Here is a 72089-nt window from a genome sequence, read left to right on the forward strand (position 1 = left end):
GATACAGTTCCCCTCGCAGACACAATGTAACGCTGCGATACAGTCCCCTCGCAGACACAATGTAACGCTGCGATACAGTCCCCTCGCAGACACAATGTAACCCTGCGATACAGTCCCCTCGCAAACACAATGTAACGCTGCGATACAGCCCCCTCGCAGACACAATGTAACGCTGCGATACAGTCCCCTCGCAGACACAATGTAACGCTGCGATACAGTTCCCCTCGCAGACACAATGTAACGCTGCGATACAGTCCCCTCGCAAACACAATGTAACGCTGCGATACAGCCCCCTCGCAGACACAATGTATCGCTGCGATACAGCCCCCTCGCAGACACAATGTATCGCTGCGATACAGTCCCCTCGCAGACACAATGTAACGCTGCGATACAGTCCCCTCGCAAACACAATGTAACGCTGCGATACAGCCCCTCGCAGACACAATGTAACGCTGCGATACAGCCCCTCGCAGACACAATGTAACGCTGCGATACAGTCCCCTCGCAGACACAATGTAACGCTGCGATACAGTCCCCTCGCAGACACAATGTAACGCTGCGATACAGTCCCCTCGCAGACACAATGTAACGCTGCGATACAGTCCCCTCGCAGACACAATGTAACGCTGCGATACAGCCCCCTCGCAGACACAATGTAACGCTGCGATACAGTCCCCTCGCAGACACAATGTAACGCTGCGATACAGTCCCCTCGCAACACAATGTAACGCTGCGATACAGTCCCCCTCGCAGACACAATGTAACGCTGCGATACAGCCCCCTCGCAGACACAATGTAACGCTGCGATACAGTCCCCTCGCAGACACAATGTAACGCTGCGATACAGTCCCCTCGCAGACACAATGTAACGCTGCGATACAGTCCCCTCGCAGACACAATGTAACGCTGCGATACAGCCCCCTCGCAGACACAATGTAACGCTGCGATACCGTCCCCTCGCAGACACAATGTAACGCTGCGATACAGTCCCCTCGCAGACACAATGTAACGCTGCGATACAGTCCCCTCGCAGACACAATGTAACGCTGCGATACAGTCCCCTCGCAGACACAATGTAACGCTGCGATACAGTCCCCTCGCAGACACAATGTAACGCTGCGATACAGCCCCCTCGCAGGACACAATGTAACGCTGCGATACAGTCCCCTCGCAGACACAATGTAACGCTGCGATACAGTCCCCTCGCAGACACAATGTAACGCTGCGATACAGTCCCCTCGCAGACACAATGTAACGCTGCGATACAGTCCCCTCGCAGACACAATGTAACGCTGCGATACAGTCCCCTCGCAGACACAATGTAACGCTGCGATACAGTCCCCTCGCAGACACAATGTAACGCTGCGATACAGTCCCCTCGCAGACACAATGTAACGCTGCGATACAGTCCCCTCGCAGACACAATGTAACGCTGCGATACAGTCCCCTCGCAGACACAATGTAACGCTGCGATACAGTCCCCTCGCAGACACAATGTAACGCTGCGATACAGTCCCCTCGCAGACACAATGTAACGCTGCGATACAGTCCCCTCGCACACAATGTAACGCTGCGATACAGTCCCCTCGCAGACACAATGTTTTGCTGCGATACAGTCCCCTCGCAGACACAATGTAACGCTGCGATACAGTCCCCTCGCAGACACAATGTAACGCTGCGATACAGTCCTCTCGCAGACACAATGTAACGCTGCGATACAGTCCCCTCGCAGACACAATGTAACGCTGCGATACAGTCCCCTCGCAGACACAATGTAACGCTGCGATACAGTCCCCTCGCAGACACAATGTAACGCTGCGATACAGTCCCCTCGCAGACACAATGTAACGCTGCGATACAGTCCCCTCGCAGACACAATGTAACGCTGCGATACAGTCCCCTCGCAGACACATGTAACGCTGCGATACAGTCCCCTCGCAGACACAATGTAACGCTGCGATACAGTCCCCTCGCACACAATGTAACGCTGCGATACAGTCCCCTCGCAGACACAATGTTTTGCTGCGATACAGTCCCCTCGCAGACACAATGTAACGCTGCGATACAGTCCCCTCGCAGACACAATGTAACGCTGCGATACAGTCCTCTCGCAGACACAATGTAACGCTGCGATACAGTCCCCTCGCAGACACAATGTAACGCTGCGACACGTTCCCCTCGCAGACACAATGTAACGCTGCGATACAGCCCCCTCGCAGACACAATGTAACGCTGCGATACAGTCCCCTCGCAGACACAATGTAACGCTGCGATACCGTCCCCTCGCAGACACAATGTAACGCTGCGATACAGTCCCCTCGCAGACACAATGTAACGCTGCGATACAGTCCTCTCGCAGACACAATGTAACGCTGCGATACAGCCCCCTCGCAGACACAATGTAACGCTGCGATACAGTCCCCTCGCAGACACAATGTAACGCTGCGATACTGTCCCATCGCAGACACAATGTAACGCTGCGATACAGTCCCCTCGCAGACACAATGTAACGCTGCGATACAGTCCCCTCGCAGACACAATGTAACGCTGCGATACAGTCCCCTCGCACACACAATGTAACGCTGCGATACAGTTCCCTCGCAGACACAATGTAACGCTGCGATACAGCCCCCTCGCAGACAGAATGTAACGCTGCGATACAGTCCCCTCGCAGACACAATGTAACGCTGCGATACAGTCCCCTCGCAGACACAATGTAACGCTGCGATACAGTCCCCTCGCAGACACAATGTAACGCTGCGATACAGTCCTCTCGCAGACACAATGTAACGCTGCGATACCGTCCCCTCGCAGACACAATGTAACGCTGCGATACAGTCCCCTCGCAGACACAATGTAACGCTGCGATACAGTCCCCTCGCAGACACAATGTAACGCTGCGATACAGTCCCCTCGCAGACACAATGTAACGCTGCGATACAGTCCCCTCGCAGACACAATGTAACGCTGCGATACAGTCCCCTCGCAGACACAATGTAACGCTGCGATACAGCCCCCTCGCAGACACAATGTAACGCTGCGATACAGTCCCCTCGCAGACACAATGTAAAGCTGCGACACGTTCCCCTCGCAGAGACAATGTAACGCTGCGATACAGCCCCCTCGCAGACACAATGTAACGCTGCGATACAGCCCCCTCGCAGACACAATGTAACGCTGCGATACAGTCCCCTCGCAGAGACTATGTAACGCTGCGATACAGCCCCCTCGCAGACACAATGTAACGCTGCGATACAGTCCCCTCGCAGACACAATGTAACGCTGCGATACAGTCCCCTCGCAGACACAATGTAACGCTGCGATACAGTCCCCTCGCAGACACAATGTAACGCTGCGATACAGTCCCCTCGCAGACACAATGTAACGCTGCGATACAGTCCCCTCGCAGACACAATGTAACGCTGCGATACAGTCCCCTCGCAGACACAATGTAACACTGCGATACAGTCCCCTCGCAGACACAATGTAACGCTGCGATACAGCCCTCTCGCAGACACAATGTAACGCTGCGATACAGTCCCCTCGCAGACACAATGTTGCGCTGCGATACCGTCCCCTCGCAGACACAATGTAACGCTGCGATACAGCCCCCTCGCAGACACAATGTAACGCTGCGATACAGTCCCCTCGCAGACACAATGTAACGCTGCGACACAGCCCCCTCGCAGACACAATGTAACGCTGCGATACAGTCCCCTCGCAGACACAATGTATCGCTGCGATACAGTCCCCTCGCAGACACAATGTAACGCTGCGATACAGTCCCCTCGCAGACACAATGTAACGCTGCGACACAGCCCCCTCGCAGACACAATGTAACGCTGCGATACAGTCCCCTCTCAGACACAATGTATCGCTGCGATACAGTCCCCTCGCAGACACAATGTAACGCTGCGATACAGTCCCCTCGCAGACACAATGTAACGCTGCGATACAGCCCCCTCGCAGACACAATGTAACGCTGCGATACAGTCCCCTCGCAGACACAATGTAACGCTGCGATACAGTCCCCTCGCAGACACAATGTAACGCTGCGATACAGTCCCCTCGCAGACACAATGTAACGCTGCGATACAGCCCCCTCGCAGACACAATGTAACGCTGCGATACAGTCCCCTCGCAGACACAATGTAACGCTGCGATACAGCCCCCTCGCAGACACAATGTAACGCTGCGATACAGTCCCCTCGCAGACACAATGTAACGCTGCGATACAGCCCCCTCGCAGACACAATGTAACGCTGCGATACAGCCCCCTCGCAGACACAATGTAACGCTGCGATACAGTCCCCTCGCAGACACAATGTAACGCTGCGATACAGCCCCTCGCAGACACAATGTAACGCTGCGATACAGCCCCCTCGCAGACACAATGTAACGCTGCGATACAGTCCCCTCGCAGACACAATGTAACGCTGCGATACAGCCCCCTCGCAGACACAATGTAACGCTGCGATACAGCCCCCTCGCAGACACAATGTAACGCTGCGATACAGTCCCCTCGCAGACACAATGTAACGCTGCGATACAGTCCCCTCGCAGACACAATGTAACGCTGCGATACAGCCCCCTCGCAGACACAATGTAACGCTGCGATACAGCCCCCTCGCAGACACAATGTAACGCTGCGATACAGTCCCCTCGCAGACACAATGTAACGCTGCGATACAGCCCCCTCGCAGACACAATGTAACGCTGCGATACAGTCCCCTCGCAGACACAATGTAACGCTGCGATACAGTCCCCTCGCAGACACAATGTAACGCTGCGATACAGTCCCCTCGCAGACACAATGTAACGCTGCGATACAGTACCCTCGCAGACACAATGTAACGCTGCGATACAGCCCCCTCGCAGACACAATGTAACGCTGCGATACAGTCCCCTCGCAGACACAATGTAACGCTGCGATACCGTCCCCTCGCAGACACAATGTAACGCTGCGATACAGTCCCCTCGCAGACACAATGTAACGCTGCGATACAGTCCCCTCGCAGACACAATGTAACGCTGCGATACAGCCCCCTCGCAGACACAATGTAACGCTGCGATACAGTCCCCTCGCAGACACAATGTAACGCTGCGATACAGCCCCCTCGCAGACACAATGTAACGCTGCGATACAGTCCCCTCGCAGACACAATGTAACGCTGCGATACAGTCCCCTCGCAGACACAATGTAACGCTGCGATACAGTCCCCTCGCAGACACAATGTAACGCTGCGATACAGTCCCCTCGCAGACACAATGTAACGCTGCGATACAGTCCCCTCGCAGACACAATGTAACGCTGCGATACAGCCCCCTCGCAGACACAATGTAACGCTGCGATACAGTCCCCTCGCAGACACAATGTAACGCTGCGATACAGCCCCCTCGCAGACACAATGTAACGCTGCGATACAGTCCCCTCGCAGACACAATGTAACGCTGCGATACAGTCCCCTCGCAGACACAATGTAACGCTGCGATACAGCCCCCTCGCAGACACAATGTAACGCTGCGATACAGTCCCCTCGCAGACACAATGTAACGCTGCGATACAGTCCCCTCGCAGACACAATGTAACGCTGCGATACAGTCCCCTCGCAGACACAATGTAACGCTGCGATACAGTCCCCTCGCAGACACAATGTAAAGCTGCGATACAGTCCCCTCGCAGACACAATGTAACACTGCGATACAGTCCCCTCGCAGACACAATGTAACGCTGCGATACAGCCCCCTCGCAGACACAATGTAACGCTGCGATACAGTCCCCTCGCAGACACAATGTAACGCTGCGATACCGTCCCCTCGCAGACACAATGTAACGCTGCGATACAGTCCCCTCGCAGACACAATGTAACGCTGCGATACAGTCCCCTCGCAGACACAATGTAACGCTGCGATACAGCCCCCTCGCAGACACAATGTAACGCTGCGATACAGTCCCCTCGCAGACACAATGTAACGCTGCGATACAGCCCCCTCGCAGACACAATGTAACGCTGCGATACAGTCCCCTCGCAGACACAATGTAACGCTGCGATACAGTCCCCTCGCAGACACAATGTAACGCTGCGATACAGTCCCCTCGCAGACACAATGTAACGCTGCGATACAGTCCCCTCGCAGACACAATGTAACGCTGCGATACAGTCCCCTCGCAGACACAATGTAACGCTGCGATACAGCCCCCTCGCAGACACAATGTAACGCTGCGATACAGTCCCCTCGCAGACACAATGTAACGCTGCGATACAGCCCCCTCGCAGACACAATGTAACGCTGCGATACAGTCCCCTCGCAGACACAATGTAACGCTGCGATACAGTCCCCTCGCAGACACAATGTAACGCTGCGATACAGCCCCCTCGCAGACACAATGTAACGCTGCGATACAGTCCCCTCGCAGACACAATGTAACGCTGCGATACAGTCCCCTCGCAGACACAATGTAACGCTGCGATACAGTCCCCTCGCAGACACAATGTAACGCTGCGATACAGTCCCCTCGCAGGCACAATGTAACGCTGCGATACAGCCCCCTCGCAGACACAATGTAACGCTGCGATACAGCCCCCTCGCAGACACAATGTAACGCTGCGATACAGTCCCCTCGCAGACACAATGTAACGCTGCGATACAGCCCCCTCGCAGACACAATGTAACGCTGCGATACAGCCCCCTCGCAGACACAATGTAACGCTGCGATACAGCCCCCTCGCAGACACAATGTAACGCTGCGATACAGCCCCCTTGCAGCTAGTCACAGTAACGGTGACAGTGACGGTGACAGTGACGGTGACAGTGACGGTGACAGTGACGGTGACAGTGACGGTGACAGTGACGGTGACAGTGACGGTGACAGTGACGGTGACAGTGACGGTGACAGTGACGGAACGCCTCTTACTTTGCAATGCAGCCGGACACAGTCATAGTAATATCTCCATTCATCAGGGAAGAAATCAACGGTGACCGTGAACGCCAATCCTGGAGCAAGCATGTTCTGTGCAGGGGGGCAAGAAACATGTCAGAAACCCCCACAGGCTGAATAAAGGGGTATTACTGTGTGTTAATAAAACCAAAGAAATATACACTACCTACTTCAAAAAACATATCCCACAGGGCTAGTATCGCTAGATTTACTACCAACTAATTCACTCGTTGTTTTCCAAAACCTTCCATGTGCCGTGATTTACACGCAGATCCGGCAGCGCCCCTCCGTGCGGCAACTGCTCACCGCTAAATCCCAATGTGGGGGGCGTAAAATACCCAGTGAGAAAATACATAACACAAAGGAAAGGGAGCGTCTCTCACCTCTTATTCTAATAATGCACTGCACAATATTTCTATTAAATACAAAATACAAACAGATGAGTAGAAAAGGCAAAAGATAAAAGTACCATAAAAAGCCCTCGGTAACCGGGCGTTATTGTGCTACTTACCGTCTTGCTGTAGGCGATGGTGAAGTACTTTGTCTGTGGCGGTATGATGTGGACATTCAGCACATCTGGAGAAATATTTACCAGTTTCTGTATAGAATAGAAAGATAGTTATGAATTGGATCTCAGAGAATGTCTCTGGGTTAAACCCCTGTCTCAGGGCAGATCCGCACCACCTCTTGTGTTGCCTTTATTCAGACACACAATGTATCTTCATACAAAACCGGTGCCAGGCCTGGCAGAGCACTGAGAAACACACACATTGCCGGCAGATAAGGACCATTTGGCTCCTGTCCCCAGAGCCCGGAGTGTATCGCCCTGTCCCCAGAGTGTATCGCCCTGTCCCCAGAGTGTATCGCCCTGTCCCCAGAGTGTATCGCCCTGTCCCCAGAGCCCAGAGTGTATCGCCTTGTCCCCAGAGTGTATCGCCCTGTCCCCAGAGTGTATCGCCCTGTCCCCAGAGTGTATCGCCCTGTCCCCAGAGTGTATCGCCCTGTCCCCAGAGTGTATCGCCCTGTCCCCAGAGTGTATCGCCCTGTCCCCAGAGTGTATCGCCCTGTCCCCAGAGTGTATCGCCCTGTCCCCAGAGTGTATCGCCCTGTCCCCAGAGTGTATCGCCCTGTCCCCAGAGCCCGGAGTGCATCACACTCACTACAACCTGCACGGCGTGTTTATCACACTCACTACAACCTGCACGGCGTGTTTATCACACTCACTACAACCTGCACGGCGTGTTTATCACACTCATCACATCCTGCACGGCGTGTTTATCACACTCACTACAACCTGCACGGCGTGTTTATCACACTCACTACAACCTGCACGGCGTGTTTATCACACTCACCACAACCTGCACGGCGTGTTTATCACACTCACCACAACCTGCACGGCGTGTTTATCACACTCACTACAACCTGCACGGCATGTTTATCACACTCACTACAACCCGCACGGCGTGTTTATCACACACTACAACCTGCACGGCGTGTTTATCACACTCACTACAACCTGCACGGCGTGTTTATCACACTCACTACAACCTGCACGGCGTGTTTATCACACTCACTACAACCTGCACGGCGTGTTTATCACACTCACTACAACCTGCACGGCGTGTTTATCACACTCACTACAACCTGCACGGCGTGTTTATCACACTCACTACAACCTGCACGGCGTGTTTATCACACTCACTACAACCTGCACGGCGTGTTTATCACACTCACTACAACCTGCACGGCGTGTTTATCACACTCACTACAACCTGCACGGCGTGTTTATCACACTCACTACACCCTGCACGGCGTGTTTATCACACTCACTACAACCTGCACGGCGTGTTTATCACACTCACTACAACCTGCACGGCGTGTTTATCACACTCACTACAACCTGCACGGCGTGTTTATCACACTCACTACAACCTGCACGGCGTGTTTATCACACTCACTACAACCTGCACGGCGTGTTTATCACACTCACTACAACCTGCACGGCGTGTTTATCACACTCACTACAACCTGCACGGCATGTTTATCACACTCACTACAACCTGCACGGCGTGTTTATCACACTCACTACAACCTGCACGGCGTGTTTATCACACACTACAACCTGCGAGGCGTGTTTATCACACTCACTACAACCTGCACGGCGTGTTTATCACACTCACTACAACCTGCACGGCATGTTTATCACACTCACTACAACCTGCACGGCATGTTTATCACACTCACTACAACCTGCACGGCGTGTTTATCACACTCACTACAACCTGCACGGCGTGTTTATCACACTCACTACAACCTGCGAGGCGTGTTTATCACACTCACTACAACCTGCACGGCGTGTTTATCACACTCACTACAACCTGCGAGGCGTGTTTATCACACTCACTACAACCTGCACGGCGTGTTTATCACACTCACTACAACCTGCACGGCGTGTTTATCACACTCACTACAACCTGCGAGGCGTGTTTATCACACTCACTACAACCTGCACGGCGTGTTTATCACACTCACTACAACCTGCACGGCGTGTTTATCACACTCACTACAACCTGCACGGCGTGTTTATCACACTCACTACAACCTGCACGGCGTGTTTATCACACACTACAACCTGCACGGCGTGTTTATCACACTCACTACAACCTGCACGGCGTGTTTATCACACTCACTACAACCTGCACGGCGTGTTTATCACACTTACTACAACCTGCACGGCGTGTTTATCACACACACTACAACCTGCACGGCGTGTTTATCACACACTACAACCTGCACGGCGTGTTTATCACACTCACTACAACCTGCACGGCGTGTTTATCACACTCACTACAACCTGCACGGCGTGTTTATCACACTCACTACAACCTGCACGGCGTGTTTATCACACTCACTACAACCCGCACGGCATGTTTATCACACACTACAACCTGCACGGCGTGTTTATCAAACTCACTACAACCTGCACGGCGTGTTTATCACACTCACTACAACCTGCACGGCGTGTTTATCACACTCACTACAACCTGCACGGCGTGTTTATCACACTCACTACAACCTGCACGGCGTGTTTATCACACACTACAACCTGCACGGCGTGTTTATCACACTCACTACAACCTGCACGGCGTGTTTATCACACTCACTACAACCTGCACGGCGTGTTTATCACACTTACTACAACCTGCACGGCGTGTTTATCACACTCACTACAACCTGCACGGCGTGTTTATCACACTCACTACAACCTGCACGGCGTGTTTATCACACTCACTACAACCTGCACGGCATGTTTATCACACTCACTACAACCTGCACGGCGTGTTTATCACACTCACTACAACCTGCACGGCGTGTTTATCACACTCACTACAACCTGCACGGCGTGTTTATCACACTCACTACAACCTGCACAGCATGTTTATCACACTCACCACATCCTGCACGGCGTGTTTATCACACTCACTACAACCCGCACGGCGTGTTTATCACACTCACTACAACCTGCACAGCATGTTTATCACACTCACCACATCCTGCACGGCGTGTTTATCACACTCACTGCAACCTGCACGGCGTGTTTATCACACTTACTACAACCTGCACGGCGTGTTTATCACACACTACAACCTGCACGGCGTGTTTATCACACTTACTACAACCTGCACAGCGTGTTTATCACACTCACTACAACCTGCGAGGCGTGTTTATCACACTCACTACAACCTGCACGGCGTGTTTATCACACTCACTACAACCTGCACGGCGTGTTTATCACACTCACTACAACCTGCACGGCGTGTTTATCACACTCACTACAACCTGCACGGCGTGTTTATCACACTCACTACAACCTGCACGGCGTGTTTATCACACACTACAACCTGCACGGCATGTTTATCACACTCACTACAACCTGCACGGCGTGTTTATCACACTCACTGCAACCTGCGAGGCGTGTTTATCACACTCACTACAACCTGCACGGCGTGTTTATCACACTCACTACAACCTGCACGGCGTGTTTATCACACTCACTACAACCTGCACGGCGTGTTTATCACACTTACTACAACCTGCACGGCGTGTTTATCACACACTACAACCTGCACGGCGTGTTTATCACACTCACTACAACCTGCACGGCGTGTTTATCACACTCACTACAACCTGCACGGCGTGTTTATCACACTCACTACAACCTGCACGGCGTGTTTATCACACTCACTACAACCCGCACGGCATGTTTATCACACTCACTACAACCTGCACGGCGTGTTTATCACACTCACTACAACCTGCACGGCGTGTTTATCACACTCACTACAACCTGCACGGCGTGTTTATCACACTCACTACAACCTGCACGGCGTGTTTATCACACTCACTACAACCTGCACGGCGTGTTTATCACACTCACTACAACCTGCACGGCGTGTTTATCACACTCACTACAACCTGCACGGCGTGTTTATCACACACTACAACCTGCACGGCGTGTTTATCACACTCACTACAACCTGCACGGCGTGTTTATCACACTCACTACAACCTGCACGGCGTGTTTATCACACTCACTACAACCTGCACGGCGTGTTTATCACACTCACTACAACCTGCACGGCGTGTTTATCACACTTACTACAACCTGCACGGCGTGTTTATCACACTCACTACAACCTGCACGGCGTGTTTATCACACTCACTACAACCTGCACGGCGTGTTTATCACACTCACTACAACCTGCGAGGCGTGTTTATCACACTCACTACAACCTGCACGGCGTGTTTATCACACTCACTACAACCTGCACGGCGTGTTTATCACACTCACTACAACCTGCACGGCGTGTTTATCACACTCACTACAACCTGCACGGCGTGTTTATCACACTCACTACAACCTGCACGGCGTGTTTATCACACTCACTACAACCTGCACGGCGTGTTTATCACACTCACTACAACCTGCACGGCGTGTTTATCACACTCACTACAACCTGCACGGCGTGTTTATCACACTTACTACAACCTGCACGGCGTGTTTATCACACACTACAACCTGCACGGCGTGTTTATCACACTCACTACAACCTGCACGGCGTGTTTATCACACTCACTACAACCTGCACGGCGTGTTTATCACACTCACTACAACCTGCACGGCGTGTTTATCACACTCACTACAACCCGCACGGCATGTTTATCACACACTACAACCTGCACGGCGTGTTTATCAAACTCACTACAACCTGCACGGCGTGTTTATCACACTCACTACAACCTGCACGGCGTGTTTATCACACTCACTACAACCTGCACGGCGTGTTTATCACACTCACTACAACCCGCACGGCGTGTTTATCACACTCACTACAACCTGCACGGCGTGTTTATCACACACTACAACCTGCACGGCGTGTTTATCACACTCACTACAACCTGCACGGCGTGTTTATCACACTCACTACAACCTGCACGGCGTGTTTATCACACTTACTACAACCTGCACGGCGTGTTTATCACACACTACAACCTGCACGGCGTGTTTATCACACTCACTACAACCTGCACGGCGTGTTTATCACACTCACTACAACCTGCACGGCGTGTTTATCACACTCACTACAACCTGCACGGCGTGTTTATCACACTCATTACAACCCGCACGGCATGTTTATCACACACTACAACCTGCACGGCGTGTTTATCAAACTCACTACAACCCGCACGGCATGTTTATCACACACTACAACCTGCACGGCGTGTTTATCAAACTCACTACAACCTGCACGGCGTGTTTATCACACTCACTACAACCTGCACGGCGTGTTTATCACACTCACTACAACCTGCACGGCGTGTTTATCACACACTACAACCTGCACGGCGTGTTTATCACACTCACTACAACCTGCACGGCGTGTTTATCACACTTACTACAACCTGCACGGCGTGTTTATCACACTCACTACAACCTGCACGGCGTGTTTATCACACTCACTACAACCTGCACGGCGTGTTTATCACACTCACTACAACCTGCACGGCATGTTTATCACACTCACTACAACCTGCACGGCGTGTTTATCACACTCACTACAACCTGCACGGCGTGTTTATCACACTCACTACAACCTGCACGGCGTGTTTATCACACTCACTACAACCTGCACAGCATGTTTATCACACTCACCACATCCTGCACGGCGTGTTTATCACACTCACTACAACCCGCACGGCGTGTTTATCACACTCACTACAACCTGCACGGCATGTTTATCACACTCACCACATCCTGCACGGCGTGTTTATCACACTCACTGCAACCTGCACGGCGTGTTTATCACACTTACTACAACCTGCACGGCGTGTTTATCACACACTACAACCTGCACGGCGTGTTTATCACACTTACTACAACCTGCACAGCGTGTTTATCACACTCACTACAACCTGCGAGGCGTGTTTATCACACTCACTACAACCTGCACGGCGTGTTTATCACACTCACTACAACCTGCACGGCGTGTTTATCACACTCACTACAACCTGCACGGCGTGTTTATCACACTCACTACAACCTGCACGGCGTGTTTATCACACTCACTACAACCTGCACGGCGTGTTTATCACACACTACAACCTGCACGGCATGTTTATCACACTCACTACAACCTGCACGGCGTGTTTATCACACTCACTGCAACCTGCGAGGCGTGTTTATCACACTCACTACAACCTGCACGGCGTGTTTATCACACTCACTACAACCTGCACGGCGTGTTTATCACACTCACTACAACCTGCACGGCATGTTTATCACACTCACTACAACCTGCACGGCATGTTTATCACACTCACTACAACCTGCACGGCGTGTTTATCACACTCACTACAACCTGCACGGCGTGTTTATCACACTCACTACAACCTGCGAGGCGTGTTTATCACACTCACTACAACCTGCACGGCGTGTTTATCACACTCACTACAACCTGCGAGGCGTGTTTATCACACTCACTACAACCTGCACGGCGTGTTTATCACACTCACTACAACCTGCACGGCGTGTTTATCACACTCACTACAACCTGCGAGGCGTGTTTATCACACTCACTACAACCTGCACGGCGTGTTTATCACACTCACTACAACCTGCACGGCGTGTTTATCACACTCACTACAACCTGCACGGCGTGTTTATCACACTCACTACAACCTGCACGGCGTGTTTATCACACTCACTACAACCTGCACGGCGTGTTTATCACACACTACAACCTGCACGGCGTGTTTATCACACTCACTACAACCTGCACGGCGTGTTTATCACACTCACTACAACCTGCACGGCGTGTTTATCACACTTACTACAACCTGCACGGCGTGTTTATCACACACTACAACCTGCACGGCGTGTTTATCACACTCACTACAACCTGCACGGCGTGTTTATCACACTCACTACAACCTGCACGGCGTGTTTATCACACTCACTACAACCTGCACGGCGTGTTTATCACACTCACTACAACCCGCACGGCATGTTTATCACACACTACAACCTGCACGGCGTGTTTATCAAACTCACTACAACCTGCACGGCGTGTTTATCACACTCACTACAACCTGCACGGCGTGTTTATCACACTCACTACAACCTGCACGGCGTGTTTATCACACTCACTACAACCCGCACGGCGTGTTTATCACACTCACTACAACCTGCACGGCGTGTTTATCACACACTACAACCTGCACGGCGTGTTTATCACACTCACTACAACCTGCACGGCGTGTTTATCACACTCACTACAACCTGCACGGCGTGTTTATCACACTTACTACAACCTGCACGGCGTGTTTATCACACACTACAACCTGCACGGCGTGTTTATCACACTCACTACAACCTGCACGGCGTGTTTATCACACTCACTACAACCTGCACGGCGTGTTTATCACACTCACTACAACCTGCACGGCGTGTTTATCACACTCACTACAACCCGCACGGCATGTTTATCACACACTACAACCTGCACGGCGTGTTTATCAAACTCACTACAACCTGCACGGCGTGTTTATCACACTCACTACAACCTGCACGGCGTGTTTATCACACTCACTACAACCTGCACGGCGTGTTTATCACACTCACTACAACCTGCACGGCGTGTTTATCACACACTACAACCTGCACGGCGTGTTTATCACACTCACTACAACCTGCACGGCGTGTTTATCACACTCACTACAACCTGCACGGCGTGTTTATCACACTTACTACAACCTGCACGGCGTGTTTATCACACTCACTACAACCTGCATGGCGTGTTTATCACACTCACTACAACCTGCACGGCGTGTTTATCACACTCACTACAACCTGCACGGCATGTTTATCACACTCACTACAACCTGCACGGCGTGTTTATCACACTCACTACAACCTGCACGGCGTGTTTATCACACTCACTACAACCTGCACGGCGTGTTTATCACACTCACTACAACCTGCACAGCATGTTTATCACACTCACCACATCCTGCACGGCGTGTTTATCACACTCACTACAACCCGCACGGCGTGTTTATCACACTCACTACAACCTGCACAGCATGTTTATCACACTCACCACATCCTGCACGGCGTGTTTATCACACTCACTGCAACCTGCACGGCGTGTTTATCACACTTACTACAACCTGCACGGCGTGTTTATCACACACTACAACCTGCACGGCGTGTTTATCACACTTACTACAACCTGCACAGCGTGTTTATCACACTCACTACAACCTGCGAGGCGTGTTTATCACACTCACTACAACCTGCACGGCGTGTTTATCACACTCACTACAACCTGCACGGCGTGTTTATCACACTCACTACAACCTGCACGGCGTGTTTATCACACTCACTACAACCTGCACGGCGTGTTTATCACACTCACTACAACCTGCACGGCGTGTTTATCACACACTACAACCTGCACGGCATGTTTATCACACTCACTACAACCTGCACGGCGTGTTTATCACACTCACTGCAACCTGCGAGGCGTGTTTATCACACTCACTACAACCTGCACGGCGTGTTTATCACACTCACTACAACCTGCACGGCGTGTTTATCACACTCACTACAACCTGCACGGCGTGTTTATCACACTCACTACAACCTGCACGGCGTGTTTATCACACTCACTACAACCCGCACGGCGTGTTTATCACACTCACTACAACCCGCACGGCGTGTTTATCACACTCACTACAACCTGCACGGCGTGTTTATCACACTCACTACAACCTGCACGGCGTGTTTATCACACTCACTACAACCTGCACGGCGTGTTTATCACACTCACTACAACCTGCACGGCGTGTTTATCACACTCACTACAACCTGCACGGCGTGTTTATCACACTCACTACAACCTGCACGGCATGTTTATCACACTCACTACAACCTGCACGGCGTGTTTATCACACTCACTACAACCTGCACGGCGTGTTTATCACACACTACAACCTGCGAGGCGTGTTTATCACACTCACTACAACCTGCACGGCGTGTTTATCACACTCACTACAACCTGCACGGCATGTTTATCACACTCACTACAACCTGCACGGCATGTTTATCACACTCACTACAACCTGCACGGCGTGTTTATCACACTCACTACAACCTGCACGGCGTGTTTATCACACTCACTACAACCTGCGAGGCGTGTTTATCACACTCACTACAACCTGCACGGCGTGTTTATCACACTCACTACAACCTGCGAGGCGTGTTTATCACACTCACTACAACCTGCACGGCGTGTTTATCACACTCACTACAACCTGCACGGCGTGTTTATCACACTCACTACAACCTGCGAGGCGTGTTTATCACACTCACTACAACCTGCACGGCGTGTTTATCACACTCACTACAACCTGCACGGCGTGTTTATCACACTCACTACAACCTGCACGGCGTGTTTATCACACTCACTACAACCTGCACGGCGTGTTTATCACACACTACAACCTGCACGGCGTGTTTATCACACTCACTACAACCTGCACGGCGTGTTTATCACACTCACTACAACCTGCACGGCGTGTTTATCACACTTACTACAACCTGCACGGCGTGTTTATCACACACACTACAACCTGCACGGCGTGTTTATCACACACTACAACCTGCACGGCGTGTTTATCACACTCACTACAACCTGCACGGCGTGTTTATCACACTCACTACAACCTGCACGGCGTGTTTATCACACTCACTACAACCTGCGAGGCGTGTTTATCACACTCACTACAACCTGCACGGCGTGTTTATCACACTCACTACAACCTGCACGGCGTGTTTATCACACTCACTACAACCTGCACGGCGTGTTTATCACACTCACTACAACCTGCACGGCGTGTTTATCACACTTACTACAACCTGCACGGCGTGTTTATCACACACTACAACCTGCACGGCGTGTTTATCACACTCACTACAACCTGCACGGCGTGTTTATCACACTCACTACAACCTGCACGGCGTGTTTATCACACTCACTACAACCTGCACGGCGTGTTTATCACACTCACTACAACCCGCACGGCATGTTTATCACACACTACAACCTGCACGGCGTGTTTATCAAACTCACTACAACCTGCACGGCGTGTTTATCACACTCACTACAACCTGCACGGCGTGTTTATCACACTCACTACAACCTGCACGGCGTGTTTATCACACTCACTACAACCCGCACGGCGTGTTTATCACACTCACTACAACCTGCACGGCGTGTTTATCACACACTACAACCTGCACGGCGTGTTTATCACACTCACTACAACCTGCACGGTGTGTTTATCACACTCACTACAACCTGCACGGCGTGTTTATCACACTTACTACAACCTGCACGGCGTGTTTATCACACACTACAACCTGCACGGCGTGTTTATCACACTCACTACAACCTGCACGGCGTGTTTATCACACTCACTACAACCTGCACGGCGTGTTTATCACACTCACTACAACCTGCACGGCGTGTTTATCACACTCACTACAACCCGCACGGCATGTTTATCACACACTACAACCTGCACGGCGTGTTTATCAAACTCACTACAACCTGCACGGCGTGTTTATCACACTCACTACAACCTGCACGGCGTGTTTATCACACTCACTACAACCTGCACGGCGTGTTTATCACACTCACTACAACCTGCACGGCGTGTTTATCACACACTACAACCTGCACGGCGTGTTTATCACACTCACTACAACCTGCACGGCGTGTTTATCACACTCACTACAACCTGCACGGCGTGTTTATCACACTTACTACAACCTGCACGGCGTGTTTATCACACTCACTACAACCTGCATGGCGTGTTTATCACACTCACTACAACCTGCACGGCGTGTTTATCACACTCACTACAACCTGCACGGCATGTTTATCACACTCACTACAACCTGCACGGCGTGTTTATCACACTCACTACAACCTGCACGGCGTGTTTATCACACTCACTACAACCTGCACGGCGTGTTTATCACACTCACTACAACCTGCACAGCATGTTTATCACACTCACCACATCCTGCACGGCGTGTTTATCACACTCACTACAACCCGCACGGCGTGTTTATCACACTCACTACAACCTGCACAGCATGTTTATCACACTCACCACATCCTGCACGGCGTGTTTATCACACTCACTGCAACCTGCACGGCGTGTTTATCACACTTACTACAACCTGCACGGCGTGTTTATCACACACTACAACCTGCACGGCGTGTTTATCACACTTACTACAACCTGCACAGCGTGTTTATCACACTCACTACAACCTGCGAGGCGTGTTTATCACACTCACTACAACCTGCACGGCGTGTTTATCACACTCACTACAACCTGCACGGCGTGTTTATCACACTCACTACAACCTGCACGGCGTGTTTATCACACTCACTACAACCTGCACGGCGTGTTTATCACACTCACTACAACCTGCACGGCGTGTTTATCACACACTACAACCTGCACGGCATGTTTATCACACTCACTACAACCTGCACGGCGTGTTTATCACACTCACTGCAACCTGCGAGGCGTGTTTATCACACTCACTACAACCTGCACGGCGTGTTTATCACACTCACTACAACCTGCACGGCGTGTTTATCACACTCACTACAACCTGCACGGCGTGTTTATCACACTCACTACAACCTGCACGGCGTGTTTATCACACTCACTACAACCTGCACGGCGTGTTTATCACACTCACTACAACCCGCACGGCGTGTTTATCACACTCACTACAACCTGCACGGCGTGTTTATCACACTCACTACAACCTGCACGGCGTGTTTATCACACTCACTACAACCTGCACGGCGTGTTTATCACACTCACTACAACCTGCACGGCGTGTTTATCACACTCACTACAACCTGCACGGCGTGTTTATCACACTCACTACAACCTGCACGGCATGTTTATCACACTCACTACAACCTGCACGGCGTGTTTATCACACTCACTACAACCTGCACGGCGTGTTTATCACACACTACAACCTGCGAGGCGTGTTTATCACACTCACTACAACCTGCACGGCGTGTTTATCACACTCACTACAACCTGCACGGCATGTTTATCACACTCACTACAACCTGCACGGCATGTTTATCACACTCACTACAACCTGCACGGCGTGTTTATCACACTCACTACAACCTGCACGGCGTGTTTATCACACTCACTACAACCTGCGAGGCGTGTTTATCACACTCACTACAACCTGCACGGCGTGTTTATCACACTCACTACAACCTGCGAGGCGTGTTTATCACACTCACTACAACCTGCACGTCGTGTTTATCACACTCACTACAACCTGCACGGCGTGTTTATCACACTCACTACAACCTGCGAGGCGTGTTTATCACACTCACTACAACCTGCACGGCGTGTTTATCACACTCACTACAACCTGCACGGCGTGTTTATCACACTCACTACAACCTGCACGGCGTGTTTATCACACTCACTACAACCTGCACGGCGTGTTTATCACACACTACAACCTGCACGGCGTGTTTATCACACTCACTACAACCTGCACGGCGTGTTTATCACACTCACTACAACCTGCACGGCGTGTTTATCACACTTACTACAACCTGCACGGCGTGTTTATCACACACACTACAACCTGCACGGCGTGTTTATCACACACTACAACCTGCACGGCGTGTTTATCACACTCACTACAACCTGCACGGCGTGTTTATCACACTCACTACAACCTGCACGGCGTGTTTATCACACTCACTACAACCTGCACGGCGTGTTTATCACACTCACTACAACCCGCACGGCATGTTTATCACACACTACAACCTGCACGGCGTGTTTATCAAACTCACTACAACCTGCACGGCGTGTTTATCACACTCACTACAACCTGCACGGCGTGTTTATCACACTCACTACAACCTGCACGGCGTGTTTATCACACTCACTACAACCTGCACGGCGTGTTTATCACACACTACAACCTGCACGGCGTGTTTATCACACTCACTACAACCTGCACGGCGTGTTTATCACACTCACTACAACCTGCACGGCGTGTTTATCACACTTACTACAACCTGCACGGCGTGTTTATCACACTCACTACAACCTGCACGGCGTGTTTATCACACTCACTACAACCTGCACGGCGTGTTTATCACACTCACTACAACCTGCACGGCATGTTTATCACACTCACTACAACCTGCACGGCGTGTTTATCACACTCACTACAACCTGCACGGCGTGTTTATCACACTCACTACAACCTGCACGGCGTGTTTATCACACTCACTACAACCTGCACAGCATGTTTATCACACTCACCACATCCTGCACGGCGTGTTTATCACACTCACTACAACCCGCACGGCGTGTTTATCACACTCACTACAACCTGCACAGCATGTTTATCACACTCACCACATCCTGCACGGCGTGTTTATCACACTCACTGCAACCTGCACGGCGTGTTTATCACACTTACTACAACCTGCACGGCGTGTTTATCACACACTACAACCTGCACGGCGTGTTTATCACACTTACTACAACCTGCACAGCGTGTTTATCACACTCACTACAACCTGCGAGGCGTGTTTATCACACTCACTACAACCTGCACGGCGTGTTTATCACACTCACTACAACCTGCACGGCGTGTTTATCACACTCACTACAACCTGCACGGCGTGTTTATCACACTCACTACAACCTGCACGGCGTGTTTATCACACTCACTACAACCTGCACGGCGTGTTTATCACACACTACAACCTGCACGGCATGTTTATCACACTCACTACAACCTGCACGGCGTGTTTATCACACTCACTGCAACCTGCGAGGCGTGTTTATCACACTCACTACAACCTGCACGGCGTGTTTATCACACTCACTACAACCTGCACGGCGTGTTTATCACACTCACTACAACCTGCACGGCGTGTTTATCACACTTACTACAACCTGCACGGCGTGTTTATCACACACTACAACCTGCACGGCGTGTTTATCACACTCACTACAACCTGCACGGCGTGTTTATCACACTCACTACAACCTGCACGGCGTGTTTATCACACTCACTACAACCTGCACGGCGTGTTTATCACACTCACTACAACCCGCACGGCATGTTTATCACACTCACTACAACCTGCACGGCGTGTTTATCACACTCACTACAACTTGCACGGCGTGTTTATCACACTCACTACAACCTGCACGGCGTGTTTATCACACTCACTACAACCTGCACGGCGTGTTTATCACACTCACTACAACCTGCACGGCGTGTTTATCACACTCACTACAACCTGCACGGCGTGTTTATCACACTCACTACAACCTGCACGGCGTGTTTATCACACACTACAACCTGCACGGCGTGTTTATCACACTCACTACAACCTGCACGGCGTGTTTATCACACTCACTACAACCTGCACGGCGTGTTTATCACACTCACTACAACCTGCACGGCGTGTTTATCACACTCACTACAACCTGCACGGCGTGTTTATCACACTTACTACAACCTGCACGGCGTGTTTATCACACTCACTACAACCTGCACGGCGTGTTTATCACACTCACTACAACCTGCACGGCGTGTTTATCACACTCACTACAACCTGCGAGGCGTGTTTATCACACTCACTACAACCTGCACGGCGTGTTTATCACACTCACTACAACCTGCACGGCGTGTTTATCACACTCACTACAACCTGCACGGCGTGTTTATCACACTCACTACAACCTGCACGGCGTGTTTATCACACTCACTACAACCTGCACGGCGTGTTTATCACACTCACTACAACCTGCACGGCGTGTTTATCACACTCACTACAACCTGCACGGCGTGTTTATCACACTCACTACAACCTGCACGGCGTGTTTATCACACTTACTACAACCTGCACGGCGTGTTTATCACACACTACAACCTGCACGGCGTGTTTATCACACTCACTACAACCTGCACGGCGTGTTTATCACACTCACTACAACCTGCACGGCGTGTTTATCACACTCACTACAACCTGCACGGCGTGTTTATCACACTCACTACAACCCGCACGGCATGTTTATCACACACTACAACCTGCACGGCGTGTTTATCAAACTCACTACAACCTGCACGGCGTGTTTATCACACTCACTACAACCTGCACGGCGTGTTTATCACACTCACTACAACCTGCACGGCGTGTTTATCACACTCACTACAACCCGCACGGCGTGTTTATCACACTCACTACAACCTGCACGGCGTGTTTATCACACACTACAACCTGCACGGCGTGTTTATCACACTCACTACAACCTGCACGGCGTGTTTATCACACTCACTACAACCTGCACGGCGTGTTTATCACACTTACTACAACCTGCACGGCGTGTTTATCACACACTACAACCTGCACGGCGTGTTTATCACACTCACTACAACCTGCACGGCGTGTTTATCACACTCACTACAACCTGCACGGCGTGTTTATCACACTCACTACAACCTGCACGGCGTGTTTATCACACTCATTACAACCCGCACGGCATGTTTATCACACACTACAACCTGCACGGCGTGTTTATCAAACTCACTACAACCCGCACGGCATGTTTATCACACACTACAACCTGCACGGCGTGTTTATCAAACTCACTACAACCTGCACGGCGTGTTTATCACACTCACTACAACCTGCACGGCGTGTTTATCACACTCACTACAACCTGCACGGCGTGTTTATCACACACTACAACCTGCACGGCGTGTTTATCACACTCACTACAACCTGCACGGCGTGTTTATCACACTTACTACAACCTGCACGGCGTGTTTATCACACTCACTACAACCTGCACGGCGTGTTTATCACACTCACTACAACCTGCACGGCGTGTTTATCACACTCACTACAACCTGCACGGCATGTTTATCACACTCACTACAACCTGCACGGCGTGTTTATCACACTCACTACAACCTGCACGGCGTGTTTATCACACTCACTACAACCTGCACGGCGTGTTTATCACACTCACTACAACCTGCACAGCATGTTTATCACACTCACCACATCCTGCACGGCGTGTTTATCACACTCACTACAACCCGCACGGCGTGTTTATCACACTCACCACAACCTGCACGGCATGTTTATCACACTCACCACATCCTGCACGGCGTGTTTATCACACTCACTGCAACCTGCACGGCGTGTTTATCACACTTACTACAACCTGCACGGCGTGTTTATCACACACTACAACCTGCACGGCGTGTTTATCACACTTACTACAACCTGCACAGCGTGTTTATCACACTCACTACAACCTGCGAGGCGTGTTTATCACACTCACTACAACCTGCACGGCGTGTTTATCACACTCACTACAACCTGCACGGCGTGTTTATCACACTCACTACAACCTGCACGGCGTGTTTATCACACTCACTACAACCTGCACGGCGTGTTTATCACACTCACTACAACCTGCACGGCGTGTTTATCACACACTACAACCTGCACGGCATGTTTATCACACTCACTACAACCTGCACGGCGTGTTTATCACACTCACTGCAACCTGCGAGGCGTGTTTATCACACTCACTACAACCTGCACGGCGTGTTTATCACACTCACTACAACCTGCACGGCGTGTTTATCACACTCACTACAACCTGCACGGCATGTTTATCACACTCACTACAACCTGCACGGCATGTTTATCACACTCACTACAACCTGCACGGCGTGTTTATCACACTCACTACAACCTGCACGGCGTGTTTATCACACTCACTACAACCTGCGAGGCGTGTTTATCACACTCACTACAACCTGCACGGCGTGTTTATCACACTCACTACAACCTGCGAGGCGTGTTTATCACACTCACTACAACCTGCACGGCGTGTTTATCACACTCACTACAACCTGCACGGCGTGTTTATCACACTCACTACAACCTGCGAGGCGTGTTTATCACACTCACTACAACCTGCACGGCGTGTTTATCACACTCACTACAACCTGCACGGCGTGTTTATCACACTCACTACAACCTGCACGGCGTGTTTATCACACTCACTACAACCTGCACGGCGTGTTTATCACACTCACTACAACCTGCACGGCGTGTTTATCACACACTACAACCTGCACGGCGTGTTTATCACACTCACTACAACCTGCACGGCGTGTTTATCACACTCACTACAACCTGCACGGCGTGTTTATCACACTTACTACAACCTGCACGGCGTGTTTATCACACACTACAACCTGCACGGCGTGTTTATCACACTCACTACAACCTGCACGGCGTGTTTATCACACTCACTACAACCTGCACGGCGTGTTTATCACACTCACTACAACCTGCACGGCGTGTTTATCACACTCACTACAACCCGCACGGCATGTTTATCACACACTACAACCTGCACGGCGTGTTTATCAAACTCACTACAACCTGCACGGCGTGTTTATCACACTCACTACAACCTGCACGGCGTGTTTATCACACTCACTACAACCTGCACGGCGTGTTTATCACACTCACTACAACCCGCACGGCGTGTTTATCACACTCACTACAACCTGCACGGCGTGTTTATCACACACTACAACCTGCACGGCGTGTTTATCACACTCACTACAACCTGCACGGCGTGTTTATCACACTCACTACAACCTGCACGGCGTGTTTATCACACTTACTACAACCTGCACGGCGTGTTTATCACACACTACAACCTGCACGGCGTGTTTATCACACTCACTACAACCTGCACGGCGTGTTTATCACACTCACTACAACCCGCACGGCGTGTTTATCACACTCACTACAACCCGCACGGCGTGTTTATCACACTCACTACAACCTGCACGGCGTGTTTATCACACTCACTACAACCTGCACGGCGTGTTTATCACACTCACTACAACCTGCACGGCGTGTTTATCACACTCACTACAACCTGCACGGCGTGTTTATCACACTCACTACAACCTGCACGGCGTGTTTATCACACTCACTACAACCTGCACGGCGTGTTTATCACACTCACTACAACCTGCACGGCGTGTTTATCACACTCACTACAACCTGCACGGCGTGTTTATCACACTCACTACAACCTGCACGGCGTGTTTATCACACTCACTACAACCTGCACGGCGTGTTTATCACACTCACTACAACCTGCACGGCGTGTTTATCACACTCACTACAACCTGCACGGCGTGTTTATCACACACTACAACCTGCACGGCGTGTTTATCACACTCACTACAACCTGCACGGCGTGTTTATCACACTCACTACAACCTGCACGGCGTGTTTATCACACTCACTACAACCTGCACGGCGTGTTTATCACACACTACAACCTGCACGGCATGTTTATCACACTCACTACAACCTGCACGGCGTGTTTATCACACTCACTACAACCTGCACGGCGTGTTTATCACACTCACTACAACCTGCACGGCGTGTTTATCACACTCACTACAACCTGCACAGCATGTTTATCACACTCACCACATCCTGCACGGCGTGTTTATCACACTCACTGCAACCTGCACGGCGTGTTTATCACACTTACTACAACCTGCGAGGCGTGTTTATCACACACTACAACCTGCACGGCGTGTTTATCACACTCACTACAACCTGCACGGCGTGTTTATCACACTCACTACAACCTGCACGGCGTGTTTATCACACTCACTACAACCCTCACGGCGTGTTTATCACACTCACTACACCCTGCACGGCGTGTTTATCACACTCACTACAACCTGCACGGCGTGTTTATCACACTCACTACAACCTGCACGGCGTGTTTATCACACTCACTACAACCTGCACGGCGTGTTTATCACACTCACTACAACCTGCACGGCGTTTTTATCACACTCACTACACCCTGCACGGCGTGTTTATCACACTCACTACAACCTGCACGGCGTGTTTATCACACTCACTACAACCTGCACGGCGTGTTTATCACACTCACTACAACCTGCACGGCGTGTTTATCACACACTACAACCTGCGAGGCGTGTTTATCACACTCACTACAACCTGCACGGCGTGTTTATCACACTCACTACAACCTGCGAGGCGTGTTTATCACACACTACAACCTGCACGGCGTGTTTATCACACTCACTACAACCTGCACGGCGTGTTTATCACACTCACTACAACCTGCACGGCGTGTTTATCACACTCACTACAACCTGCACGGCGTGTTTATCACACTCACTACAACCTGCACGGCGTGTTTATCACACTCACTACAACCTGCACGGCGTGTTTATCACACACTACAACCTGCACGGCATTTTTATCACACTCACTACAACCTGCACGGCGTGTTTATCACACTCACTGCAACCTGCGAGGCGTGTTTATCACACTCACTACAACCTGCACGGCGTGTTTATCACACTCACTACAACCTGCACAGCGTGTTTATCACACTCACTACAACCTGCACGGCGTGTTTATCACACTCACTACAACCTGCACGGCGTGTTTATCACACTCACTACAACCTGCACGGCGTGTTTATCACACTCACTACAACCCGCACGGCGTGTTTATCACACTCACTACAACCTGCACGGCGTGTTTATCACACTCACTACAACCTGCACGGCGTGTTTATCACACTCACTACAACCTGCACGGCGTGTTTATCACACTCACTACAACCTGCACGGCGTTTTTATCACACTCACTACACCCTGCACGGCGTGTTTATCACACTCACTACAACCTGCACGGCGTGTTTATCACACTCACTACAACCTGCACGGCGTGTTTATCACACTCACTACAACCTGCACGGCGTGTTTATCACACACTACAACCTGCGAGGCGTGTTTATCACACTCACTACAACCTGCACGGCGTGTTTATCACACTCACTACAACCTGCGAGGCGTGTTTATCACACACTACAACCTGCACGGCGTGTTTATCACACTCACTACAACCTGCACGGCGTGTTTATCACACTCACTACAACCTGCACGGCGTTTTTATCACACTCACTACACCCTGCACGGCGTGTTTATCACACTCACTACAACCTGCACGGCGTGTTTATCACACTCACTACAACCTGCACGGCGTGTTTATCACACTCACTACAACCTGCACGGCGTGTTTATCACACACTACAACCTGCGAGGCGTGTTTATCACACTCACTACAACCTGCACGGCATGTTTATCACACTCACTACAACCTGCACGGCGTGTTTATCACACACTACAACCTGCACGGCATGTTTATCACACTCACTACAACCTGCACGGCGTGTTTATCACACTCACTACAACCTGCACGGCGTGTTTATCACACTCACTACAACCTGCACGGCGTGTTTATCACACTCACTACAACCTGCACGGCGTGTTTATCACACTCACTACAACCCGCACGGCGTGTTTATCACACTCACTACAACCTGCACGGCGTGTTTATCACACACTACAACCTGCACGGCGTGTTTATCACACTCACTACAACCTGCACGGCGTGTTTATCACACTCACTACAACCTGCACGGCGTGTTTATCACACTTACTACAACCTGCACGGCGTGTTTATCACACACTACAACCTGCACGGCGTGTTTATCACACTCACTACAACCTGCACGGCGTGTTTATCACACTCACTACAACCTGCACGGCGTGTTTATCACACTCACTACAACCTGCACGGCGTGTTTATCACACTCATTACAACCCGCACGGCATGTTTATCACACACTACAACCTGCACGGCGTGTTTATCAAACTCACTACAACCCGCACGGCATGTTTATCACACACTACAACCTGCACGGCGTGTTTATCAAACTCACTACAACCTGCACGGCGTGTTTATCACACTCACTACAACCTGCACGGCGTGTTTATCACACTCACTACAACCTGCACGGCGTGTTTATCACACACTACAACCTGCACGGCGTGTTTATCACACTCACTACAACCTGCACGGCGTGTTTATCACACTTACTACAACCTGCACGGCGTGTTTATCACACTCACTACAACCTGCACGGCGTGTTTATCACACTCACTACAACCTGCACGGCGTGTTTATCACACTCACTACAACCTGCACGGCATGTTTATCACACTCACTACAACCTGCACGGCGTGTTTATCACACTCACTACAACCTGCACGGCGTGTTTATCACACTCACTACAACCTGCACGGCGTGTTTATCACACTCACTACAACCTGCACAGCATGTTTATCACACTCACCACATCCTGCACGGCGTGTTTATCACACTCACTACAACCCGCACGGCGTGTTTATCACACTCACTACAACCTGCACGGCATGTTTATCACACTCACCACATCCTGCACGGCGTGTTTATCACACTCACTGCAACCTGCACGGCGTGTTTATCACACTTACTACAACCTGCACGGCGTGTTTATCACACACTACAACCTGCACGGCGTGTTTATCACACTTACTACAACCTGCACAGCGTGTTTATCACACTCACTACAACCTGCGAGGCGTGTTTATCACACTCACTACAACCTGCACGGCGTGTTTATCACACTCACTACAACCTGCACGGCGTGTTTATCACACTCACTACAACCTGCACGGCGTGTTTATCACACTCACTACAACCTGCACGGCGTGTTTATCACACTCACTACAACCTGCACGGCGTGTTTATCACACACTACAACCTGCACGGCATGTTTATCACACTCACTACAACCTGCACGGCGTGTTTATCACACTCACTGCAACCTGCGAGGCGTGTTTATCACACTCACTACAACCTGCACGGCGTGTTTATCACACTCACTACAACCTGCACGGCGTGTTTATCACACTCACTACAACCTGCACGGCATGTTTATCACACTCACTACAACCTGCACGGCATGTTTATCACACTCACTACAACCTGCACGGCGTGTTTATCACACTCACTACAACCTGCACGGCGTGTTTATCACACTCACTACAACCTGCGAGGCGTGTTTATCACACTCACTACAACCTGCACGGCGTGTTTATCACACTCACTACAACCTGCGAGGCGTGTTTATCACACTCACTACAACCTGCACGGCGTGTTTATCACACTCACTACAACCTGCACGGCGTGTTTATCACACTCACTACAACCTGCGAGGCGTGTTTATCACACTCACTACAACCTGCACGGCGTGTTTATCACACTCACTACAACCTGCACGGCGTGTTTATCACACTCACTACAACCTGCACGGCGTGTTTATCACACTCACTACAACCTGCACGGCGTGTTTATCACACTCACTACAACCTGCACGGCGTGTTTATCACACACTACAACCTGCACGGCGTGTTTATCACACTCACTACAACCTGCACGGCGTGTTTATCACACTCACTACAACCTGCACGGCGTGTTTATCACACTTACTACAACCTGCACGGCGTGTTTATCACACACTACAACCTGCACGGCGTGTTTATCACACTCACTACAACCTGCACGGCGTGTTTATCACACTCACTACAACCTGCACGGCGTGTTTATCACACTCACTACAACCTGCACGGCGTGTTTATCACACTCACTACAACCCGCACGGCATGTTTATCACACACTACAACCTGCACGGCGTGTTTATCAAACTCACTACAACCTGCACGGCGTGTTTATCACACTCACTACAACCTGCACGGCGTGTTTATCACACTCACTACAACCTGCACGGCGTGTTTATCACACTCACTACAACCCGCACGGCGTGTTTATCACACTCACTACAACCTGCACGGCGTGTTTATCACACACTACAACCTGCACGGCGTGTTTATCACACTCACTACAACCTGCACGGCGTGTTTATCACACTCACTACAACCTGCACGGCGTGTTTATCACACTTACTACAACCTGCACGGCGTGTTTATCACACACTACAACCTGCACGGCGTGTTTATCACACTCACTACAACCTGCACGGCGTGTTTATCACACTCACTACAACCTGCACGGCGTGTTTATCACACTCACTACAACCTGCACGGCGTGTTTATCACACTCACTACAACCCGCACGGCATGTTTATCACACACTACAACCTGCACGGCGTGTTTATCAAACTCACTACAACCTGCACGGCGTGTTTATCACACTCACTACAACCTGCACGGCGTGTTTATCACACTCACTACAACCTGCACGGCGTGTTTATCACACTCACTACAACCTGCACGGCGTGTTTATCACACACTACAACCTGCACGGCGTGTTTATCACACTCACTACAACCTGCACGGCGTGTTTATCACACTCACTACAACCTGCACGGCGTGTTTATCACACTTACTACAACCTGCACGGCGTGTTTATCACACTCACTACAACCTGCATGGCGTGTTTATCACACTCACTACAACCTGCACGGCGTGTTTATCACACTCACTACAACCTGCACGGCATGTTTATCACACTCACTACAACCTGCACGGCGTGTTTATCACACTCACTACAACCTGCACGGCGTGTTTATCACACTCACTACAACCTGCACGGCGTGTTTATCACACTCACTACAACCTGCACAGCATGTTTATCACACTCACCACATCCTGCACGGCGTGTTTATCACACTCACTACAACCCGCACGGCGTGTTTATCACACTCACCACATCCTGCACGGCGTGTTTATCACACTCACTACAACCCGCACGGCGTGTTTATCACACTCACTACAACCTGCACAGCATGTTTATCACACTCACCACATCCTGCACGGCGTGTTTATCACACTCACTGCAACCTGCACGGCGTGTTTATCACACTTACTACAACCTGCACGGCGTGTTTATCACACACTACAACCTGCACGGCGTGTTTATCACACTTACTACAACCTGCACAGCGTGTTTATCACACTCACTACAACCTGCGAGGCGTGTTTCTCACACTCACTACAACCTGCACGGCGTGTTTATCACACTCACTACAACCTGCACGGCGTGTTTATCACACTCACTGCAACCTGCGAGGCGTGTTTATCACACTCACTACAACCTGCACGGCGTGTTTATCACACTCACTACAACCTGCACAGCGTGTTTATCACACTCACTACAACCTGCACGGCGTGTTTATCACACTCACTACAACCTGCACGGCGTGTTTATCACACTCACTACAACCTGCACGGCGTGTTTATCACACTCACTACAACCCGCACGGCGTGTTTATCACACTCACTACAACCCGCACGGCGTGTTTATCACACTCACTACAACCTGCACGGCGTGTTTATCACACTCACTACAACCTGCACGGCGTGTTTATCACACTCACTACAACCTGCACGGCGTGTTTATCACACTCACTACAACCTGCACGGCGTGTTTATCACACTCACTACAACCTGCACGGCGTGTTTATCACACTCACTACAACCTGCACGGCGTGTTTATCACACTCACTACAACCTGCACGGCGTGTTTATCACACTCACTACAACCTGCACGGCGTGTTTATCACACTCACTACAACCTGCACGGCGTGTTTATCACACTCACTACAACCTGCACGGCGTGTTTATCACACTCACTACAACCTGCACGGCGTGTTTATCACACACTACAACCTGCACGGCATGTTTATCACACTCACTACAACCTGCACGGCGTGTTTATCACACTCACTACAACCTGCACGGCGTGTTTATCACACTCACTACAACCTGCACGGCGTGTTTATCACACACTACAACCTGCACGGCATGTTTATCACACTCACTACAACCTGCACGGCGTGTTTATCACACTCACTACAACCTGCACGGCGTGTTTATCACACTCACTACAACCTGCACGGCGTGTTTATCACACTCACTACAACCTGCACAGCATGTTTATCACACTCACCACATCCTGCACGGCGTGTTTATCACACTCACTGCAACCTGCACGGCGTGTTTATCACACTTACTACAACCTGCGAGGCGTGTTTATCACACACTACAACCTGCACGGCGTGTTTATCACACTCACTACAACCTGCACGGCGTGTTTATCACACTCACTACAACCTGCACGGCGTGTTTATCACACTCACTACAACCTGCACGGCGTGTTTATCACACTCACTACAACCCTCACGGCGTGTTTATCACACTCACTACACCCTGCACGGCGTGTTTATCACACTCACTACAACCTGCACGGCGTGTTTATCACACTCACTACAACCTGCACGGCGTGTTTATCACACTCACTACAACCTGCACGGCGTGTTTATCACACTCACTACAACCTGCACGGCGTTTTTATCACACTCACTACACCCTGCACGGCGTGTTTATCACACTCACTACAACCTGCACGGCGTGTTTATCACACTCACTACAACCTGCACGGCGTGTTTATCACACTCACTACAACCTGCACGGCGTGTTTATCACACACTACAACCTGCGAGGCGTGTTTATCACACTCACTACAACCTGCACGGCGTGTTTATCACACTCACTACAACCTGCGAGGCGTGTTTATCACACACTACAACCTGCACGGCGTGTTTATCACACTCACTACAACCTGCACGGCGTGTTTATCACACTCACTACAACCTGCACGGCGTTTTTATCACACTCACTACACCCTGCACGGCGTGTTTATCACACTCACTACAACCTGCACGGCGTGTTTATCACACTCACTACAACCTGCACGGCGTGTTTATCACACTCACTACAACCTGCACGGCGTGTTTATCACACACTACAACCTGCAAGGCGTGTTTATCACACTCACTACAACCTGCACGGCATGTTTATCACACTCACTACAACCTGCACGGCGTGTTTATCACACACTACAACCTGCACGGCATGTTTATCACACTCACTACAACCTGCACGGCGTGTTTATCACACTCACTACAACCATCACACTCACTACAACCTGCACGGCGTGTTTATCACACACTACAACCTGCACGGCATGTTTATCACACTCACTACAACCTGCACGGCGTGTTTATCACACTCACTACAACCTGCACGGCGTGTTTATCACACTCACTACAACCTGCACGGCGTGTTTATCACACTCACTACAACCTGCACGGCGTGTTTATCACACTCACTACAACCTGCACGGCGTTTTTATCACACTCACTACACCCTGCACGGCGTGTTTATCACACTCACTACAACCTGCACGGCGTGTTTATCACACTCACTACAACCTGCACGGCGTGTTTATCACACTCACTACAACCTGCACGGCGTGTTTATCACACACTACAACCTGCGAGGCGTGTTTATCACACTCACTACAACCTGCACGGCGTGTTTATCACACTCACTACAACCTGCGAGGCGTGTTTATCACACACTACAACCTGCACGGCGTGTTTATCACACTCACTACAACCTGCACGGCGTGTTTATCACACTCACTACAACCTGCACGGCGTTTTTATCACACTCACTACACCCTGCACGGCGTGTTTATCACACTCACTACAACCTGCACGGCGTGTTTATCACACTCACTACAACCTGCACGGCGTGTTTATCACACTCACTACAACCTGCACGGCGTGTTTATCACACACTACAACCTGCGAGGCGTGTTTATCACACTCACTACAACCTGCACGGCATGTTTATCACACTCACTACAACCTGCACGGCGTGTTTATCACACACTACAACCTGCACGGCATGTTTATCACACTCACTACAACCTGCACGGCGTGTTTATCACACTCACTACAACCTGCACGGCGTGTTTATCACACTCACTACAACCTGCACGGCGTGTTTATCACACACTACAACCTGCACGGCATGTTTATCACACTCACTACAACCTGCACGGCGTGTTTATCACACTCACTACAACCTGCACGGCGTGTTTATCACACTCACTACAACCTGCACGGCGTGTTTATCACACTCACTACAACCTGCACAGCATGTTTATCACACTCACCACATCCTGCACGGCGTGTTTATCACACTCACTGCAACCTGCACGGCGTGTTTATCACACTTACTACAACCTGCGAGGCGTGTTTATCACACACTACAACCTGCACGGCGTGTTTATCACACTCACTACAACCTGCACGGCGTGTTTATCACACTCACTACAACCTGCACGGCGTGTTTATCACACTCACTACAACCTGCACAGCGTGTTTATCACACTCACTACAACCCTCACGGCGTGTTTATCACACTCACTACACCCTGCACGGCGTGTTTATCACACTCACTACAACCTGCACGGCGTGTTTATCACACTCACTACAACCTGCACGGCGTGTTTATCACACTCACTACAACCTGTACGGCGTGTTTATCACACTCACTACAACCTGCACGGCGTTTTTATCACACTCACTACACCCTGCACGGCGTGTTTATCACACTCACTACAACCTGCACGGCGTGTTTATCACACTCACTACAACCTGCACGGCGTGTTTATCACACTCACTACAACCTGCACGGCGTGTTTATCACACACTACAACCTGCGAGGCGTGTTTATCACACTCACTACAACCTGCACGGCGTGTTTATCACACTCACTACAACCTGCGAGGCGTGTTTATCACACACTACAACCTGCACGGCGTGTTTATCACACACTACATCCTGCACGGCGTGTTTATCACACTCACTACAACCTGCACGGCATGTTTATCACACTCACTGCAACCTGCACGGCGTGTTTATCACACTCACTGCAACCTGCACGGCGTGTTTATCACACTCACCTCAACCTGCACGGCGTGTTTATCACACTCACCACAACCTGCACGGCGTGTTTATCACACTCACTACAACCTGCACGGCGTGTTTATCACACTCACTACAACCTGCACGGCATGTTTATCACACTCACTACAACCTGCACGGCGTGTTTATCACACTCACTACAACCTGCACGGCGTGTTTATCACACTCACTACAACCTACACGGCGTGTTTATCACACTCACTACAACCTGCACTGCGTGTTTATCACACTCACTACAACCTGCACGGCGTGTTTATCACACTCACTACAACCTGCGAGGCGTGTTTATCACACTCACTACAACCTGCACGGCGTGTTTATCACACACTACAACCTGCACGGCGTGTTTATCACACTCACTACAACCTGCACGGCGTGTTTATCACACTCACTACAACCTGCACGGCGTGTTTATCACACTCACTACAACCTGCACGGCGTGTTTATCACACTTACTACAACCTGCACGGCGTGTTTATCACACTCACTACAACCTGCACGGCGTGTTTATCACACTCACTACAACCTGCACGGCGTGTTTATCACACTCACTACAACCTGCACGGCATGTTTATCACACTCACTACAACCTGCACGGCGTGTTTATCACACTCACTACAACCTGCACGGCGTGTTTATCACACTCACTACAACCTGCACGGCGTGTTTATCACACTCACTACAACCCGCACGGCGTGTTTATCACACTCACTACAACCTGCACAGCATGTTTATCACACTCACCACATCCTGCACGGCGTGTTTATCACACTCACTACAACCTGCACGGCGTGTTTATCACACTTACTACAACCTGCGAGGCGTGTTTATCACACACTACAACCTGCACGGCGTGTTTATCACACACTACAACCTGCACGGCGTGTTTATCACACTCACTACAACCTGCACGGCGTGTTTATCACACTCACTACAACCTGCACGGCGTGTTTATCACACTCACTACAACCTGCACGGCGTGTTTATCACACTCACTACAACCTGCACGGCGTGTTTATCACACTCACTACAACCCTCACGGCGTGTTTATCACACTCACTACACCCTGCACGGCGTGTTTATCACACTCACTACAACCTGCACGGCGTGTTTATCACACTCACTACAACCTGCACGGCGTGTTTATCACACTCACTACAACCTGCACGGCGTGTTTATCACACTCACTACAACCTGCACGGCGTGTTTATCACACACTACAACCTGCGAGGCGTGTTTATCACACTCACTACAACCTGCACGGCGTGTTTATCACACTCACTGCAACCTGCACGGCGTGTTTATCACACACTACAACCTGCACGGCGTGTTTATCACACACTACATCCTGCACGGCGTGTTTATCACACTCACTACAACCTGCACGGCATGTTTATCACACTCACTACAACCTGCACGGCGTGTTTATCACACTCACTGCAACCTGCACGGCGTGTTTATCACACTCACCACATCCTGCACGGCGTGTTTATCACACTTACTACAACCTGCACGGCGTGTTTATCACACACTACAACCTGCACGGCGTGTTTATCACACTCACTACAACCTGCACGGCGTGTTTATCACACTCACTACAACCTGCACAGCGTGTTTATCACACTCACTACAACCTGCACGGCGTGTTTATCACACTCACTACAACCTGCACGGCGTGTTTATCACACTCACTACAACCTGCACGGCGTGTTTATCACACTCACTACAACCTGCACGGCGTGTTTATCACACTCACTACAACCTGCACGGCATGTTTATCACACTCACTACAACCTGCACGGCGTGTTTATCACACTCACTACAACCTGCACGGCGTGTTTATCACACTCACTACAACCTGCACGGCGTGTTTATCACACTCACTACAACCTGCACGGCGTGTTTATCACACTCACTACAACCTGCACAGCGTGTTTATCACACTCACTACAACCTGCACGGCGTGTTTATCACACTCACTACAACCTGCACGGCGTGTTTATCACACTCACTACAACCTGCACGGCATGTTTATCACACTCACTACAACCTGCACGGCGTGTTTATCACACTCACTACAACCTGCACGGCGTGTTTATCACACACTACAACCTGCACGGCATGTTTATCACACTCACTACAACCTGCACGGCGTGTTTATCACACTCACTACAACCTGCACGGCGTGTTTATCACACTCACTACAACCTGCACGGCGTGTTTATCACACTCACTACAACCTGCGCAGCATGTTTATCACACTCACCACATCCTGCACGGCGTGTTTATCACACTCACTGCAACCTGCACGGCGTGTTTATCACACTTACTACAACCTGCGAGGCGTGTTTATCACACACTACAACCTGCACGGCGTGTTTATCACACACTACAACCTGCACGGCGTGTTTATCACACTCACTACAACCTGCACGGCGTGTTTATCACACTCACTACAACCTGCACGGCGTGTTTATCACACTCACTACAACCTGCACGGCGTGTTTATCACACTCACTACAACCTGCACGGCGTGTTTATCACACACTACAACCTGCGAGGCGTGTTTATCACACTCACTACAACCTGCACGGCGTGTTTATCACACTCACTACAACCTGCGAGGCGTGTTTATCACACACTACAACCTGCACGGCGTGTTTATCACACACTACATCCTGCACGGCGTGTTTATCACACTCACTACAACCTGCACGGCATGTTTATCACACTCACTACAACCTGCACGGCGTGTTTATCACACTCACTGCAACCTGCACGGCGTGTTTATCACACTCACCTCAACCTGCACGGCGTGTTTATCACACTCACCACAACCTGCACGGCGTGTTTATCACACTCACTACAACCTGCACTGCGTGTTTATCACACTCACTACAACCTGCACGGCGTGTTTATCACACTCACTACAACCTGCGAGGCGTGTTTATCACACTCACTACAACCTGCACGGCGTGTTTATCACACTCACTACAACCTGCACGGCGTGTTTATCACACTCACTACAACCTGCATGGCGTGTTTATCACACTCACTACAACCTGCACGGCGTGTTTATCACACTCACTACAACCTGCACGGCGTGTTTATCACACTCACTACAACCTGCACGGCGTGTTTATCACACTCACTACAACCTGCACGGCGTGTTTATCACACTCACTACAACCTGCGAGGCGTGTTTATCACACTCACTACAACCTGCACGGCGTGTTTATCACACTCACTACAACCTGCACGGCGTGTTTATCACACTCACTGCAACCTGCGAGGCGTGTTTATCACACTCACTACAACCTGCGAGGCGTGTTTATCACACTCACTACAACCTGCACAGCGTGTTTATCACACTCACTACAACCTGCACAGCGTGTTTATCACACTCACTACAACCTGCACAGCGTGTTTATCACACTCACTACAACCTGCACGGCGTGTTTATCACACTCACTACAACCTGCACGGCGTGTTTATCACTCACTACAACCTACACGGCGTGTTTATCACACTCACCGCAACCTGCACGGCGTGTTTATCACACTCACTACAACCTGCACGGCGTGTTTATCACACTCACCGCAACCTGCACGGCGTGTTTATCACACTCACTACAACCTGCACGGCGTGTTTATCACACTCACTACAACCCGCACGGCGTGTTTATCACACTCACTACATCCTGCACGGCGTGTTTATCACACTCACTGCAACCTGCGAGGCGTGTTTATCACACTCACTACAACCTGCGAGGCGTGTTTATCACACTCACTACAACCTGCACAGCGTGTTTATCACACTCACTACAACCTGCACAGCGTGTTTATCACACTCACTACAACCTGCACAGCGTGTTTATCACACTCACTACAACCTGCACGGCGTGTTTATCACACTCACTACAACCTGCACGGCGTGTTTATCACTCACTACAACCTACACGGCGTGTTTATCACACTCACCGCAACCTGCACGGCGTGTTTATCACACTCACTACAACCTGCACGGCGTGTTTATCACACTCACCGCAACCTGCACGGCGTGTTTATCACACTCACTACAACCTGCACGGCGTGTTTATCACACTCACTACAACCCGCACGGCGTGTTTATCACACTCACTACATCCTGCACGGCGTGTTTATCACACTCACTACAACCCGCACGGCGTGTTTATCACACTCACTACAATCTGCTGATGACGTTTTCCAACTTCATAGCCTCCAAAATGCAGAATCCCGGGATCAGCGCGGACAGCCGCGTTCCTGAGAAGTTTTTTATAAGTCTCTAAAGAAAGGGACGAAAGGAGGAGAAGTTATTACAGTGAATCATAATATTTATTATCTGTTCAGAGCTACAGCCAGAAAAATACACAAACCTGTCTGCTCTTGTCTTTAAAGCTGCAGTTCAGTCTTTTTAATTTAATTATTTATTTTTTTAATTCAATAGTTTCACGTGGGCAATCTCTAATTACCTAAAGAACTGTATAGCTGCCGGTCAATTCGTTCTCCATGTATTGATCGGCGAAATTTGGCAACACCTTTAGATATGGGATATGTTTTTCCTCTGCTTCTGTCACTCAGTGGAAGCTCATGAATATTCATGAGCACTCCTGCACTGACATGTGCTAGAGGGAGGGCAGGGCTGACAAAGGGGTGTGCCAGGGCTTGTGACAGGACATGAAGGGGCAGTGCCTTAGCAAATGGCTGTTAAAATAGAATACAAGAAAATTGGTCTTTCAAAGTTGTTTTTTTAAAAACAGAAAATGCTAAACATGGCTAACCCCAAAAAGCCCTGATGCAAATATCGCCATTCAGGGATACTCCATTTTTAGGAGAGATAGGTCAAAGAGAGGAGGAGGGGTGTTATTTTATATTGCAGACACATTACAATTTACACTGTTAAATTGCCCACCAAGCCCACCCTCTTTTGAAATCCTATTTGGCAGAATCTGCCTCCCCTTTTCTAAGCCCATCTTGCTTGCTGGCATCTACCGCCCCCCTAAAGCCCCCCCAAAATCTCTGACTGATATCACCCAGTTTCATGGCTCCAGTTCCTCTCTGAATGAGAAGAGTGAGCTGCTAGTTCTTGGGGATTTCAACGTCAATTGGCTTGACCCTAAAAACCACAAAATCCAGATACAACTCAAGTCACTTAACCTATCGCAACTCATTTCCCAACCCACACGGATAAACCTGAAATCGCATAACCATTCCTTGCTAGACTGGATTCTCTCCTCAAACCCCAGCAGAATCCAATCCTCTGGCATCCTTCCTGATATTTTCAGTGACCATGCAATAGTGTACTGTGTAAGGAAAATTAAACCGCCCCAATCAAGCCCTAAAGTTCTCCTCACTAGAACATTTAGAAACTTTAACTCACAACAGTTTCTGGCTGACCTTACCAACTGCCCATGGCACAGAATCGATTTAATTCCCGACCCTGATTCTGCGCTCGACTATTTCCAATCCGAGTTCTTAAACCTCTGTGATACCCATGCTCCACTACGCAGAATAAGGGTACGGGGTGCCCACCTTCCATGGGTTACACCTGACCTTATAGCACTCTACCAGTTCAGGGATGCCTTGTGGAAAAGCTACAAAGTAACTGGCACTACCAAGGATCTCAATCACTACAGATGCCTGCGGAACATGTGCACAAAGCAAACAAGGCACGCAAAAGCACAATATTACTCTGACAATCTCCTCCAGAACACATCAAACCCAGCTAACTTCTGGAAAGTTATCAACAACATATTCCAGCCTCCTAACCATCAACAACCAAGTAATATCATTAAGGGGGATATTACTCTGACAAACCCCACCGACATTGCAAATGCATTCAATGATTACTTTGTGGGGTGTGCTACTAACTTATTAGCAAAACGCAACCCAAACCACAAACCTGAATCTCATCCTGGGAGTACCCCTATAGCCCCACCCCCTCCCAACATTGCCCACAATTTTCAATTTGGCCCAGTATCCGAAGAGGAGATTACACAAGCGCTTCTCAAATTAAAACTAAGCAGCCAATGTGGACCTGACTTACTACAATCTAGGTTCCTAAGACTTGGTGCCCCGGCAATTGCCAAACTAATTGCTTCCATAGTCAACTCGATCCTGTCTGCTGGCCATATCCCTAAGACCTGGTAAGCTGCCAGAGTTGTCCCAATCTTCAAAAGTGGGGACAAAAACACTGTCTCAAACTACAGACCAATCTCCCTTCTCCCAATCCTATCCAAAGTCATGGAAAAAGGTGTCCACTCCCAATTAAGCGATTACTATAACAAGACAAATTTCCCTAGCCAATTCCAATCTGGCTTTCGCCCCAAACACTCCACCATAACTACCCTGCTAAATCTTTGCAATGAAATCCAGTGTGGAATGGAACGGGGACAACTCACTGGTGCAGTATTCCTAGATTTTGCAAAGGCTTTTGATACTGTTGATCATGCTATCCTGCTTAACAAACTCCAGAGCTCTGGAATAGGGAAACATGCTTTAAACTGGTTTCAGTCCTACCTATCAGGTAGATCCCAACATGTGTCCATCTCAGGCTCTAACTCCAACCCCCTGGATATCACTTGTGGTGTCCCGCAAGGCTCTGTTCTGGGGCCCCTACTCTTCTCAGTGTTCATCAATGATCTTCCCACAGCTTGTCAGGAAGCCTCAATACACATGTATGCAGAGGACACAATCCTATATGCACACAGCCATAGCCTCTCTGACCTTCAACACATACTTCAGTCTGACTTTTTCAGAGTCGAAAACTGGATTTCCCTAAACAAACTGTTTTAAACACTGACAAGACTGTAACAATGGTATTTGGGACCGAGACTAAATTTTTAAAGCTTCCAGCGACTGAGCTCCAGATTACAACCAACACTAACACCACCATAACTCCTGTCACTAGTTTTAAATACCTGGGAATATGGTTTGACTCCCACTTAACATTCGAGATGCACATTAATACCCTGACAACCAAGACCTACAGCAGCGGCAGCTCTTATTCGAGCAAATGCCGCTGGCTGTATGAGGCTGGGAAGCGGGTAGCCGCGGCGCGTGGCGGCGCACTGTGACGTCACAGTCACATGCGCGCCCGGCTTCCCCGTCTTCCCCGGCTTCCCCAGGCTTCCCCGACACCCCTGGACATCAAATTAAGGTAAGCGGGGGTACGGGGAAGCAGAGGGGCAGAGCAGAAGGGGTACAGGGGTCCGGAAGGGTGTGCAAATTGCTCGCGATGAGGAGGGGGGGTGAGTGGGGGAACGCGGCGGCGCGCGTGCATTACTGGCGGCAGCTGGGGCAGATCCCGGCATGCCGCCGGTATTTGTTGCAATAAGATATGTCGGTACTGTATGCCAAACTAGGGGTACTTTACAGGAAAAAATCCTCCCTAAGTCTCCTGGTCAGAAAACGTATCGCACAGCAGATGCTAATGCCAATTATTGACTATGGAGACATAGTATATGGCTCGGCACCTCAAACCCACCTTAGCAAACTTAACACCCTCTACAACTCAATTTGTCGTTTTTTTCTCCAATGCAACTATAAGACACATCACTGCGAAATGCTCAAAGAACTAGATTGGTCATCACTCGAGTCTAGGCGCAAAGTTCACCTTTCCTGTCTTGCCTTCAAATTCTTTATGGGCAAGCTACCCAGCTATCTGAACAAGCTCCTCACCCCTACCACATGCAGCACCTATCATCTGAGATCAGACTCCAAAAGACTGTTCATGGTCCCAAGGCTCAACAAAGTATCCGGCCGCTCCTCCTTCTCTTACCGTGCACCCCAAAACTGGAACAACCTACCAGAGACTCTCACATCCACCACCAGTCTAAGTTCTTTCAAATCTAAGGCTGTCACACATTTTAATGTGGTCTGTAACTGTTTCATACGCTCATAATACAAATTATCTTTAACTGTGATAATGTCTTGTATATAATGTATACCCTGCTCATTATGTAACTGTATTTGTAACCATGTATTATTTGTCTTAACTCTGTGCCCAGGACATACCTGAAAACGAGCGGTAACTCTCACTGTATTACTCCCTGGTAAAATATTTTATAAATAAATAAATAAAAGTATTTTTTCTTACTACAGAACTGATTTATTAAAAAAAAAAACACATGCAGGAACTGCAGCTTTAAGTACCCCAGCACATGTATGTATGTGTATCTATATCTATCTATATCTATATAATTGAAATTTGTGAGATTGTTAGTAGATGTGGGTAATCTGATTGGTCCGTGGGTCCGTCCACCCATGGCCCACCTCCCCCACGACTCTCATTGGCCCAAAGGTACGCTGACATCACAGACACACCTACTCCACTGTGACACACACACACATACTGCCACAGACTCTCACCCCATCACACTCACCATACCTCACCCACAGCTCACCTCCCCCCCCCCTCACCCACAGCTCACCTCCCCGCTGGCTCCCCCCCACCATCACCCCCCTCACCCACAGCTCACCTCCCCGCTGGCTCCCCCCCACCATCACCCCCCCTCACCCACAACTCACTTCCCCGCTGGCTCCCTCCCACCATCACCCCCCCTCACCCACAGCTCCCCTCCCCGCCATCACCCCCCTCACCTCCCCGCTACCTTCCCCCTCGGCGCACCTTCCCCCTATGCCACCGGCTCACAATATTAAAATGGCGCTCCACACTACTCCACCCTGTCGTGACCCTTACCGCACGATTTAAACTGTGCACCCCTCTGGGCGGCGATCGGAAGAGGCTGCTCTGCCCCTCCCCCCGTGGCCATCTCCCAGAGGGAAGGGCATGTCCTGCGCGGCCGCCACTGCCCTGCTCCCCCCTGTTGAAGGGGAAAGGCGCGCCGAGGGGGAAGGTAAGTGGAGGTGGGTGGAAGTCGAATGGGAGGGTGGTGGGGTTTTAAAATGGGGTGGTGGTATAACAGGTTGTGTGTTTCCATTTTTGGTGGCTGATAAAAGAGTAAAAGGCAGGTCAGGTCAACGTCAGAGAAGGCTATATTAATTATAGGGTAAGAGGGGTGCACAGTTGAAATTGTGCGTTAAGGCTGACTCCTGTCCACTGCCCCCCCCTCCTGTCCACTGTCCTCCCCCCTCCTGTCTCACTCCCTCTTGTCCACTCTCCCCCCCATCCACTGTCGTCCCCCCCTTCCTGTCCACTGCCCCCCCTCCTGTCCACTGCCCCTCCCCTCCTATCCACTGTGCCCCCCTCCTGTCCACTGTCCCCCCCTCCTGTCCACTGTCCCCCCCCTCCTGTCCACTGTCCCCCCCCTCTTGTCTACTGTCCCCACCCTCCTGTCCACTGTCCCCACCCTCCTGTCCACACCTCCTGTCCACTGTCTCCCCCCTCCTGTCCACTGTCCCCCCCTGTCCACTGTCCCCCCCCTCCTGTCCACTGTCCCCCCCTCCTGTCCACTGCCCCCCCTCCTGTCTACTGTCCCCCCCTCCTGTCCACTGTCCCCCCCCTCCTGTCCACTGCCCCCCCCCCCCTCTTGTCCACTGTCCCTCCCTCCCTCTGGGGGGGGGGGGGGAACGGAGAAAGAGGGGGAGCACAGAAATAGGGGGAGAGGAGGGAGCGGGAAATTTAACTCCCGGGCAACGCCGGGTCTCTCAGCTAGTCTACATATATACAACGGAAATAGCCGTGTTAGTCCAGTTGCGATAATGCAGAATTAATGAGTTCTTCAGTATTAGGTGATAAGTTGTTAGTCCAAATAAAAAAAGGTATATCATAGGACAAGCATTCGAGAGTTCTCCTCTCTTCCTCAGGTCGGCAATACTGGTTTACACAGGAATCTGTGGCTAAAACAGAGGTTAGGAAAGCAGAAAATAACGGTTCTTTTCTGCTTTCCAAACCTGTTTTGGCCACAGATTCCTGTGTAAACCAGTATTGCTGACCTGAGGAAGAGAGAGCTCTCCAAAGCTTGTCCTATTATATCAATTGTTAGTCCAAATACAAAATGTATCACCTGAGGCTGCACCTTATAGCGCCCGGCGACGCGACGTCGCGTCAAAACAAATACATTGGATCCGTTGCATGCACTTATAGTCAGCGCGACGGCGCAGCAAACATTTTTTAAGCCATTGAAATTTGATTTTGGGAGAGACAGTCGCCACATGTGACTGTCTCTACAACAATCACAGAGCGCCTACTGCACTCTGCCCGCCCCCTTCGTGACGTCACTGGCTTTGTCGCCAGCGACGTCGCTCCAAACTAAAGTGCAACTTTCGCCAGTCGCGTCGCCGTCCCTATAAACGCGGCCTAATACTGAAGAGCTCCTTTATTCTGCACTATCTACATATACATACATACATACATACATACATACATACATATTGTGATTCCCACACCACGTTGCAGTCTCTTTTAGTACCAATGTAAGGCAGGAAACACTGTAATTCTTTATATGGGGTTTATTTACAGGGATTAAATCATACTAACAGGCCCACCGTCCCTTTAAGTCCAAACAAAACATAAAATAAACTCCTACTCCTCTTAGGAGACTAACTGTACATTCAGCTTCAACCCTTACTAACCTGGATGGACAGCTTAGCTGGTTCCACCCCAAACATGCCCTGGCATATGCAACAATCTACACAGTCTCTGCACACGGCAATAAATGTTTTTTTGCCTATCTGTAAGTTCAGGCTTTGAGCAAACGTCCCAGCTTCAGCGCGGCCTTTCTTCCTAGGGGAACTCTGCACCTCGTGAGCTCAGAGAAACTCTCCTCTGTAAATGCCAAGGACCGGACATTCCTGCTTCAGCACGGTCTCGTCCTTCCTTCTTCTTCCTGGGATTAATGACCCAGCAGGCTCCACGTTCAGCGGGCCTAGGGGTCTGTGCCAGCTTCCACAGCTGGGGAGGACACTTCTCTGTCCCCTTCTCTGGGACAGCAATCTCTCACTATGTGACTCTCAGCATGGCAGCATTTCAGCTCTCTGTGTTTGCATTAAACACTTCCTTGTTCACTAAAGGACTCCATTCTGATTAATTAGGCAGCAGCTGCATTAGCCATTCCAGGGAGGATTAACTCTCTGTGAGCTGGAAAAGTACACTTACTGCACTGTTCCAGCACCTAGAGATACCTGATGGTATCACAATATATATATAGAGATATAGATATATAAGGCTAAGGCTGCGTCTCCGCTAGCACTGAGCGGACGGCGCTTGCAGCGGTTACTTACATACATATATCTATATAAGTCCCCGCTCACGCTGTGCGCGCTCGTGCGCGGGCACTTAGGTAAACAAAAAAAAACTAACTTTCCAGCTCGCTCAACTACCCGCAATGCCCCCCCCCCCCCCCGCGTGCGTAAATGCAGGACACCCGCCGCTAATGCTTGGAGCGCTCTCCAAGCATGAGCGCGCTCAGCGCCAGCGGGGACTCAGCCTAAGGATGTCTGCAACTCATTATGATGTCACCAGTATGATGTCACGTGCCAGATATATAGCCTGCCAGGTACAACACCCAGTGGCTGACTATATTTCATAATGTTTGTCTGAATGTCTATAGTAGATTGTTTAAGTTAGCCAAGTGATAGTGATGGATCGAGGTAGGTGACAATATTAAACACAAGGGAGAAAAAATGAGACAAGAAAAAAAAACTAACGATTAAACACTGATCGAATACGGCAAGCACAAAAAAGGGCAAATGAAACGGCAGAAGAAAGAAACCAACGATTAAACTCAAACAGAGAGAGAAAGGAAGACAAAGGAGAAGCTGAAATAGTGAAGTGCCTAATGCCAACAATAATCAAGAAATATGTGTACAAGTCGCTGAACATAATATTCAGGGGAGGAGACAGTAAGGCGGGGAGAGGAGACAGAGAGACAGCAGGGAGAGGAGACTGAGAGACAGCAAGGAGAGGAGACAGAGAGACAGCAGGGAGAGGAGACAGAGAGACAGCAGGGAGAGGAGACAGAGAGACGACGAGGAGGGAACGGAGAGCAGTGTGCACATCGGGCAGCAGGGAGTGCAGAGAAGGGAGGAGAGACTGGAGGAAACAGAGACAGCAAGGAGAGGAGGAGACAGATGAGATGAGTAGGAGAGGAGGGAGTGTAGTGAGCACAGAGAGGAGCAGACACAGTAAGGCAGGGAGTGCAAAGAGGAGCAGGACAGGATGGAGGAGAGAGTAACATGGGGGAGGACAAGAGACAGCGCGGCGTTACAGGGAGGGGTGAAAACAAAGAGTAATGTTTCATTAATAACCTTTAAGATGTGCTAGATTGGGGTATGTTACGCCAGGTACATATGCCCGACGTTTCCGTCCCCGCGGGGCCTTTTTCAGGAGTAACATGCCTACATTTAAATGCCCAAATGGAAGTAGGAATTCAGAAAAGGGGAGGGGAAAACCACAGCAGGGGAGTGGCTGTGTACACACACATACTGTACGTATATAAGGCTTGTGACGTCACATGTGAGTGTCAAATGGTATAACCCCAATCCGATTGGCTGGAGTCCCATATTGACAGGGTCCTTTTATTATGGGGTGCCGGTATCCCCCTGCAGTATTTAAATCTCCCAGTCACGTGGTGTAAACAAACGCAGAGCTACTAAGGAGTCAGATATGTGATCTCTCTGTCTTTCTGAGCCCCTCCTCCTGCGCACGGCGAGTACAGAGGAATGACCCGAACCCGTTGTATGGAGCAGCCCGGCACTCACTGGTTTCCAGCAGGTGGTTAGGTACAGGCTTTCTTTCTGGCTCCAGCACCAAACTCTCGAGAAGAATTGGTGAAACCTTCCTAAACTTCCGCTCATCGCTGGGAAAATCCAGGGGGGCAGGTCCGACTAACGCCATCGTTCCGGGACAAACACAAGCGGGATTTATGGCTGCAGCTAATCGGTGATTACCTAGAAGAGATGCATGGGGGGATTCAGTGGGAGGGCTGAGGCGTTTGCTGTGATATAAGTGATTAGCAGAGCAGTGTTACTGTATGTATTCACTAGAACAGGGGCGGCCAACTCCAGTCCTCAAGGGCCACCAACAGGTCAGGTTTTCAGGATATCCCTGCTTCAGCACAGTGGCTCAGTCAAAGACTATACCACCTGTGCTGAAGCAGGGATATCCTGACCTGTGGGACTCTCCTCCCCCCCCCCCCCAGTCCACATCCCTCCCCACCTTCCAGTCCTAGCACAGCCGGTACTTACATACCCCTCAAACATCTCCTGTACTGCACTTTCTCCCGCTGTATTCTGTAAGTCTCCCATTATTCCATTTAGATTGTAAGCTCTGCCGGGCAGGCACTCCCTTATTCCCATTGTTAACTGCCTGTTTAACGTCCATGTGATACTTTGTACCGCTGTACTGTCCTAATTCTGTAAAGCGCTGCATACATTGGTGGCACTATATAACCACACATATATATATACGCACACGCTGCTCCGTTTCATGCTAAACACAATCTGGAGGGTAAAACAAATATCATAGGAAGCCCTGCAGCCCATATCCTCTAAGCAGTGCGATTCCGCAAGACAGCTTATCACTAAGTCCCTTCATTAAATGTCTTGTTGCACAGCTCTGCTTGTGAGTGCGGGCCTGTATGTCACCCTGTGCAGCGGGAGATCACATACAGTGACACACACCCCGCGGGGGTCTGTAGGATAAAGTTATTGCACAGCTCTGCTTGTGAGTGCGGCCTGTATGTCACCCTGTGCAGCGGGAGGTCACATGCAGTGACACATACCCCGCGGGGGTCTGTAGGATAAAGTTATTGCACAGCTCTGCTTGTGAGTGCGGCCTGTATGTCACCCTGTGCAGCGGGAGATCACATACAGTGACACACGCCCCGCGGGGGTCTGTAGGATAAAGTTATTGCACAGCTCTGCTTGTGAGTGCGGGTCTGTATGTCACCTTGTGCAGCGGGAGATCACATACAGTGACACACACCCCGCGGGGGTCTGTAGGATAAAGTTATTGCACAGCTCTGCTTGTGAGTGCGGGCCTGTATGTCACCTTGTGCAGCGGGAGATCACATACAGTGACACACACCCCGCGGGGGTCTGTAGGATAAAGTTATTGTTACTCAGAGCAGAATAAATAGTAACAGTGTATGCAGCCAGCGCCCGTTCAGCGTCCCAGTCATTCCCTGCGCAGTATATACCGCTCCTTGCTGTCCCTGCAGAACCTCTCTATATACACGGTATACTGACGGCGTCTCTCGGCATAGAAATATACATAGTGATGTGATCAGCTGCAGGCCGGGTCATCATTTGTTACATTGTATCTGTGATAATCACCAACTAGTCCGGGTCACACCAGCTCCATGTCTCCCAGGGACGGTCCTTTCTCCCGGGACAGATTCCTCCCTCTCTCACCCTCTCTCTATACCTCTCCTCTCACCCTCTCACTATACCTCTCCTCTAACCCTCTCTCTATACCTCTCCTCTCACCCTCTCTCTATACCTCTCCTCTCTCCCTCTCTCTATACCTCTCCTCTAACCCTCTCTCTATACCTCTCCTCTCACTATACCTCTCCCCTCACCCTCTCTCACTATACCTCTCCTCTCACCCTCTCTCTATACCTCTCCTCTAACCCTCTCACTATACCTCTCCTCTAACTCATTCACTATACCTCTCCTCTAACCCTCTCTCTATACCTCTCCTCTAACCCTCTCTCTATACCTCTCCTCTCACCCTCTCTCTATACCTCTCCTCTCACCCTCTCTCTATACCTCTCCTCTAACCCTCTCTCTATACCTCTCACCCTCTTTCTATCCCTCTCTCTATACCTCTCACCCTCTTTCTATACCTCTCTTCTCTCCTTCTCTCTCTCCTTCCTCTCTCTCTCCTCTCTTTATCTCTCCTTACCCCCCCTATCTTTCTCTCTCTCTCTTCCCCCCCCCCCCTCGCTGTACCTTACCCCCCCTCTCGGTCTCTCTCTCACCCCCCCCCCCCCTCTCGGTCTCTCTCTCCCACTCTCTGTCAGTCTCTCTCTCCCACTCTCTTTATCTCTCTCTCTCTCCCAGTCTGTCAGTCTCTCTCTATACCTCTCCTCTCTCCTTCAGTCTCTCTCTATACCTCTCTTTGTCTCTCTCTCTCTCTCCCTCAGTCTCTGTCAGTCTGTCTCTCCTGTCCCCCTCCCCCTGTCTCTTCCTCTGTCTCTCTTCCTCTGTCTCTCTGTCTCTCTGTCTGTCTGTCAGTCTCTCCCCCTCCCCCCTCCCTCTCTCTGTATCAGGACGCGTTGTCATGGTGACACCTTTACACAGGCGAGGAGGCCGGACTGTTCCACTCACTGCGGGGGGGTGGGGGAGGGCTGAGACAGTAAGTCTTCCCCCCCCCCCCCCGGCCCGGTACTGACTCACCCCCCCGACCCAGTACTGACACACCCCCCGGCCCGGTACTGACTCCCCCCCCCCCCCCCGGCCCGGTACTGACTCCCCTCCCCGGCCCTGAACCCCCCCCCCCCCTCACCCACAGGCCCTGACGCTCACTGACATGAACTCACTCATACAGTGTCACTAACAGGAAGTCACACTCACTGACAGGAACTCACACTCACAGTGTAACACACTAACAGGAAGTCACACTCACTGACAGGAACTCACACTCACAGTGTAACACACTAACAGGAAGTCACACTCACTGACATGAACTCACACTCACAGTGTAACTCACTAACAGGAAGTCACACTCACTGACAGGAACTCACACTCACAGTGTAACACACTAACAGGAAGTCACACTCACTGACAGGAACTCACACTCACAGTGTAACACACTAACAGGAAGTCACACTCACTGACATGAACTCACACTCACAGTGTAACTCACTAACAGGAAGTCACACTCACTGACAGGAACTCACACTCACAGTGTAACTCACTAACAGGAAGTCACACTCACTGACATGAACTCACACAGTGTCACTAACAGGAAGTCACACACTGACAGGAACTCACACTCAGTGTAACTCACTAACAGGAAGTCACACTCATACAGTGTCACTAACAGGAACTCGCACTCGTACAGTGTTACTCACTAACAGGACCTCACACTCATGCAGTTTCACTAATGGACTCATACAGTGTCACTCACTAACAGTAACTCATACAGTGTCACTCACTAACAGAAACTCACACTCAATAACAGGAATTCACAGGAACACACACTCACCATGTAACTCACTAACTGGGACTCACACTCATACAGTGTCACTAACAGGAACTTACAGGAACTCACCCTCAGACAGTGTCACTCACTGAAAGGAACTCACAGTGTCACTCACTAACAGGAACTCACACTCACAGTGTCACTCACTAACATGCCCTCACTCACTGGCAGGAACTCACACTCACAGTGTCACACATTACCAGGGACTCACACTCATACAGTGTCACTAACATGAACTCACACTCACAGTGTCACTCACTAACAGGGACTCACACTCATACAGTGTCACTAACAAGGACTCACACTAGTAGTGTTACTCACTAACAGGACCTCCCACTCATGCAGTATCACTAACAGGGACTCATTCTCACTAACAGGAACTCATACAGTGTCACTCACTAACAGGAACTCACACTCACAGTGTAACTCACTAACAGGGACTCAAACTCATACAGTGTCACTAACAGGAACTCACACTCATACGGTGTCACTCACTAACATGAACTAACACTCATTCAATAAAAAGAACTCACTCATACAGTGTCACTAACAGGAACTCACTCATACAGTGTCACTCACTAACAGGAACTCACACTCACTAATAGGAATTCACTAACAGGTATTCACTTATACAGTATCACTCACTAACATGAACTCACTCTCACTAACAGTGACACTCACTAACAGGAACTCACTCATACAGTGTCACTCATGAACAGGAACTCACTCATACAGTGTCACTCACTAAAAGGAACTCACTCATACAGTGTCACTCACTAACAGGAACTCACTCATACAGTGTCACTCACGAACAGGAACTCACTCATACAGTGTCACTCACGAACAGGAACTCACTCATACAGTGTCACTCACTAAAAGGAACTCACTCATACAGTGTCACTCACTAACAGGAACTCACTAATACAGTGTCAATCACTAACAAGAACTCACTCATACAGTGTCACTCACGAACAGGAACTCACTCATACAGTGTCACTCACTAAAAGGAACTCACTCATACAGTGTCACTCACTAACAGGAACTCACTAATACAGTGTCACTCACTAACAGGAACTCACTCATACAGTGTCACTCACTAACAGGAACTAACACATACAGTGTTACTTACAGGAACTCACACTCACTAGCAGGAACTCACTCATACAGTGTCACTAACAGGAACTTACACTCACTAACAGGAACTCACTCATACAGTGTCACTCACTAACAGGTACTCACACTCTGGGAGTGTGACTCACTGACAGGAACTCACAATCATAGTGTCACTCACAGGAACTCATACTCACTAATAGGAACAAACACTAATACAGTGTCACTCACTGACAGGAACTCACACTCATACAGTGTCACTCACATGAGCTCATACTCATACAGTGTTACTCACTAACAGGAACTCACACTCATACAGCATCACTCACTAACAGGAACTCATACAGTGTCACTCACTAATTAGAGCTCACACTTATACAGTGTCACTCACTAACAGAAACTCACACTCACTGACAGGAGCTCACACTTGTAGTTTTACTCACTAAAAGGAGCTCACACACATGAGATGGCAGTCTCACTCAGTGGAGGATAGCCTCGCTCATTGGAGCGCAGCCTCACTTATTGGAGAGCACTGCAGCCTCACTTATTGGAGAGCAGCCTCACTCATTGGAGCGCAGCCTCACTCATTGGAGTGCAGCCTCACTCATTGGAGAGCAGCCTCACTCATTAGAGTGCAGCCTCACTCTTTGGAGTGCAGCCTCACTCTTTGGAGAGCACAGCAGTCTCACTCATTGGAGAGCAGCCTCACTCATTGGAGAGCAGCCTCACTCATTAGAGGTAAGCCTCACTCATTGGCGCGCAGCCTCACTCATTGGAGGGAGCCTCACTCATTGTAGAGCAGCCTCACTTATTGGAGAGCAGCCTCAATCATTGGAGGGCAGCCTCACTCATTGGAGGGCAGCCTCACTCATGGGAGCACAGCCTCACTCATTGGAGGGCAGCCTCACTCATTGGAGGGCAGCCTCACTCATTGGAGAGCAGCCTCACTCATTGAAGGGCAGCCTCACACATTGGAGCACAGCCTCACTCATTGGAGCGCAGCCTCACTCATTTGAGGCCAACCTCACTCATTGGAGGGCAGCCACACTAATAGGAGCACAGCTTCACTCATTGGAGGCCAACCTCACTCATTGGAGGACAGCCTCACTCATTGGAGCACAGCCTCATGCATTGGAGAGCAGTCTCACTCATTGAAGGGCAGCCTCACTCATTGGAGTGCAGCCTCACTCATTGGAGGGCAGCCTCACTCATTGACGCGCATCCTCACTCATTGGAGCACAGCCTCACTCATTGGAGAGCAGCCTCACTCATTGGAGAGCAGCGTCCCTCATTGAAGAGCAGCCTCACTCATTGGAGGGCAGCCACACTCATTGACGCACATCCTCACTCATTGGAGCACAGCCTTACTCATTGGAGGCCAATCTCACTCATTGGAGGGCAGCCTCACTAATTGGAGCACAGCCTCACTCATTGGTGCACAGCCTCACTCATTGGAGGCCAACCTCACTCATTGGAGGACAGCCTCACTCATTGGAGCACAGCCTCACGCATTGGAGAGCAGTCTCACTCATTGGAGGGCAGCCTCAGTCATTGGCGCACAGCCTCACTTATTGGCGCACAGCCTCACTTATTGGCGCGCAGCCTCACTCATTGGCACACAGCCTCACTCATTGGAGAGCAGCGTCACTCATTGGAGAGCAGTGTCACTCATTGGCACGCAGCCTCACTCATTGGCACACAGCCTCACCCATTGGAGAGCAGCGTCACTCATTGGCACACAGCCTCACTAATTGGAGCGCAGCCTCACTCATTGGAGAGCAGCCTCACTTATTAGAAGGCAGCCTCACTCAGTGGAGAGCAGCCTCACTCAGAGGGCAGCCTCGCTTATGAGAAGATTGTGAGTCATTTTAGTACCGTCTCAAGTCAAAACGCTCCGAATAAACACTGCGTTGGTAAGGGCAAGAAAATATCTTTAAGAACAAATAAAATGCAAAAATATCAATGTGAAACTTTTTTTATAAACATCACAACGTGTCAATCAGCGCAGACACTACTTTCCACCAGGAACGTAATACGGTGGGACGCTCGCGTAGGGCGCGCAGCCATTTTAGGTAAGACACTTATGGAAGAACGTGAGTTTCTATGGCTGGTTAATATCAAGGTAGACTTTATCTTTTCCACCACGCGTAGGAAGAGTCGTGCAGATAGAAGGGTATCAAGGGAGGCATCAGAGACAGGTAGTCACCTGGGGCATTCGAGAGGCTATTAGATACAATTAGGGAAAAGACTACGGGACGGTGGGGACAGTTTTAGGGGGCAAGTTAGGGAGGATGAAGGGAAAGATTGCGAGGGTACGGAAGTAAAGGGAACGTCGGGTATGGTGGAGGCAGAGGAAGCTGGATTAGTGCACAAAACACAACATACAACTAGATGGCCACTCAGAGCCAGCCTTAGAGGGAACCCCTCCCTGGCCAGGTGAATACAACCAAAGGGAAGGAAGAGAGAGGAGACCGGGACAGAGGCCCCATGCAAGAAGAGCAGCAGACTAAACACACGCCTGCTGCATGGCGTCGGTAAGAAGAAATACCCTGAGAGGGAAGCGAGTGGCATTGGCGGAGTACCTGTGAGCAGCAGACCTGGAGCAGGGCGGATTGGCCAAGGAGGAGGTCAGGAGAAGGAGGAGCAGCGTACTTCCCCATCTAAAGAAGTCACGCTGTCGGGCCCACAGGGTGTGGCAGGCCTGGGATGGACCGGCTCCAGAGAAGACAGCACAGGCGAGCGTAGGAAGGCCCCACCCTAATAGGCCGCAGCCAAGCGGAGGGGCCATCGGAGTAGAGAGGAGCTGCAGGCCTGCAACAGGTTGTCTCCAACACTGGCGCAAAGCGACACGAGAGCAACCCAGCAGCCAAAAGGCGAATCATGGCCAAGGTGAGGGAGGAGAGAGAAGCGCAAGCCGTGTGCGCCAGTGTCCTACGGCGGCCCTGCTATGCATCGCGGTTAGAGGATTCATGCAGCAGAATGAAGACACAAGAGGAGAGGATAATTCTGGAATTGAATGGGAAATGGAGGATTACAGGTAGAAACAGCCCGGGACGTCTGGAGCCGCAGAACATTACAGGGGAAGAGGTGACGCCTGACAGAAGAGTCGAAGCCCCGAATGGTGAGTATAATGTAGCAAGGGTATGGAGGGTGATAAATAGGGGTAATAGCTTAAATAGCGAAGGTATGGTTAGGGAGGAGCAGGGCGGAGACAGTGGGGATATGGATGACTTGGTTGGGGTATTAAAGGCCTTGCTGGGTAGGCTGTAGCCGGTAAGAAGAGATCATGTGGTGGAAATAGTGAGGGAGCAAAGCGTTTCAGTAGAGGGGTTAGGAAGGAGCAAGTAAGAGCAGCAGAGTAGGGACTAGGATATCAGAGTCAGATATTTATAAAAATGTTTTCAAGTATGTCCTGGACATAGTTATGATGACAAATAATACATGGTTACAAATACATAGTTACCTTAAGTGAGCCGGGAATACATTATATACAAGACATTGCATTGCATTTGGCCAGCGAGGTGAAAGAGAAGATTTGTAGTAGCGATTTATGGATATTTTGACGTTATCAGTAGACGGGAGACGGGAGACGTTAGACAGGTCAGATAAAAGTGAATCTGGAATATAAAGTAATTCAACAAAGAAACAATTGCTTAAAACATTTGGTAACTGGCTGCAAGGATTTGCAATTTTGGCGAGTGCTGTTGGGGAAAAGGTTTGTTCAGCATTATATTGCTACATGGATATGTTATGGGGGTGTATCTGATATACGGTGGGTTTGCGTGGTGGAAATCAGTTTATGCAGAAAATGGTGGCTAGGGTGAATATCAGAGTGAACCCAAGTGATTTGAATCGGCGCTAAGATCCCCACAAATAACAAGTGAAAAATGCAACAACAATATTACATAGAATGATGTGTAACCCAAAAAAAATACTTCTCAACCTTCCAAGGAATATGCAAGGATTCCCTACAAAAGCAGTCTTGATTCGGGGTGGGAAGGGAGCGATGATTTCAGGAACACACCATAGAATGTAGCTGAGACGACAAGTGCAGGAGTGTGGCCCACACTCCTGCACTTGTCGTCTCAGCTACATTCTATGGTGTGTTCCTGAAATCATCGCTCCCTTCCCACCCCGAATCTAGGGTGAATATCAGTCGGGTTGTAAGAAAGAGATTGACTTATGGCTATCGTTGAGGACACCGCAAAGACCTTCGCCTTTTCCAGTTCCGGCCGGCGCCTGTAGGCAAGGGGGGTCGCAGGAAGGAAGACAGGAATTTGCTGGCTCTTTAACGAGAGCCATTATAAGTGGTACAGCTCATGCAAATTCAAGTGTGGGTGCTCTTATTGTGGGTAGTGCACTCAGCACTGCGTTGTTTCAAGAAGGTGAATTAAATGGGGCAGGTTTTACAATTCCTTTACAGGAAATTTCGCAATCATGTTTGTCGATTAATCTAAAATCTGTGTGCCACAGTGTGGTGGCGGTGATGGAGGAGAAATGGTACAAGGGGGTAACTTCGGGTAGGATGGCAGATCCGTTTGTGGATCTACCACTTATCTTATCCAAAGTGTGATTCAGTGAATGATGGGATTGATAAAGAGGATTTAAATTTATTGTATACGTCTTTTGGCAAGGCCCTACAATTGGTGAGGGAGGCAGGAAAAGGAGCGCTATTGGCTACAACGGATATTGAGAGCATGTTCCGTGAGTTGCCGGGGAATCCATCTGGTTATCATTTGCCGGTGTGTTGTTTTAATGAGCGGTTCTTTGTGGATATGTGCTTATTAACGAGGTGCTCCTTCTCATGCTATTATTTTGAGTTGTTCAGTATGATTTGGGTTGTTCACAGGTAATAATTCAGTTTGGTGCTCGGATATCACTGATGAACCCACCTGGGGGGCAGATCTAAGTGGGACGCGTTGAGAGACGGACGCATTTTAAAGCAGACGGCTCGCTCCCAGACTGGACTTTCTTTGATTAAACACTAGGTTTGTTATCTTTTATTTCTATCAGTTGTTTTTCTAACTATTCTCACAGTTTGTGTGACATTTAGTCACGGCTATCCCTAATAAACAGGCCCTCATTATCTATATCCTAGCAAGACAATTACATGTACGTACACTTGACATTATAAACAGCAAAATTGAAGAAAACTTCGGCGGTCACTGCGAACGTAGGAACTCAGCCACAGACGAATTAAAATCAATATTTATTCAAATCTTGGTGCTGGACATCATAGAGATTCACATCCTCTGACGCATTTCATTCCATTAGGAACTTTATCAAAGAGTACTTATAACATTATAAACACACTGTGTATGTTGTGTTTGTACACTTGTCATATCCACCTATTTTATCGAGTATGTAAATGTTAGCATCTCATCATTACTCATATTATCCTGTGTCAACTATCACCTATTAGTGTGCAACACTTACAGGGTTTTCTATTCTCTGCCCCTTGTATAAAAGGAGGAAGTATCAAATCAGGAGGTTGAGTTGTTTTCAGATGCCGCTGGTTCCTGGGGGTAAGGGACGTTTTTAGCAGGAGAATGGTGTGTGCAGCAATGGCCAAGGGAATGGATTAAAGAAAGTTTGACAAATAACTTGGTGTTGTTGGAATTGTTTCCAATTGTGGTTTCAGTGGAGGTTTGAGGCTCGAAGCTAAAACTGGGAAGGGTTTTATTCTGCACAAACCTATATGGAGGTGATACAGGTGGTTAATGCTATATCAGCGAGCTCTGTAGCAGTGATCAGGTTACTACGGCATCTCATTCTCCGTTGCTTAGAACAGAATATATGGTTTAGGGCACGGCATGTCCCGGCAGTTAAAACTACTATAGCAGAAGCTATAGATGCTGGCTTCCTGTGGACAGAATTTCGGTGATTGTGTCCGGATGCAGCGATGGAGGGTCGGAGCCACTCTTTTGGCTTATGGAACCTGATTTCATGGGAGCTGTAAGCTTGGTAAAGGAGTCGGTAGCTCCGGGAACTTGGGCTGCATACAAAAAGGTTTGGGATGAGTGGCGGACATTATCTCAGCAACTGAATGGTACGGGAAGCGATGGAGGAAGATGTAGGGCATTGCGGGTTTATCTGTGTCAGTTGTGAAATGAAGGTGCATTAGGTAGCATGGCAAACAGGACATTGGGATGGAAGGACAAAACGAAAGAGTTTGTGATTAGGAAGATGTTAAAAGGTTGGGGAAAAGGGCTAAAAAAGTGGATTTAAAGAGAGAACTTTTTGTAGTTATAGAAGAGATATGTTTTTCATGTTTTGAAACTATTTCGGGCAGCATTTGCAGTGGCGTTTCTCAGAGCATTGAGAATTAGAGAGTTTGTGTCCGTAAGTGCTAATAAAATAGGTGGAATTCAGTTTGGGAATGTTTCAGTTTCAGGGTATAAAGTTACATTTTTGATTCGTAAGTCTGAGACGGACTTGAGGAAAAGGCGGTTGGGTAGTTCTGTTTGCGCTGAAAAGTCATTAGAAGTACTGTACGACCAGCAGGAGAAGTATCAATGGGGAGAGGGAGTGGCTCAGTGAGTAACGACACTGGCTCAGTGAGTAACGACTCACTGACTGAGAGTTTGAAGCAGGGGAGCCTGGGAGAAGGAGCGGCTCAGTGAGTAAAGACACTGACTGGCACTGAGATTGCTGCAGGGGAACCTGGTTCAATTTCGGTGTCGGCTCCTTGTGACCTTGGGCAAGTCACTTTATCTCCCTGTGCCTCAGGCACCAAAAACATAGATTGTAAGCTCCACGGGGCAGGGACCTGTGCCTGCAAAATGTCTCTGTAAAGCACTACGTATAACTAGCAGCGCTAAACAAAAACATGCTATTATTATTATTATTATTATTAATGGTGGAAGACCACTGACAAGGTATCAGTTTGAGTGAGTGCTGTGGATGAGTGTAGCCAGGTTGGATGTGCGCCCTGAAGAATTCGGTACTCGTTCTTTCAGAATTGGGGCTACAGCTGAAGCAGCGGGGAGAGGGTTAAGTAGAAGGGAGGCCATGCATATTAGTTGTTGGGAAGCTAATCATTACAAAATCTACGTTCGCCCTAATCTGTTAAAACGAATATGTGGTTTGTATTTACATTTTTAGCAAAAACCTTTCGGGCAGTTTACCTTTTTGGACATTCGTACATACAGTATATTGGGCAGCAAAGCGAGCGGAAAAGAGAGCGTATGGTGGGAATCTCAGAATAAACAGAATCTGGTTAACGGGGAGAGGGATTAGGGTCTTAGTTTGGACTCAATTGCTGACGGAAATGATGGAGATCAGGAGAGTACTTAAAGCTGCAGTTCAGTCAATATCCTGCATGTTTTTTTTTTTTAATAAATCAGTTCTGTAGTAAGAAAAAATACTTTTAGCATTTTCTGTTTTTAAAAAAACAACTTTGAAAGACCAATTTTCTTGTATTCTATTTTAACAGCCATTTGCTTAGGCACTGCCCCTTCATGTCCTGTCACAAGCCCTGGCACACCCTTTTGTCAGCCCTGCCCTCCCTCTAGCACTTGTCAGTGTAGCAATGCTCATGAATATTCATGAGCTTCCACTGCCAGTCAAGCAGATTATAAACAAATGCCAGCTTTTAATATGTCACCAAATTTCGACCTATCAATACATGGAAAACGAATTGAGCTGCAGCTATACTGTTCTTTAGGTAATTAGAGATTCCACACATGAAACTATTGAAGTAAAAAAATAAATGTAAAAAAAAAAAAAAAAAAAGACTGAACTGCAGCTTTAATGGGCTTATTGTGATCATTCATGCAGGTGGAAATGATTTGGGACAATTGAGGACGGCAAAGCTGATAAATACCATCACGTACAATCTATCCAGGAACCGATATCCAACTGGTGAGGTCAGAAAGGCGCCAAGGGCTTTTTGAGGGATGCGATAAGTTGGCTGGCGAGAGAGAAATGATGTGAGGATGAGAGGAAGATGGCGGTGGCGGTTTCCCGTTTAGCGAGGAAGGTTGGGGGGTTGTTATACGGCGCAGGGAAATAACAAGACTCTGTTAAGGTGCGTGTGCTCAAGTCCACGCCTCAATATCCCCCAACAGGTCAGGTTTTCAGGATATCCCTGCTTCAGCACATGTAGTGCAGTCTTCGACTGAGCCACTGATTGAGCCACCTGTGCTGAAACAGGGATATCCTGAAACCCTGACCTGTTGGACAGTATTGAGGCGTGGACTTGAGAACCCCCGTGTTAGGAAGTGACGTGCGGTCTTCTTATCGTGTTCCTTAGGCCTCGGGCATGGTCAGCGCTTATGCGCTGACCCGTGCTGAGGCGCGCTGCTGCTCGGCAGTGAGCCCCTGCAGCCGCAATGAGAGCGGCTTTAGCAGGGTCTCGCGCACGCTTCCGCAAGCGCGCGGAAGCGCAAGTCTTAGCAGAATTTTAAATTCAAGTGCTCAAGGGAGCGCAGGGCCAGTCACGTGAGCGGTTCGCCCAATGAGAGCGAACCAGCTCCGTGACATCACTGGCCCGCCCCCCGACACGCCCCCGGACGGCGCGCGGACCAAGGCCAGGGAAAGCACCCGCTTTCCCTCAGCCTCCGCGCGCCTCAGCACGGCTGCAGTCCTATGGACGCAGCCTAGAAATCTCTCCCAGTCTCGAGGGGACGATTGCACGAGACTGGGAGAGATTTCTAAGGGACACGATAAGAAGACCGCGCAGGAAGTGGAAGAAGGACAACGCCATCCCCGGGGAGGATAAAAGACAAGAAACCCCTGAGGAAATCGCACTCACACAGGGCCGTGTGAGTATCTGTATCATTTATTATATCAGTTTCATTATCCCATGTACACGTAGAATACACAGAAAAGAGTGCATTGCCTGAGGTCTTATTATATACCCTTGTGCGCCCTCGAAGTGTCAGCTAAGTCTGGCTAATTATTAACCAGTCTGCCTTTTTTGTTCATGTTCACTCTCACTTTTTGATCTGCGCTCCCCTTGTGTTTTTTGTCCCTACTCTTGTATATACCGTGCAGTAAGGAAGCTGGCCATCGTGTTACAGCTGCAAACTCAGCCCTCAAGGTGAGAACGATAAAGTCACATGACCTAATGTTTGCTGTCTGAGGTTTACACCTGTCTCTTTCTCACGCACAGTGGCAGGTGTAGTGATAGCAGGGAGTGCAGACCCAGGAAAGGGTGCATTTCCATTTGTTATTTTCGTACCATATGCAGTTTCAGCCTGGGGAGGTGACGTATGAAGTGCCCAGAAGTGCGGGTGACGGATATTTATGGAACGTGAGGAAATTGTGTCGGATAAAAAAACCTGACGGGTTTTCAGTGAAAAAGACCAGACATCTTTTCCAGGAGATCACTTCCTGCGAGTGTCACACGGCGCAGGAAACTCGCCACACGTTTGCTGTATGGGAAATATTTTGAAATATGTTTTGTGACATATTAATCTCTGCTAGAGGAGCCAGCAACACAGTGACACAATAATGTGTCAGTTACAAGGAAAATGTGCTGCGTACACACAAGCAATAGCGTCCGTGTGATGTCACTATCACTATGGGAGAGCTGTGGCGTCCGTGTGATGTCACTATCACTATGTGAAAATGCCACGTCCGTATGATGTCACTATCACTATGTGAGAGGTGCAGCATCCGTGTGATGTCACTATCACTATGGCAGAATTGCAGCGTCTGTGTGATGTCACTATGTGAGAAGTGCAGTGTCAGTGTGATGTCACTAACAGTATGGGAGAGGAGTAGCGTCCGTATGATGTCACTAACTATATGGGAGAGGAGTGGCGTCCGTGTGATGTCACTATCACTATGTGAAAAATGCCACGACTGTGTGATGTCACTATCACTATGGGAGAGGTGCAGCGTCCGTGTGATGTCACTATGTGAGAAGTGCAGTATCCGTGTGATGTCACTATGTGAGAAGTGCAGCGTCCGTGTGATGTCACTATCACTATGGGAGAGGTGCAGCGTCCGTGTGATGTCACTATGTGAGAAGTGCAGTATCCGTGTGATGTCACTATCACTATGGGAGAGGAAAAGTTAGAAGCATTAGAGCAACACACCCAAGCAGAGCACATACTGCAGAGCCATCTGCAAGGTCTGCGTACGCACCTACAGAATGCCGAGGAGAAGCAGCGAACTCTGCAGGAAGAAAATCTGCAGGCTGCTAAAGAAGTAAAAGTGCTGCAGGAACGTCTGAGAACCAAGTGTGTCCTTGCAGAACACCATGGGGAACTGAAGACTACCCTGATTATCACCAGAGCAGCGGTGGAGGCCAAGCTTAGAGGCCAGGTGACTCAGTATGCGAGGGAGCAGGAGAAGGTCCAGAAACTGAAGCAATTGCTAAAGTAGCGGAGACGCTGCTCCATCCCCAACAGTCAGTACACCCAGGAGAAAGAAGCCTGGAAAAAGCAAGCAGCTGCGACCCTAGCAAAGAAATCCGCAGAGCTCCAAAATGTACTGAAGGATGCAAGCTCAAGAAACAGAATTCTCTCGCTGATGAACTAAACTTGTTGAAAAGGGAGAAAAGCCGTAGAATAATTCAGAAATACTACAAAGCTCTTGTCCAAGCAAGGTTAGAGAGAGAAAGGTATCTGCAAAAAACGCTCTGCAGCGCTCACATACAGGCTGCCTAGAGAGGAATGAAAACTCGCCAGCTAACCCGCCAGAATAAAGCAGCCTGCCTTCTCCAATCCTTATGGAGAATGCGACGACAAAGAGAGAATTCTGAACATTTGAAGCCGTGTGTAATCTTACTTCCGGTCAAATGTTAGGAAGTGTCTGCAGCAAAGATACGACAAAAATATGAACAAGAAAAAAGCGAATGTGTGGTGCTCTAAAAAAAAAGCCTCAAAATGGTACAAGCATACCCCGATTTAAGGACACTCACTTTAAGTACACTCGCGAGTAAGGACATATTGCCCAATAGGCAAACGGCAGCTCGCGCATGCGCCTGTCAGCACGTCCTGAACAGCAATACCGGCTCCCTACCTGTACCGAAGCTGTGCGCAAGCGGGGAGACTATAGAGCCTGTTACACATGTGTTATTTACATCAGTTATGCACGTATATAACGATTGCAGTACAGTACATGCATCGATAAGTGGGAAAAAGTAGTGCTTCACTTTAAATACATTTTCGCTTTGCATACATGCTCCGGTCCCATTGTGTACGTTAATGCGGGGTATGCCTGTACTGAAAGAAACCATAGTCAAGTTCAATTAAATTGATTGAAGAATCCTGAAGTGTAACTCCCTGAATAATGAATAAGGGATATCAACCCATAACACGTGGAACAATCATATAGTAATCACTGCTCCATTGTAATCCGACTAGTAGGCTAGGGTCCCCACAAGCAATGTAGTAAGAGATGTCACAATAAAGTGTCCCAACATAAAATATCGGAATGGAGAATAAGCAGGTGATATAAATAACTCACGTCTGAGTTGTTGATGTCCTTAAGACTGTCCAGTCTTCTTCCACAGCAGGGGGTGTGCTTCCGTTTTTTCTGAGGTAGTTGAAGAGAAACAATAGGAAAAAGCAGGCACTAGAACTCAGGAAACAAACCTGAGGGTTTCAGGAAGTGAACGGCGAGTGGACAGCAGCGTGCCTCATGGGTATATAAACAGATTGGTGAGTACTTTAGACAGTCACCTTGAGAAAGAGCTTACGCTCGAAAAGCGTTGGTGGGGGTCTGTGTACCCCGTAATATAGCTGTTTTTTTTGTAGTTTCCATTAAATCATTTTTAATGGGCACACGCTCTCTTGGACATCATTTATCTTTCTGTTTCCTGAGTTCTAGTGCCTGCTTTTTCCTATTGTTTCTCTACAAAAATAGGAAGGAAGCTGCTTGAGTGATTCAATCCAGATCTAGGTCCTACGTCACAACCAAGCAAGCTGTGCGTTGCTATAAGCGCACCCACAATGCCATCTCAGTGTTACAATCGCCTTTCCATACAATTCAGGGAAGAAGAACCGAATTACGACTGAGAAGCGCAATACAAATCCAGTCACGCAACCGTGCCCACATGGCCCGATCCAGATTCCTCACAGTGAAAAGAGCGGCTAGAAAGATTCAGTCTTTGGCTAGGATGAGGCAGAACTGTTTCGGTGATCACACCTCTACAGGTACAACACTAGTTGTCTACAAAAAAGAGAGACCACGGGTAACGGTGAGGTTTGAGGAGAACTACAACCAATTTAATGTGCTGAAATCTAAGTATCCTGAACCAAGTGCAAATGACCTCTACTGATGCGGGGGTCGTGCTTGTTACGGGTGGGTCCGTGATGAATGAGGAAGCTGTAGACCAGGGTGCCCTGGTACTGGAGGAGCTTCAAAACGGTGCGACTCTAGCAGAGATACCCCTTGAAAGAAAGGAACTTTTATGGTGCTAGGACAGTTAATGCACGAAACAAATGCTCAGTGAAATTAAGCCCATCCCGGTGAGTATCGTTTCAAGGTCGGCTCTGCTGTTGGGAATTCCTCAGTTAATGGCATTAAACCTGTGTTACACACAGGGGGCGGTATGCCTGTGTCACACACAGGGGGCATTAAACCTGTGTTACACACAGGGGGCGGTATGCCTGTGTCACACACAGGGGGCGGTATGCCTGTCTCACACACGGGGCGGTATGCCTGTGTCACACACAGGGGGTGTAACGCCTGTCTCACACACAGGGGGCGGTATGTCTGTGTTACACACAGGGGGGCGGAATGCCTGTCTCACACACAGGGGGCGGTATGCCTGTGTCACACACAGGGGGTGTTACGCCTGTCTCACACACAGGGGGCGGTATGTCTGTGTTACACACGGGGCCGGATGCCTGTCTCACACACAGGGGGCGGTATGCCTGTGTCACACACAGGGGGTGTTACGCCTGTCTCACACACAGGGGGCGGTATGTCTGTGTCACACACGGGGTGTTACGCCTGTCTCACACACAGGGGGCGGTATGTCTGTGTTACACACGGGGCCGGATGCCTGTCTCACACACAGGGGGCGGTATGCCTGTGTCACACACAGGGGGTGTTACGCCTGTCTCACACACAGGGGGCGGTATGCCTGTGTCACACACACAGGGGGTGTTACGCCTGTCTCACACACACGGGGTGTTACGCCTGTCTCACACACAGGGGGCGGTATGCCTGTCTCACACACAGGGGGCGGAATGCCTGTCTCACACACAGGGGGCGGTATGCCTGTCTCACACACACGGGGTGTTACGCCTGTCTCACACACACAGGGCGGTATGTCTGTGTTACACACAGGGGGCGGAATGCCTGTGTCACACACAGGGGGTGTTATGCCTGTGTCACACACATGGGGTGTTATGCCTGTGTCACACACAGAGGGTGTTATGCCTGTGTCACACACAGGGGGCGTTATGCCTGTCTCACACACACGGGGTGTTACGCCTGTCTCACACACACGGGGTGTTACGCCTGTCTCACACACAGGGGGCGGTATGCCTGTGTCACACACAGGGGGCGGAATGCCTGTCTCACACACAGGGGGCGTTATGCCTGTGTCACACACAGGGGGTGTTATGCCTGTGTCACACACATGGGGTGTTACGCCTGTCTTGCACACGGGGGGTGTTACTCCCATCCAGGCCCTGAATAGGTGTTTAATTAAAGTAAAAATAGAGAAGACCAGAGAGGAAAAGAGCCCAGTAAATAACTATGATAGTTATATCGTACTTACCTGTGATCTCACACTTATCCAGACCCCGTAACAGACCTACCTGTGATCTCACACTTATCTAGACCCCGTAACATACCTACCTGTGATCTCACACTTATCCAGTCCCCGTAACAGACCTACCTGTGATCTCACACTTATCCAGACCCCGTAACATACCTACCTGTGATCTCACACTTATCCAGACCCCGTAACATACCTACCTGTGTTCTCACACTTATCCAGACCCCGTAACAGACTTACCTGTGATCTCACACTTATCCAGACCCCGTAACATACCTACCTGTGATCTCACACTTATCCAGACCCCGTAACAGACCTACCTGTGATCTCACACTTATCCAGACCCTGTAACAGACCTACCTGTGATCTCACATTTATCCAGCCCCCGTAACAGACCTACCTGTGATCTCACACTTATCCAGACCCTGTAACAGACCTACCTGTGATCTCACACTTATCCAGACCCCGTAACATACCTACCTGTGATCTCACACTTATCCAGACCCTGTAACATACCTACCTGTGATCTCACACTTATCCAGACCCCGTAACAGACCTACCTGTGATCTCACACTTATCCAGACCCCGTAACAGACCTACCTGTGATCTCACACTTATCCAGACCCTGTAACAGACCTACCTGTGATCTCACACTTATCCAGACCCCGTAACAGACCTACCTGTGATCTCACACTTATCCAGACCCCGTAACATACCTACCTGTGATCTCACACTTATCCAGACCCCGTAACAGACCTACCTGTGATCTCACACTTATCCAGACCCTGTAACAGACCTACCTGTGATCTCACACTTATCCAGACCCCGTAACATACCTACCTGTGATCTCACACTTATCCAGACCCCGTAACAGACCTACCTGTGATCTCACACTTATCCAGACCCTGTAACAGACCTACCTGTGATCTCACACTTATCCAGACCCTGTAACAGACCTACCTGTGATCTCACACTTATCCAGACCCCGTAACAGACCTACCTGTGATCTCACACTTATCCAGACCCCGTAACAGACCTACCTGTGATCTCACACTTATCCAGACCCCGTAACATACCTACCTGTGATCTCACACTTATCCAGACCCCGTAACAGACCTACCTGTGATCTCACACTTATCCAGACCCCGTAACAGACCTACCTGTGATCTCACACTTATCCAGACCCTGTAACAGACCTACCTGTGATCTCACACTTATCCGGACCCTGTAACATACCTACCTGTGATCTCACACTTATCCAGACCCCGTAACAGACCTACCTGTGATCTCACACTTATCCGGACCCCGTAACAGACCTACCTGTGATCTCACACTTATCCAGACCCTGTAACAGACCTACCTGTGATCTCACACTTATCCAGACCCCGTAACAGACCTACCTGTGATCTCACACTTATCCAGACCCCGTAACAGACCTACCTGTGATCTCACACTTATCCAGACCCCGTAACAGACCTACCTGTGATCTCACACTTATCCAGACCCTGTAACAGACCTACCTGTGATCTCACACTTATCCAGACCCTGTAACAGACCTACCTGTGATCTCACACTTATCCAGACCCTGTACATACCTACCTGTGATCTCACACGTATCCAGACCCCGTAACATACCTACCTGTGATCTCACACTTATCCAGACCCTGTAACAGACCTACCTGTGATCTCACACTTATCCAGACCCTGTAACATACTTACCTGTGATCTCACACTTATCCAGACCCCGTAACATACCTACCTGTGATCTCACACTGATCCAGACCCCGTAACAGACCTACCTGTGATCTCACACTTATCCAGACCCTGTAACATACCTACCTGTGATCTCACACGTATCCAGACCCCGTAACAGACCTACCTGTGATCTCACACTTATCCAGACCCTGTAACATACTTACCTGTGATCTCACACTTATCCAGACCCCGTAACAGACCTACCTGTGATCTCACACTTATCCAGACCCTGTAACAGACCTACCTGTGATCTCACACTTATCCAGACCCTGTAACATACTTACCTGTGATCTCACACTTATCCAGACCCCGTAACATACCTACCTGTGATCTCACACTGATCCAGACCCCGTAACAGACCTACCTGTGATCTCACACTTATCCAGACCCTGTAACATACCTACCTGTGATCTCACACGTATCCAGACCCCGTAACAGACCTACCTGTGATCTCACACTTATCCAGACCCTGTAACATACTTACCTGTGATCTCACACTTATCCAGACCCCGTAACAGACCTACCTGTGATCTCACACTTATCCAGACCCTGTAACAGACCTACCTGTGATCTCACACTTATCCAGACCCCGTAACATACCTACCTGTGATCTCACACTTATCCAGACCCCGTAACAGACCTACCTGTGATCTCACACTTATCCAGACCCTGTAACATACCTACCTGTGATCTCACACGTATCCAGACCCCGTAACATACCTACCTGTGATCTCACACTTATCCAGACCCTGTAACAGACCTACCTGTGATCTCACACTTATCCAGACCCCGTAACATACCTACCTGTGATCTCACACTTATCCAGACCCCGTAACAGACCTACCTGTGATCTCACACTTATCCAGACCCCGTAACATACCTACCTGTGATCTCACACTTATCCAGACCCTGTAACAGACCTACCTGTGATCTCACACTTATCCAGACCCTGTAACAGACCTACCTGTGATCTCACACTGATCCAGACCCCATAACAGACCTACCTGTGATCTCACACTTATCCAGACCCCGTAACAGACCTACCTGTGATCTCACACGTATCCAGACCCCGTAACATACCTACCTGTGATCTCACACTTATCCAGACCCTGTAACAGACCTACCTGTGATCTCACACTTATCCAGACCCTGTAACATACTTACCTGTGATCTCACACTTATCCAGACCCCGTAACATACCTACCTGTGATCTCACACTTATCCAGAGCCCGTAACAGACCTACCTGTGATCTCACACTTATCCAGACCCAGTAACAGACCTACCTGTGATCTCACACTTATTCCGACCCCGTAACAGACCTACCTGTGATCTCACACTTATCCAGACCCCGTAACATACCTACCTGTGATCCCACACTTATCCAGACCCTGTAACATACCTACCTGTGATCTCACACTTATCCAGACCCCGTAACATACCTACCTGTGATCTCACACTTATCCAGACCCCGTAACATACCTACCTGTGATCTCACACTTATCCAGACCGCGTAACATACCTACCTGTGATCTCACACTTATCCAGACACCGTAACAGACCTACCTGTGATCTCACACTTATCCAGACCCTGTAACAGACCTACCTGTGATCTCACACTTATCCAGACCCCGTAACAGACCTACCTGTGATCTCACACGTATCCAGACCCCGTAACAGACCTACCTGTGATCTCACACTTATCCAGACCCCGTAACAGACCTACCTGTGATCTCACACGTATCCAGACCCCGTAACAGACCTACCTGTGATCTCACACTTATCCAGACCCTGTAACAGACCTACCTGTGATCTCACACTTATCCAGACCCCGTAACATACCTACCTGTGATCTCACACTTATCCAGACCCTGTAACATACCTACCTGTGATCTCACACTTATCCAGACCCCGTAACAGACCTACCTGTGATCTCACACGTATCCAGACCCCGTAACAGACCTACCTGTGATCTCACACTTATGCAGACCCCGTAACAGACCTACCTGTGATCTCACACTTATCCAGACCCTGTAACATACCTACCTGTGATCTCACACTTATCCAGACCCTGTAACAGACCTACCTGTGATCTCACGCTTATCCAGACCCCGTAACATACCTACCTGTGATCTCACACTTACCCAGACCCTGTAACAGACCTACCTGTGATCTCACACTTATCCAGACCCTGTAACAGACCTACCTGTGATCTCACACTTATCCAGACCCTGTAACAGACCTACCTGTGATCTCACACTTTTCCAGACCCCGTAACATACCTACCTGTGATCTCACACTTATCCAGACCCTGTAACATACCTACCTGTGATCTCACACTTATCCAGACCCCGTAACAGACCTACCTGTGATCTCACACTTATCCAGACCCTGTAACATACCTACCTGTGATCTCACACTTATCCAGACCCCGTAACAGACCTACCTGTGATCTCACACTTATCCAGACCCCGTAACAGACCTACCTGTGATCTCACACTTATCCAGACCCCGTAACAGACCTACCTGTGATCTCACACTTATCCAGACCCCGTAACAGACCTACCTGTGATCTCACACTTATCCAGACCCCGTAACATACCTACCTGTGATCTCACACTTATCCAGACCCCGTAACAGACCTACCTGTGATCTCACACTTATCCAGACCCCGTAACAGACCTACCTGTGATCTCACACTTATCCAGACCATGTAACAGACCTACCTGTGATCTCACACTTATCCAGACCATGTAACAGACCTACCTGTGATCTCACACTTACCCAGACCCCGTAACATACCTACCTGTGATCTCACACTTATCCAGACCCCGTAACAGACCTACCTGTGATCTCACACTTATCCAGACCCCGTAACAGACCTACCTGTGATCTCACACTTATCCAGACCCCGTAACATACCTACCTGTGATCTCACACTTATCCAGACCCCGTAACATACCTACCTGTGATCTCACACTTATCCAGACCCCGTAACAGACCTACCTGTGATCTCACACTTATCCAGACCCTGTGACAGACCTACCTGTGATCTCACACTTATCCAGACCCCGTAACAGACCTACCTGTGATCTCACACTGATCCAGACCCCGTAACAGACCTACCTGTGATCTCACACTTATCCAGACACCGTAACATACCTACCTGTGATCTCACACTTATCCAGACCCCGTAACAGACCTACCTGTGATCTCACACTTATCCAGACCCCGTAACAGACCTACCTGTGATCTCACACTTATCCAGACCCCGTAACAGACCTACCTGTGATCTCACACTTATCCAGACCCCGTAACAGACCTACCTGTGATCTCACACTTATCCAGACCCCGTAACATACATACCTGTGATCTCACACTTATCCAGAACCCGTAACATACCTACCTGTGATCTCACACTTATCCAGACCCCGTAACAGACCTACCTGTGATCTCACACTGATCCAGACCCCGTAACAGACCTACCTGTGATCTCACACTTATCCAGACACCGTAACATACCTACCTGTGATCTCACACTTATCCAGACCCCGTAACAGACCTACCTGTGATCTCACACTTATCCAGACCCCGTAACAGACCTACCTGTGATCTCACACTTATCCAGACCCCGTAACAGACCTACCAGTGATCTCACACTTATCCAGACCCCGTAACAGACCTACCTGTGATCTCACACTTATCCAGACCCCGTAACAGACCTACCTGTGATCTCACACTTATCCAGACCCCGTAACATACCTACCTGTGATCTCACACTTATCCAGACCCCGTTACAGACCTACCTGTGATCTCACACTTATCCAGACCCTGTAACATACCTACCTGTGATCTCACACTTATCCAGACACCGTAACATACCTACCTGTGATCTCCCACGTTTCCAGACCCCGTAACAGACCTACCTGTGATCTCACACTTATCCAGACCCCGTA

General features: G+C 49.6%; 1 protein-coding gene across 1 annotated transcript; it reads right to left on the reverse strand.

The window, feature by feature from the left end:
- Positions 1-6907: 6907 nt before the first annotated feature.
- Positions 6908-50274, reverse strand: LOC142474881 (cilia- and flagella-associated protein 221-like; the record flags this gene model as incomplete). The annotated part of the gene is made up of 5 exons (XM_075581023.1): positions 49711-50274; positions 48136-48324; positions 39657-39757; positions 7452-7538; positions 6908-7012 (listed from the first exon to the last, which is right to left on the reverse strand). Coding segments are annotated over exons 2-5 (429 nt in total), but the record flags the coding sequence as incomplete, so codon positions are not given.
- Positions 50275-72089: the final 21815 nt, after the last annotated feature.

This window comes from Ascaphus truei, unplaced genomic scaffold (assembly GCF_040206685.1).
Source record: "Ascaphus truei isolate aAscTru1 unplaced genomic scaffold, aAscTru1.hap1 HAP1_SCAFFOLD_1002, whole genome shotgun sequence".
NCBI classification, from domain to species: Eukaryota; Metazoa; Chordata; class Amphibia; order Anura; family Ascaphidae; genus Ascaphus; species Ascaphus truei.